Source organism: Atractosteus spatula, chromosome 10 (assembly GCF_055471065.1).
Source record: "Atractosteus spatula isolate fAtrSpa1 chromosome 10, fAtrSpa1.hap1, whole genome shotgun sequence".
In the NCBI taxonomy this organism is placed as follows: Eukaryota; Metazoa; Chordata; class Actinopteri; order Semionotiformes; family Lepisosteidae; genus Atractosteus; species Atractosteus spatula.
In genome coordinates this window covers 26217627-26289715 of record NC_142715.1, presented here as the reverse complement: position 1 = coordinate 26289715, position 72089 = coordinate 26217627, and the positions used below count along the sequence as shown (strand labels likewise).

The following is a 72089-nucleotide window of genomic DNA, read 5'->3' as shown; positions in this document are numbered from 1 at the left end:
ATGATCTATAGTTGAAATCTGAGCCTAAATATAAAGGAAAAGCATTTTCAGAGAGCAATCACGCTGTGTTTATGTAGAAAAAGCGATTAGGTTTATGAGCAATCTAATTACCTATTCGCTTAAAACGCTATATAAAATAAAGTTTATTTAAAGATGAATGATAAGTGTCGCAGTTTAAATAATTTTCGTAGTAGGACTTGGACAGATTCCAAGTGCATTTTTGCAATTTACGTTGCATTGTCCAATGTGCTGTTGTAATACAGTTTAGAATACAGTAAGTCTAAACTGTATCAGCTTTATTTATGGGTTGCAATTTAGAAAAAGTCAAAAACCGCACTCAAAATGCAATTTAGAGCTTTCTGGCAAGAGGAGACACCCAAATTATAATGTAACATGCCACTGTTTCAAATTTTTTGAATCCCCGGCGGAACACATTCCATAAGAATCAGCGCTTTTATACAGTATATCGCCTTTAAACACATATTTAAACACGCGTTTACGATTTAAATCAAAACGTGATTCAAATCAATATAAATGTTTATTTTGTAACGCATAGGTGACTATTCATTGTTATTAAAAAGACTTAAATTCGATCATGTTGTGATATTTAGAAATATAAATTTGTTTGGTGCGAGTGAGGTTTTATTTAATCTCTGACCAAGGGAAATGTTTCATTTTTTCAAAGAAATGTTTGTTAAAAAATAAAGTCATAGTTCCATGGGATTCAATCACAGACCATGTGACATAGGAGCCAGGAAACTAACCCACAGCACCACCAGCGTGGTCACATGCTGAGGGCTGAAAAAGCACTACAGAAACATTATCGACAGACAATGTACAGATTTGATAAAGCTATAAAATAATGTAATTAGGCACAGAACAAGTTTACAGCACAGTACAATAATAAATTCTGACCATGACTTTAGAAGCATAAACTACCTTACACTCAATTTAAACACAAGCTGTCTTTAGCCCTCAAAGCTGGTTCATACAGAAATGTAGAGAACCAGGCTCAGAACACACAGCTTCATTAGCGAATACATATGCAGGACAACTAGAGAAGACGTTTCACAGAGGATGGATTTTTAGAAACATCCAATCAGTGACATCACTGAAGTCAACTCCTAGGTACTGAAACTGTTGTGTGGATAGTTTCACAAGAATCAGACAAAGGTTTAAGCATCGCTTGTTCTAGATAAAACTGCAAAAAAAAACAACAACCCATAATGTACTTCTTTGCGGCTCTGTTTGCCCAAATCATATATTCACAACGTGAAATTAGAAAATAATATTACATAACCAAAATCCGCAATATGGAAACAGAACCTGTGTAATTGTTGACAGATGATGTACTCGTAACATTTTTACAAGACGAACTACAACATTTAAAAAATGACTTGTACGTACTTGATATCTCTAATCAATCCACTGCACTGCATTAAAACAAAACGAAAACTAGAACGCCCTGGGCATACCGATTCGCGCTTCTTATCAGTTGCTCAAAAGTAATTTGACTGTATGAAATGCATAATATAAACCTAGAAACATATACAGTACGTGAGCAGTATTTACGTAGTATCGGTGTCAAGACATACCTCTCAAATACTGTAAATCAAGTTAAAAATATCTCAAGACCGATTCTGGTCATAATGAAACCATGTTTCGTGTATGTTTTCTTTAAAGTACCGAGACCAGCCATATACTGTATGTTTATGTTCCAAAATTAATATAGTTTATGGCCTTCACACGCGTTGCAGTATGCTCCTATTCTTTTTATGCTCAGGCACTAAGATTTCCCTTCAGTGGTAAAATTCCATATAAATATTCAATACTTAAACGGGCACAGTTAAGACATTAAATATACATATACATACTGTATACAGTACAGTTTGCATATGGTAATATGTTTATGTTCCTAAATCAATCTCTTTTATGAGCATGTGAAAAAACAGCACGATCAACGGGTCATTGAAAATAAGTATGTAACATGTACCATTAACAACGTCAATGCTAAACAACCCTTAATTTTATAGTACCCCATGGATTTGTAAAGTATGTGATGATAATTTTCTCTGATTCTCCTAAAAATATATGGATATTCTTAGAAATTAGAATTGCCCCAGCAAGACAACTTTAAGGAATAACGATATGTTTTTATGGAAAAAAATAATCACGTGTTATACTCCTTTCCGTGTGATTTCTGAAATAATGTTATTGTTCTAAATTTAACTAGGCAATGATACACGGGAAATACCTGTGTAGTGTGACCTTTTTTACTCACCCTTTTAAATTTAACAACATTTTCATCGCAGTCATTTTGTTCTTTTAATCAAATTAGATTATATAAATGTAAACAGTAGAAAATCTCTGTTAAAATCCCAAAAATAAAACTGATGACAGGAATTGCCGGAAATTACAGAGCGTACGGTACGGTCTAAAACGTGCAACAGTGCTGTATGTAATTTATTTACACAGCTTTGCATACAGGGGTTTCACGAGGGGGTCTTGCCACCTGCCTGAAAAAATGTAATTAAATGTTGATTTCTTTGAATGACAGTATTTCTATTTCTATTTTCTTAAGAAAAGTTGATACCATTTCCTTTTATATTCCATCGTCCTTATAGTATCTTACATACAACAGTCACTGTTTATTTACTGTTTACTGTTTATTTGCATGTGTTACAATTATCTGTAGGTGCACATCAGCACGCAGGGGGCACACCAAATCAGACTTTATGTCAAAGGACTATTTATCCCGATGGAGGAAGCGACGTGTGGAGCTAAATGCTCTTGCAGAATCCAGCAGTGATGATCAAGATGACAGTTTTCACATAGATGACACCAAGGACGAGAAAGTGGAACAATTGTCTGGTGATATGGGTGCTTGTGTCAGTGATGATCAGGATTCAAATGACTATGGGTACACTGAAAAAGTTATTACTTCTGAAGAAGAAATCTTGAATGAGGTTGAAATTTCTGACTCTGAAGAATCTGATGTACAGTGCCTTGCGAAAGTATTCGGCCCCCTTGAACTTTTCAACCTTTTGCCACATTTCAGGCTTCAAACATAAAGATATAAATTTTTTATTTTATGTGAAGAATCACCAACAAGTGGGATACAATTGTGAAGTGGAACGAAATCTATTGGATTTTTGAAACTTTTTTAACTAATAAAAAAATGAAAAGTGGGGCGTGCAAAATTATTCGGCCCCTTTACTTTCAGTGCAGCAAACTCACTCCAGAAGTTCAGCGAGGATCTCTGAATGATCCAATGTTGTCCTAAATGACTGATGGTGATAAATAGAATCCACCTGTGTGTAATCAAATCTCTGTATAAATGCACCTGCTCTGTGATAGTCTCAAGGTTCTGTTGAAAGCGCAGAGAGCATCATGAAGACCAAGGAACACACCAGGCAGGTCCGTAATACTGTTGTGGAGAAGTTTAAAGCCGGATTTGGATACAAAAAGATTTCCCAAGCTTCAAACATCCCAAGGAGCACTGTGCAAGCGATCATCTTGAAATGGAAGGAGTATCAGACCACTGCAAATCTACCAAGACCTGGCCGTCCCTCTAAACTTTCAGCTCAGACAAGGAGAAGACTGATCAGAGATGCAGCCAAGAGGCCCATGATCACTCTGGATGAACTGCAGAGAACTACAGCTGAGGTGGGGGAGTCTGTCCATAGGACAACAATCAGTCTTACACTGCACAAATCTGGCCTTTATGGAAGAGTGGCAAGAAGAAAGCCATTTCTCAAAGATATCCATAAAAAGTCTCGTCTAAAGTTTGCCACAAGCCACCTGGGAGACACCCCAAACATGTGGAAGAAGGTGCTCTGGTCAGATGAAACCAAAATCGAACTTTTTGGCCACAATGCAAAACGATATGTTGGCGTAAAAGCAACACAGCTCATCACCCTCAACACACCATCCCCACTGTCAAACATGGTGGTGGCAGCATCATGGTTTGGGCCTGCTTTTCTTCAGCAGGGACAGGGAAGATGGTTAAAATTGAGGGGAAGATGGATGCAGCCAAATACAGGACCATTCTGGATGAAAACCTGTTGGAGTCTGCAAAAGACCTGAGACTGGGACGGAGATTTATCTTCCAACAAGACAATGATCCCAAACATACAGCAAAATCTACAAAGGAATGGTTCACAAATAAACGTATCCAGGTGTTTGAATGGCCAAGTCAAAGTCCAGACCTGAATCCAATCGAGAATCTGTGGAAAGAGCTGAAAACTGCTGTTCACAAACGCTCTCCATCCAACCTCACTGAGCTCGAGCTGTTTTGCAAGGAAGAATGGGCAAGAATTTCAGTCTCTCGATGTGCAAAACTGATAGAGACATACCCCAAGCGACTTGCAGCTGTAATCGCAGCAAAAGGTGGCTCTACAAAGTATTAACGCAAGGGGGCCGAATAATTTTGCACGCCCCACTTTTCATTTTTTTATTAGTTAAAAAAGTTTCAAAAATCCAATAGATTTCGTTCCACTTCACAATTGTGTCCCACTTGTTGGTGATTCTTCACATAAAATAAAAAATTTATATCTTTATGTTTGAAGCCTGAAATGTGGCAAAAGGTTGAAAAGTTCAAGGGGGCCGAATACTTTCGCAAGGCACTGTAACTGACCCCAGTCCTGAATCTACTGACCTTGTAGAAGAGGCACAGACTGACCCAGCAAGGCCAACTCTATCTACCAAACTTGTAGCTTGGTCTGCAAAGCATGGTTGTAAAAGACAGTGTTTCAATGATTTATTGGAGATATTGAGACATCAGGGGCACAAGCTTCCAAAGGATTGCGGGACTCTCCTACAAACACCTAATAAAGTGCAAATCAGTGATAAATGCGGTGGTCAGTACATTTACTTTGGATTAAAGAAAGGAATCCTGAAAAACATATCTTCTTCTAAAACATTCCAAGAAGGCATGCATTCTGTAGACCTTTGTATCAATGTTGATGGAGTTCCTCTCTTCAAATCTACATCTGTCCAATATTGGCATATTTTGTGCTCTTTTCACCAATTCCAGCCTTTCATTGCAGCCTTATTCTGTGGAGGGTCCAAGCCTGATCCAGTTGATGATTATGTGAGTGACTTTTTAGAGGAGTTCAAGTTACTCACCAATAATGGCAGTCACTTTGAAGATAGAGTATTTAATGTTACTATGAAGGCTTTTATATGTGATGCCCCTGCACGCTCATATCTGAAATGCTGCAAAGGACACAATTCGTACTTTGGCTGCGAAAGATGCAAAATTAAAGGGAGCTGGGAGGGAAAAGTTGTTTTCACAGGGGAAGAACAATTCAAGAACTTTGAGTACAAGGAACACCAACAAAGACTTTCTCCCTTAGCTGCTGCTGGAATTGGGTGGATAAGCCAGTTCAACCTTGACTACATGCATCTAGCTTGTCTTGGTGTTGGCAAAAGAATTCTTATTTTCTTAAAGCAAGGACCATCTAAATGTCGACTGTCAGGCAGAGGAATTAAATTTCTGATAATTTGGAAATTCTTAGCGGAAAGATGCCTGGGGAATTTGCTAGACAGCCAAGATCCCTCTCAGAGCTTGACAGATGGAAGGCTACATAGTTCCGCCAGTTCCTTTTGTATACAGGCCCCATTGTGCTTCGTAATGTTGTATCAAAGGAACTATACACCCATTTTCTGATGCTAACAGTTGCTCTTTCCATTATGTTGGACTCGGATGAAAGAAAGAGAAATGCCTATCTCAACTATGCCCAAAAACTGCTTGATACCTTTGTTGACAATGCTCAGCATTTGTATGGACCAACATTTGTTGTATACAATGTGCACAGTTTGAGACATCTACATCAGGATGTGGTACAATTTGTTCCTTTAATGATGTATCTGCATTCCCATTTGAAAACTTTTTACAGTCCTTGATGAAATTAGTGTGGAGCAGTCATAACCCTAGAGCTCAAGTAGTAAAGAGAATGAAGAAGAAGGAAAGAGTTCAGAGCAACTGTGAATCATCTGGTTCACAGATGTATGTTTCGTCAAGACAAAAAGACTGTTGTTTCCTGTTGGATAATGAAAACTTTGCTTTTGTGAAGGAGGAAAGAGCAGACAGAAGTCTTCTATGTGATGTTGTATGACAGACTCAGACTTGTAACTTCTTCACTGAACCATGTGAGTCAAAACTGCTTAATATTGTATATGTTAAAAGTCTGGAGATGCATGCAAGGGAGAAATTCCTCTCTGTAAAAGAGTTGCACAGAAAAGTAGCGTGTCTCCCATATGGTGCTGGTTATGTCCTTTTCCCTCTTCTACATGGCATAGAACATAATCCTGTTCCATGAAGAAGTTGCAACATTTATTCACACAGGATGCTTCTGTCTGTTTTTTTCTCATGGTTAAGTTTAAATTTTAAAGTTTGTTAGGAATTGCATGTAGTGAATACCATCTAACTACAAATATATACATAAAGCAGAATGTTTATTATTGAATTATGTGTTTTTATTGAGTATAATCATTATAAGCGAACACAAGTGTAGTAATCAGCACCACAATCTGAATTAAGACTCAAAATTAAAATGTGTATGTCTGTTTCAGGTGATGTGGACACGCGCTGTTTGGATAGAGCAGGAGGGGGAGGTTGAGGGAGTCCTGCCCTCAAACTGGGTGGATGCCCGAAGAGAGTTTGTGTGGTGGCCGAATGATCCAAAGCAGGCCACAAGAGAAGGCCAACCCTAATAAAGATACTTGGGTTACCTTCAAGGTCATTAAAGTTAAACATACATCAGGTATAGCTTTCTTTGAAAATAAGAGCAAATTCCTGTTCATTATTATAAATTCCGATTGAATATTTACAGTAACTGTCTATGTACATGTATTAGTGCAACAATACCTTTTTCATATTTGATCATACGTAATGTAAATATAATTATTTGTAGACAAGAAATCAGAGTGTGATCACTTTGATTTAACCACCTCTGTTACGGATGCTGAAGACGAGGATGAGACACCCAATCCAAAACGCAAAAGTAAGAAGCGGGTGTTCTCCGATTACGTTGATGGTATGTAAAAGTAACAATCTCAATAGCTATATTTTTAACCAGTTATTAATATCAACTGATGCCTTATTTAGCTTGTACCTTGTTATTGATTTTTTTACAACCCTTTAAAATAAGTCATTTTGAAAGGTGTTCTGTATGAAAATGTTAAAAATCTTATCAGATTTGTTGATCATGGAAATTGCTAAGAATTTTGGTTAGCTTATTCTATGTTAAACTAATTTTCAGTATTATATTGAAATATGATAATTTTCTATTATATTACAGACTTTGATTCTGATGCTGCTACTCCAAGTAAGTACATTTCTCTGCCTTCAAATTTCTCAAAATAAAGGAAATAAATTTATTGTAAAAAGTTACAGATCAAGTTGATAAAATAATTTAATTTGATATGAAATATTTTACTGCCATATTTTTTCTGTTTAGAAAAGAAGAAGCCACTGAAGCTGCCAGTGCCACCCCCAAAACTGAGGTTCTCTCCTAGGAAGAGAGTCTCCCAAACCTCACTCAGCTGTTCAAGTACGCTTAAAGGTAGGTTATTGCAATCAAAGTTAAAATGTTTTCTTAATGTCCTTAGAAGATAATCATCATCAATCATATTTAAAGACAAGTTAACACTATTCTTTATGTTATTGAAGCCCAACAATCAAAGGTGAGAACCTCCCCAAGGAAAAAAAACGGTGCTAAGTTCTGGCTTCAACATTCCTGAAGTTATTACTACATTTTTTGCCTACATCTAATTACTCTATGAAATTCACAAGTTATTTTTTTTTATTACGTCTGAGGTTATGTCACTATACTTTCCTAAGTCTGGAGAACTGTCTACCATAAGCGAATTATATTAAAAGATTATTGGACTTGTGAAAATTTTACGTCCATACTTAAATATTAAGTTAATCTGCAATATTATATTAACAGCCCAGGTAGTCCAAATTGTGACCTCACCACGCAAAGTTCGAAGCCCTAAGCAAGTTATAAGACCAAAGTCTTCAACTGAACCCCAGAGTCACCATGCCTCCTCAGCTTCGCACTCACCCTCGCCTTCTCCCTCATCTCGATCAGCTGAGGAAATAATGGCTTTATAAATGTTTTAACACAAGGCTTTGTAGACAATAGTACATTACTTGTATCATATTTATTAAATTATTAAATTTAAGAATAGTTTATGATCCCTCTGCATTTGATAGGTATGAGATTATTGTTAACTTTTTAGTTTCTAGTATCAAACCAGGATTGGCCAGATGGCAGAAATGATCCTGGAAGACTGTCAAAAAGTATGTATTTTTTATTGTATAAAGTAATAAATAAAACTACCCATATTATAGTTTTACACAGAATGTATTTTAATTATGTGTAGGCTCGTATACAACATAAAAATAAGTTGTGTTTAACCGCAATGCTACAAACGACACAAACATATTCAAAATTGAAGTACGCCAATGGAGTTTAATTGACATTGTTTATATAATCCTAGTTCAATGACAGACTAAATGACTAAATTGAAATATAAAGTTGTGTGATAAAGTAAATGTTTTCCATAACTGAATTCTTTTCAGTCTCCCAGGCAGAAGACCACGTCCAGACCAGAAGAGAAGAGAGAGAGATATACTCTTTCAGAAGGAAGTACAGTTAAAATGATGTGGGAATTTTTACTTTTTAAGATTATAAATTGCATGTAGCACATTAGCAACACTACAGTTATGCTAATGTGACAATAGTGTAAGAAACTCCTAACCTAATTCCTTTTAAATGCTGATATAAAATATAAATAATTTCAGAGTTTCAGAAGCGGGTATTGGGCCTCCTGATAGAGATGAGGGATGAATTGAGGCGTTTGGGTAGGTCCACAGAACCGGTGGACTCCCAATTCCACATCAGGAGGCTGACCACAATGGGAGAGTTCTGTGCATACGAGCAAGCACTTGACAGCATGGACAATCAAAACCTGCTGGTACGATATTATATTCTCACTGTGGTGTAGAAAATATTCACTACTAATGTTCTAGGTTTCAGATAGGTCATAATTTTATAGCCTACATCTGATTAATATGATCCATCTCTGGCATACGTTCATATTTTTAGTTTATAATGTATAATCTTGCTTATCCTTTAATGGCAAAATAAAGTGTTTTCATGTTCTAAAACGCTACTACAAGTTTTTTTCACTTTGAAAAACGGTCACTTTGTATTTATAGACTGAGAAAATACTGCAAAAAAAGTGCAGTTAATATGTGAAAATGTGTTTGTTCCATTGAATGTGTAAATGGGTATGTCTGATTAGTTGATTAATGAAGATCTAGTAGCTTCTAATATTATTTCTAATATAATATTATTTCCAGATAAACCAACTTCGGAGAGTAGGTGGCAGTGATGTCAGAGAGAGTGTGTTCACAGTCTTGTCAAGGTATTGCTTATTGTTTTTTTAAAATGTTTTTACATTAAATTTTTACTTTGATCAAGTGAACATATCCACAGAATTGAGCTTATAGATACCTATGTGTTAACCACTGAATGTGCAAGGTGTAAAACTGCAAACTGCAAAATTGCAAAAAAAGGATTACAGCACTACATTTGATCCTAAATATTTGAGTAAATAAATGTTGAGTGGAAAAAAAGTCTAAACTAAATGTCTGAATTTGGTTTTCAGACTTATGACAAATGAACTGATGACAGAATTCAACTTCGCTGGCACAAACCGAAAAGATAAACAACAAAAGAGGGGCCTGGGAGACACAAATCTTTATAGAGTAATTAAAGGTACTTCTATTCTATGTTGTACTTTCAAACTTACTCTTTAATTAGGACAGGGTACTCTTTAATTAGGACAGACTTTATTGCTCAATCGCTATGATGCAAGCCAAATTTTATCCGTTTATTTCAGCTTTGAGCTTAGTAAACCTTATTGGTTCATTTTTGAGGTTATACTCAAGAAGATATTAATCATCATTTATTTGAGTAGTAATATTATATAATTTTCTCCTAGCTGCGGTGCTGAAGTCCCACCTTACATCGACAGAAAAAGAAATAAAGGAGCACGCAATGCGTTACTTGAAGAATGCATATGCAAGGCAGGGGGCCAGGAGATCTGGACACTGAAAATAATAGGTTTCTGGTCCTGTTAGGACAATAAGACAGGGTTTGCAAATGGTGGACAAAAATCGTCTTAACTTCAATTGTAATATTTTTTTTTCCTTGGAAATATAGAAGTTGTACATTTTAAAATTTATATTTGAATCAAAATGTGGTTTTGAGTTAGTGTGTTAATGTAATTAGTTTGTGTTTGTCATGACTATACTGTATATTGCCATGTTACCAGAATTTGTAGCTGAAGTTTAAGACTAGTTGTGTTTTTTATGATTATTGCCCATATGTTGATTGTTGATTGATTGTATACAATGTATAATTTAATTTTTCAGGTGTGAATGTGTATTTTCAGAATAAATTTCTAAACCAAATCATTGGCTTGGTTTACTTGTTTCTACACCTGTAAAACCTATCTTTGATGTATAATAGACCTCTACCCATATACGTATAATAGTCCTCTAAAGTTATCCGTATAACAGACCTCTAACCATATACATATAATAGACCTCTAAAGTTATCCGTATAATAGACCTCTAACCATGTATGTATAATAGTCCTCTAAAGTTATCCGTATAACAGACCTCTAACCATACACGTATAATAGACCTCTAAAGTTACCCGTATAATAGAGCTCTAACCACATATGTATAATAGACCTCTAAAGTTATCCGTATAATAGAGAGGACAGCTCCGTCACGTCTTTTACGATGCTGCTTTTTTTCCCTTGCGTTTTTCTCTTCTTCCCACGTTCTCTCTCTTCACTGCCTTCGCCTCCGCTCTGTTTCACTTCAGTCTTTCACTCTTGCTTCCTTCCAATAAGGACGGAGCTGCGGGAGAAAGGGCGCTATAGAGGATCGCTGTGGATAGCTGCTGCTGTGCTTTGACACCTGAGCTCCGTGGAAAACGATCTCAATACAATTCTGAAAAACGCGACTCCCAGAGCGAGCGAGCGGGGATAATGCGCCTCCTGCGCTTAAGAGCTTACAGCACCTGGTATTCCCAGCCAGTCTCCCATCTAAGAACTAACCAGGCCCGTCCCTGCTTAGCTTCCGAGATCAAACGAAATCAGGCATGCTCAAGGGGGTGTAGCCGTAAGCGAGAATAGGGCTCACTGGCACCCTTCTTATAGAGAGGACAGCTCCGTCACTTCTTTTACGACGCTGCTTTTTTTGATTGTTTTGTGATTTTTTGCGATCTACCGGGTTGATTGCATACTTGATCTTGTGGTTTTCTGTGGTAAAACTGTGATTTCGTACTTAAAAGTAATACTCTTTTAAGTTTAACGATGGTTACTAAAAGGTCTGAATTCGAGTCGCTAGTAAGCATTCTCTCTAGCAGCGACAAGTCTGACCACGATCTCCGCCATATCTCCATCAGCAGAGAAGTTAGGAGAATAAACCTCCATTCTGTGAGAGAGCTAGCAAAGGACATGGAGAGATTTGACCCTGCAGTGTCAGAGAATAATATCGAGAGTTATATTCAGGACCTCAGGTATAACCTGCAGTACCTGCCAAACGCCACAGAACAGGAGAAAGTGTTTCTGGTCAGGAAAACTACCAGCAGAGCTGTACATGAGTGGATGGCTAGGCAGATGAAAGAAGTCTGTAATGACTTTGAACAGCTTTGTCATGCACTTATCGAGGAATACAGTGCGTTTATTGACCCGACAGCTGCGATAGCCGCCGCCCTTAACATTAAGCACGAGAGAGCAGAGTCCCCCCGCGAATATTACGAGAGACTTAGATGAACTTATTTTGCAGGACGAAATGATGAGGGTTGCGAGGAGAACACAAATTTCAAGGGTTTATTCATCGCGAATCTCCACCCGTCAGTCAGAAAGATGATCTTAATGCATACAGATGCACAGACCATGAAAATGACTGATATTAAGAGATTCGTGCAGAAAGCCCGAATGGGAGTATGATGTCCAAAGTCGCTCTGAGCAAAAAGCTGCTAAAGCAACTGTATTCGCCGTCAGAGCCAGCAGGGTTAATTCCCCCCTGCTCGAAGGAGCACAGGCTCCTGAGCTGGCTAAGCCCCGTTCCAAAGCAGGCACGCAGGACCGCACCCAGCATCCTAAGTGCCATGAGAACACCGGGGGAGGGAAAGGGCTAGAAAAAGCTGAACAAAAAGATTCAGTAGCCGCCCGCCTGGCCAGGCTTGAACAAGCTTTATTAGGACAGGGACAACCGCTCCCCAAGGCTGCCGGAAGCGTGAATGAGCTGATACTCTCAACTGGAGGAGGCGGAGACCCGCCCCCTCTCCCTCCATCAGTCTATCTGATTGATCAGAAGGGTTCCTGCCTGGATGAGGTCAGTCACTCCCAAGCGAGTGCTGACTCCACCCCTGAAGTCACAGAGCAGACAGTAAAACACAGAGGAAAAGCAGGAAGCTTTTACCTCAAGGCTGCCATGGGAGATGTCTTACCCAGTGAGACACTGATTGACACTGAGGTTGAAAGGTGTTTGATGTCACACGGCAAGCTCAAACGGGTAGAAAAAGAAAAGGGCATGCGACTCAGAGAGGAACCTTTGGTGGATCACCAGAAAGGCAAGGTGTGGAAACAGGTCAAGACTCCTAAGCCTTCTGTACAGAAGGAAAGGGGGGCCAAGAGGCAGACTGTGCTCACACAGTGCCCACCGAACACAGAAGCCTATGTGGAGATTCCTTCTGTTCCCTCTGGACAAGAAATAAAAATATTTTCTTGTTCCCCGGATCTACAAGGAAGTCGTGTCCCGGCTGAGGTCACAACAGCCTCCATGCCACAGGAGCGGTGCTCCAAGCAGCCGCCTGATCCACCAGGTAAAGCAAACCCCTTTTACATCCCTAAAGGGGAGCAGATCTCCCCACTTGGTGATGAAAAGGAGCTTTCCCTGTGCACCTTGGCACCCAAGAGGGGTCAGGACCACCACCCCGCAGTGGTGGAAGGGATCCAGATGGCAGGAGAGCAGGTTGGTGATGTAGCCCTCACCCTTAGCCCTGAGAGGTCCTCTATCAGTGAGGATCTGCTTGAGCAGCTGTCACAGGGCCACCACCAGGTGCCCCTGGTGCAACATTCACAGGTTAGACAGGAGGTCCAGCTGGACGCTGAGACTACTGCGCTGTGGACACACCTGATCCCAGATGCAAATTCCCTCTGCTGTGACCCAGGGAACCTGCAGTCAGGTAACATTATTTCTCACAACTACCGGGTAGTGAGTGAGACTGACCTGATTGTTCCTGCCTCAACGGCAGGGTTGCCAACACACCCAGTCCCCAGGAAGGGACAGGGAATGAAAGCCGAGCCGGTTTTCTTACAGCCACCAGCCCAGTCTGTCAGTCTGAGTCTGACCAACAGTGGTTCAGCCAGACTGGAGCTGGATGGTCAAGCCACCCGCCTGCCAGTGCAGGACATCGCAAAGAGGGGTGTCAGAATCCCTGCCTGCACAGACATGGGCCTGGTGGGTGATAGTAAGTTCAAAGACAGTGAACTAGCTATCCCAGTGCTGGGGCAGCTCCCTGAACCCCTAGCGAGGGAAGGGGGGAGCGAGCAGGTGTCCTACACCCACACCCAGCTAACGATTGTAAACATGCCGATAGAGGGATTCCTCAATCAGGAAGGGTGCAGGGTGGACCTGAACAGTGAGAATGGGGTAACAATCCCAGATCACTCAGGTGCTCCAGATGACCACTCAGCCGAGGGTCAGGCATGCTCCACCGCTGCACCACCCCCTGCAGGGTTCCTAGAGCACAGGCATGAACAAATCGAAAAAGCAGATGCCCTGGAAAAGGAGGAGCAGCATCAGCAGCTGCGTCAGATCTCCCCAGATTTCCAGGATGTTGGTGCCCAAGATGCCACAAGGCATACTGAGAAAGACACCATGTACACGCTGCGCCAGCTTAGAAAGGCAACAGTCACTCAGAAGGAGATGACTGGGATCAGCCACCCGAAAAGACTTTTGGGAGGACTGATTGCTGCCGCCACTGTTGCACTTTTGCTTTTTCTGGTAGGTTTGTGTGCTACTGGCACTCTCACCCTGACTGCCCCAAGAAGGCAGGTGTCAGAGATGCCAGAGGGTAGTGACAGACTGTATCGACAGCAGCAAAGGCTGGAAAGCTTAGGGAAAACCCTACAGGCAACTTTCTATGCAACAGGGTTAAACCTTATCCCCCAACCAGTGGACATGATTGCCAGTGTTATACAGTGGGTTTATGCTTGTGTGCAACAGGCCAGAATGTTGACACAAGACCTGTTAAGAGAGTTTAGTGCCACTGTAGCCAGTCTAACCACGGCACAATTCCCAACCCACTTGATTCCACTCTTCTCAGTAGAGGAGTATGTGACATTAACCCCATCGCTCATAGCTCACCCAGAAGGCAATCCAAGATTGAATTTGGTTCCAAATCTTGAGATGGGTATGGGTACCAAAGCTATCCATTGGCTGTGTCTAAATGATTCACCAATGAAGGGTGTAAAGCTACTAACGAGCAGAGGGAGGTTAATGAACCCTATGAAGAGCAGGTGGGAAGTAAATGGCTGGTCAACACACCACATTTAACTGTCACCATGACTTGTGACAGGCATGATACAACTAACTAATAAAACAGTTCCTGCAAGTTCCCGAGGAGGCCATAGTACAGCTTGGTGACTTAACACTGTACTGTCTAGAACCAGACAATATAAGACCAAACTTGAGGTCATGGATGCCTTCAGGTGCCACACTATTGAATTGGATAGAAATCCAAGAAACACTAAGCCCTGAAGAGGTACAGGTAGTTAGTTTGCTTTAATGGAACAAACCTCCAAACCACCCTAGCAGATACCCAACACAGGTGTCGTGGTTTATCGAGGGTCTGGGAACAGAAACTGGTGTTATTGTAACACTGCTGCCGGGTAGCTGGATCATGACTGACAGTGTACTCTGAATGCTGTACTCTCACATCAAGATGTACTCCGGGTAGCACGAATGAGTCAAAGGTAGCATGTCAAAAGAAAGGAAGTTACTTCTTCCCAAATATCTGCCTACAGAGGTATCAGATATTGACAGTGAACTTCCTGATGTGTAATTCCTAGACTGAGATAATGTCTCCTGCCGTGTTTATACATACTCCTGATGTTATTCATCATGTTTGTTCCCAATGCTGGTTCCAGTATGAATTCTCGAGGAGTAATGTGGACATTTAATATTAATGTTCTAATGACAAGGGACATCACTTAACTCTGTTTTGTTTTGAAGGCAACAACGCCTCAGGACCTCTTGACCTTCAAAAAGGGGGGATATGTAGTGGCAATGCTTGTTAATAAGACAGAATTAAGTGTTTCTGAGCTTCCCAAATGAGGCCCCATTTCTCTGTTCATCTCTGTGGTGCAGCCACAGAGAGACCATTAGGGTGATTTAAGGTCCTAGGACAGCTCCCAAAGGGGGATGCACTTAGCTAAGCCTGGCTATCATGATCAATGGTCATCCATTGGCGCCTATCTGTCTAGGGAGTGCCAGATGGACATCTGGACTGCATTCCTAGGTGTCAGGAGTAAGTGACTCATATCTCACCTTGATCAACCAATCAGGGACTGGTAGGGCCCTACCAGTAACCCACGTGGGACTCTGATGCCCATGGAACTTTCAGCCAATGAACGAGCTGAAGTTCCTCCAGGTAAAAACAGGCAACACAGAGGGCCTGAGAGACTATTCTGTGGACTTTTCTAAAGGGAAGTCAAAGGAGAATTCCAGGGCAGGACAGCCCAAGAGCAGAAGGCTCCCAAGGGCAGGACATTCTCGCAGCGCGCCTCCTGACCATCCTGAGACTCAGCCCGGACAACCACGGAACGGCCAGTGTGTCCGAGTGCCAGAACTTTCCTTTGTTCTAAGAGTCTAGAGCGGAGGTTGCCAGAGAGTAACCAGAGGATCCACCCGAGGTTAGCACCAGCAGAAGGCCTCGTGAACAGGTCGGAACTGTGGACAGCTGAATCACTATTCAGAACTAGCTTCACCAGGAACGAACTGGTCCTCTTCCTGACTTGCTGGGACCCACAGTCATCTTTTCTCCTGTGCGCAAGCTTTGCTAGTTAAAGCCAGAACTAACTAGCTGGTCTTCAGAGAGCAGCGCAGAGCATCAGCAGCGCACCGTCGCAAGCCGCACAGCACAGCCTGGCACCGAGCCAGAGAGCGCAGATTGGACAGCAACAGCCTGCAACTGTTTCTTTGAGTCCGCAGGAGATCTGAATCCCCAGAGATTGGATGAGTATTCAACTTCAATGCATTACAGCTCGAGAATTCAATTGTTATCCCAACCAGTTGATACCAATTTAATTCCTAAGAGTTATGTACTTGTTTTGAGTATCTAATGTAGAAGTTATAACCAAGTTCATTTACGAAACGGTCTAAATGAATGATATACTGAACGTATGTCCTCTTGATATATGTAACTCTTTGTAACTGACTGAATATATACCTTTTGTATTCTGATAACCCTCTCGATAAGATCTGTTAGGTTTACATGCATATTCTATGTATTAATAAATGTATCCTCGTGTATTAGTACCTGTGTGTGTGCGTTGTTTGAGTTATATCGCATGGTTGGATTCTAAGGCCATCAAAAGAATCATTTTGTGATTTACTGCTACAATTAATAATTGTCCCAGTAAATGCCCAAACCCTACAGAACTGGTGCCTTCAGAGAGCACACTACACAGGGGTGGGATGTCAGAGCCATATGACATTGCTTTACACAGCGAGTGGCGGGGGTGGGATGTCAGGGCCTGACGATACTTCTTTACGCAGAGAGTGGCGGGGGTGGGATGTCAGGGCTTGACGACACTGCTTTACGCAGAGAGTGGCGGGGGTGGGATGTCAGGGCTTGACAACACTACTTTATGCAGAGAGTGGAGGGATGGGTGTCAGGGCCATACGACACTTCTTTACGTAGAGAGTGGTGGGGGTGGGATGTCAGGGCCATATGACACTGCTTTACACAGAGAGTGGCGGGGTTGGGATGTCAGGGCCTGAAGATACTGCTTTTCGCAGAGAGCGGAGGAGGTGGGATGTCATGGTTATACGACAGTACTTTCCACTAAGAGTGGTGGGGGTGGGATGTCAAGGCCATAAGACACTGCTTTATGCAGAGAGTTGAGGGATTGATGTCAGGGCCATACGACAGTGCTCCACTCAGGCCTCTGCTTGAATTTGTACTCCTCTCTCTCCCTACCTCTGCCTCTCCCTCTCTCTACCTCTCTCCCTACCTCTCCCTTTTCCCCTCCCTACCTCTCTCCCTACCTCTACCTCTCCCTCTCTGTGGGCAAGCAGGGGGCGCTCACCCTGCGGTCTGTGTGGGTCCTAATGCCCCAGTATAGTGACGGGGGACATGATCTGGCCCACCAGCGACGAGCAGGTTACCAGATCTAGACAAAGGGGGCAACTCTTAGTCATATGAGCTTAGTCACACATCGCAGCGATTAAAAAAACAAAACAAACATATTATGTCTGTAACTAACGACTTTTTTTTCCTACATTGAAAGTCTCTTTCCCGGGTGATTTTCTAGCGCGACTGGGGCTCTTCATTTCTCCTCGGTGTCTCATCGTGGGCGGTTTTGAAACAGACCACAGAACCTGCCGCTGCAGTGCTCTCGGTTAGGGGCTCTCATCCTGCATCACCAATCTTCCACAGGAGGGACAGAGCTGGATTTCTGTCTGAAAATAAACTCCAGAGTGAGAGAGAGAGCAGAGAGGGGTAGGGAGAGGTAGAGAGAGGTAGAGCGTTAGAGAGGTAGAGAGAGGGAGAGAGGTGGAGGGCGAGGGGGAGGGAGAGAGGTGGAGAGAGAGGGGGTTAGGGAGAGAGGGAGAGGTAGAGAGAGGGAGAGGTAGAGGTAGGGAGAGAGGTAGGGAGGGGAAAAGGGAGAGGTAGAGAGAGGGAGAGGTAGAGGTAGGGAGAGAGAGGGAGGAGGAGTACAAATTCAAGAAGGAGAAAATCCACAACACAACACAGGCGTCGGCATGCGTGGGCTACAAAAGGAACAAGTAAAATGTTTCTTCCGGGCTGAAAAGAGAAGGAAGGAAAACACACCGTTGCGGCGCTACGACACGAAGACGCCGAGCCAGTTGAGCACAGCAAACCCAACCTGTTCTCACAAGTTGCTTGCGCTTCAGGCGAAATAAAAGCTGCTGAGATAAATCAGGAAAGCGGTAACTATTAGGACTACTCACTGTTCCTCAGGCTGGGACAGGAGATCCCACACTGTATTATTGTTATTTAGAGACAGGCTCACTGTCTGTTCCTCAAGCTGGGACAGTGGATCACACACTATATTATTATTACTAAGAGACAGGCTTACTTTCTGTTTCCCAAACTGGAACAGGAGATCACACACTGTATTATTATTATTGAGAGACAGGCTCACTGTGTCTTCGTTTGGGCTGGGACAGTAGATCACACACTGTATTATTATTACTGAGAGACAGGCTCACTGTCTGTTCCTCAGGCTGGGACAGGAGATCACACACTGTATTATTATTATTGAGAGAAGGCTCACTGTCTGCTCCCCAGGCTGGGACAAGAGATAACGCACTGTATTATTATTTAGAGACAAACTCACTGTCTGTTCCTCAGGCTGGGACAGTAGATCACACTGTATTATTATTATTGAGAGTCTGGCTCACTGTTCCCGAGGCTTGGACAGAAGATCCCACACTGTATTATTATTATTTAGAGACAGACTCACTGTCTTTTCCTCAGTCTGGGACAGGTGGTCACACACTATATTATAATTGAGAGACAGGGTCACTGTCTGTACCTCAGGCTGGGACAGGAGATCCCACACTGTATTATTATTATTGAGAGACAGGCTCACTGTCTGTTCCCCAGGCTGGGTCAGGAGCTCACATAGTATTATTATTATTGAGAGAAAGTCTCACTGTCTGTTCCTCAGGCTGGGACAGGAGATCATACACTGTATTATTATTATTGAGAGACAGGCTCACTGTCTGTTCCCCAGGCTGGGAGAGGAGATAACACTATATTATTATTGAGAGACAAACTTACTGTCTGTTCCTCAGGCTGGGACAGTAGATCACACTGTATTATTATTATGATTAAGAGTCTGGCTCACTGTTCCCCAGGCTGGGACAGGAGATCCCACACTGTATTATTGTTATTTAGAGACAGGCTCACTGTCTGTTCCTCAGGCTGGGACAGTAGATCACACTGTATTATTATTATTAATATTATTGAGAGTCTGTCACACTGTTCCCCAGGCTGGGACAGGAGATCCCACACTGTATTATTATTATTTTGAGACAGGCTCACTGTTTGTTCCTCAGGCTGGGACAGGAGATCACACACTGTATTATTATTATTGAGAGAGAGGCTCACTGTCTGTTCATCAGACTGGGACAGGAGATCCCACACTGAATTATTATTATTGAGAGACAGGCTTACTCTCTGTTCCTCAGGCTGAGACAGGACATCACATACTGTATTATTATTGAGAGACAGGCTCACTGTTTCTCAGGCTGGGACAGGAGATCATACTGTATTATTATTATTGAGAGACAAGCTCACTGTTCCTCATGCTGGGACAGGAGATCACACTGTATTATTATTATTGACAGATAAACTCACTGTTCCTCAGGCTGGGACAGGAGATCACACACTGTATTATTATTATTGCCAGATAAACTCACTGTTCCTCAGGCTGGGACAGTAGATCACACTGTATTATAATTATTGAGAGTCTGACTCACTATTTCCCAGGCTGGGACAGGAGATCACACACTGTATTATTATTATTGAGTATCTGGCTCACTGTTCCCCAGGCTGGGACAGGAAATCACACACTGTATTATTATTATTGAGAGAAAGGCTCACTGTCTGTTTCTCAGGCTGGAGCAGGATATCACACACTGTATTATTAGTATTGAGAGACAGCCTCAGTGCTCCCCAGGCTGGGACAGGAGATCACACAGTGAGTCTGTATCTCAATACTAATAATACAGTGTCTGTTCCTCTTGCTGGGACTGGAGATCACATACTGTTCTATTATTATTGAGAGACATGCTCACTGTTTGTTCTTCAGACTGGGACAGGACATTCCACACTAGGTTATTATTATTGAGAGACAGGCTCGCTGTCTGTTCCTCAGGCTAAGACAGGAGATCACACACTGGATTATTATTATTGAGAGACAGGTTTAGTGTTTGCAGGCGGCGGCTCCCCGTGCCCTGTCTGTGTGTCGTGCCCAAGAGCTCCTGGGAGGAAGAGAGAGCCCTCCCACTCGGGGGCTTTTCCACGGTCTGTGTGAGGGGGGCGGGTGTGTCCAGCAGCTTATCGAGCGGAAGCCTGGGGCGGCGGAGAGCTGTGATTGTTCCATTCTCCGACCACTCTCGGTGTAAACAAGTCCCTCCTGGTCTCTGCTTGAAATGCACTTTCCTGCGTTTGCTTTGGTGTAACTGGCTTCCCCTGCATGGGCGAATGTGAAGAAGATCCTTAGTAAGTCATTGAAGAAAACCGAGAAGAGGTCGGAGTGGCCTCTGTCATTCATCAACCATCCAGTCAGGCAGTACTCCTCCTATTCTGCCAGGACCCGGAATCGAACCGGGGTTGTTGCGGCCACAACACAAAATACTGGCCACTATATGATCACAGCGAGTTACCGAGACAGAAACAGGGGGGTGGGAAAGGATGTACTCTCTTCGTGTGACACTAGTTGGAAAAGTCCTGACGTTGCATTTCAACTGAGCCCTAGTATACATCGACCCTTCGACACTCTGAGTGCCAACTCTCTTGTGTGTTTTCTCCACCAAGCAGGTCATGAAGGCAGCAATTACAGTTTGCTTACATGACGCACTCACAACATGGCTGTATGCTCCCATATGGTCTAGCGGTTACGATACCTGATCTTCACCCAGGTGGCCTGGTTTCAGCTCCTTGTATGAGAACGTGTCAGTTTTGCCTCCTGCTTTCCAAAAGATCAGCACCGTGTACGAAGGAGCCGTATTTAAACCACTCGATCATGTGCAAAACGTACGAGAAGAGGGAGCGCATGTTTTCAACCGAGGACCTCTCGCGTGTGAGCCGAACTGATCATCGCTGCAGCTCGGAAACCTGCAGGAGGTGGGAGGGGTGACTCTGGTAGACAGTGTTGACTTCGGCAATAGGATTTATACTCTCTAAGATGATATTTGCACTTTCTGGAGTGGAGATTTTCTCCAGTTCAGTAGCCCGATTTTGTCGATTGTGTGGAGAGGGCTGTAGAATGTGGGGCCGCCTTTCCTGCTCCGTCCATGACAGGCATGCTGGGCTCTGGTGTGAGAGCGCGGTCAATCAGTGCACTCCAACATAAATACTGGAAGCAGCTGAATAGCTTTGGCGAAGCTCAGCGCTTGGCCACTGGGCACGAGTTCCCATCGTTCTCTTTCTCAGCCCAAAACGCAAGCAAGACACCAGCAGCAGCCCCTGCATGTTTCCGTAGTGTAGCGGTTATCACATTCGCTGTGCGACTCTGTTGGTGAATCTCTTCTGTGCCTAGACCTGTAGGAGGAGCTTCTCCCAGACAGCCCTGTCAGTCTCACAGTGCACATCCTCTCCCTGAGACACTGACACAAGGAGGGTCGGGACCTCAGTTTTCCGCCTCCCCCGAAGGACGGCGCCTGTTTGCGCAGTAGAGTGTCACCATCAGGATGCTGGGGCATAAGGAAGCCACATGGACCGCAGGGTGAGTGCTCCGTACTGGTCCCAGTAACACCTCTTGCAGGAGCAGCAGCAACCTGAGCTTTTCCGGGGGGAATCTCCCATCCGGGTGCCGGCTAGGCTCACACCTGCACTTGAAAAGGCCGACAAATGACTCGTTCCCGCCGGAGCTGAATGTACCAACATGTGTCGTGTCGTCTACTTCCCCCGCCGCGCTGTGTTTGCTGTATTGTCTTTGAAGCCGGCCCCCGAGACGAGACGGGCTGTTCCTGTGCCCCAATTAACACTTTACAGGTGCCATTCCCCGGCATTGTGGCCATTGTCGGTGGTCACACGCGATAAGATAAGGTGGAGGAGGGCGGGGCATGCCCAGCGCCACACATTCAAGGAGGGGGCTGTGCGAGGTGAGGTGAGGTGCGACATGCTGGAGCCCCGACGCTGCTAATGCGGAGCACTTGTTAAACTGGCATTGAAAGGACGTGTGCGAACGGAGCGAGCCTTCCCTGCGGCGGAGCGTGGAAACTTTCTCCCCGCGCTGCAGGAGTTGTGTGCGCTGCAGCGGTGCCGAGAGAACAGCACAGAAGGCAGCAGGCTCTGGAGAGCGGGTAAGAGACAAACCTTGTGGGCAGGCGAGCAGGCCCGTTTTTTGGAAATTGCTGAAAAGGCTCCGGTGTTTGTTCGGTGTGTGGCAGGCGCACGACGCGAGCGTGCGTATCGATCTGCCAGTCTGGTGTTATGCAAATGAGGCCGAATTGCGTCCCGGGACATGCTGCGAATGCGCATTGGCGACTGCAGATGTGTAGGAAACGGCGCGCTCGTTTTCTCATTTTGCCCACACTTTTGAGTGTTAGTGTGGCTTGTGAGTGTGCGAAAGAGTGGGCCCAGCAGGAGGCGGTGGTGTGCGGGGCGAGGAGCTGGCCTAGGCTGTGCGCTTTGTGCTGTGGGTGCGGGCCGCTTGCAGGGGCTTGTACAGCTCATACTTACCTGGCAGGGGAGATACCTTGATCAAGAAGGAGGTTCACCCAGAGCGAGGCTCGGCCATTGCACTCCGGCTGTGCTGACCCCTGTGAATTCCCCAAATGTGGGAATCTCGACTGCATAATTTCTGGTAGTGGGGGACTGCGTTCGCGCTCTCCCCTGATGTGCTTGGTCCAATATCAGATACGGAAGAGTTATGACACCACGAGCTGCGATAGGATCCCAGTTCGAAAGGAGTCGATGCCACTGCTGGTTCCCGGTTTCTTTTAGTTAGAGGTCCGGAGAAGCATTTCAAGCTGGTTCCGGACATTCATTCCCTTTTCAAAGTCAGACATTTTGCTGTAGTCTGCATTATTTAGGCTGATTATCGAGGTTAGCCTTTATTTGGTCATGGGAGCCTCGGTACTGTATGCTAATTCTCAAGACAGTTTCACCCGTTTTCTGATTGCTAGGTTCTGTACCAGTGCAGACATATCAAACAGTGAATGGCTGTACCTCTATTGTATCCGTGCTCAATGAATGAAATCAGTAATAAATGAATATATGTATAGTTATACGAAAAACAAGTGGTTTATCGACTCATCTTCATTTGCAGATTTAGAGGCAGCTTCGATATTCGTTTTACAAATGGGTTTTTTTTTATATGGGTCACACACATGCCATAGCAACAAAACATCTCTAGAGATGAGGCTATAGATCACCTTTCCATCCTCCCAAAACCTACAGTACCAACGGCGACCCCTACTGGCCGAGAGAGCAAAGGCTTGCAGCACCTGGTATTCCAAGGCAGTCTCCCATCCAAGTACTAACCAGGCCCAACCCTGCTTAGCTTCCAAGATCAGACGAGATCGGGAACATTCCGGGTGGTGTGGCCGCAAGCAAAAGCCATGCCACCTGACTCGCTACTTGAAGCTGTGTGTTGCTGGGGCTCCGTGCCCCCCGAGCGGGACTGAAGGATCGTTCGTGTGCAGCTCTTTGGAAAGGAGTTTCTTTCCAAATCGCATTGTGTACCTGGATGTTGGCGAATGTGCTCCCTTGTGTTGACTTGTCCCTCACTGGAGGAGAACAAACAAACTGCTCGGAGGAGCACAAGGCAAGTCTTCACAAGACAAAAACCTCCAATGCACAACACTCAAAACATTTCTGGGCTGTCGCGTGTTTATTTCAGCACATAAAGCGCACCAGTCCAACACGTCGGCCGGGCGCGCGGCGCCTCCGCCCTCTTGTGGCCTTGCGGCGTCAGAGCAAGAGGCTCCTTCTCGCTGCCTTTCCGCTGTGTTGCAGAGCCCTGAGAGGGAACCTGGAGCGCACACTTTGTGGGGGGCGGGAGACCGCGTTCGCGCTCTGCCCCCGATCTCTTGCGCGAGTGCTAAATCTCACGGCACCAACCAGCGGCCAGGAGACAAGTGCAATATCGCGGGACAGGGGGGCCTCGTCATTGATTGTTACATATGAGACGGGGATTAGGAGGAGACCCCGACTGATTGGTAAAGGGGAACACTAACACCAGAGTGACACCCGCGGCGTCTCATTTTGAGAGACTCCGTGGGATTTCTTAATGGCCAAGGTGGGTCGGGACCTCGGTTTTACGCCTCCCCCAAAGGACGGCGCCTGTTTGTGCAGCAGAGTGTCGCCATCAGGATGCTGGGGCATAAGAAAGCCACACAGACCGCAGGGTGAGCGCTCCCTACTGGTCCCAGTCATACGTCTTGCAGGAGCAGCAGCAACCTGACTTTTCCGGGGGGAATCTCCCATCCGGGTGCCGGCTAGGCTCACACCTGCTGGGCTGCCGTGGGTGAGCCCAGTCGAGAGTCGCAGGGTGAGATCTAGTCACCGGGGAGAAACGATACAAGCGAAGGATTACTCGGCTCCCAGCACTTGAAAAGGCCAACAAATGACTCGTTCCCGCCGGAGCTGAATGTACCTGCATGTGTCGTGTCGTCTACTTCCCCCGCCCCGCTGTGTTTGCTGTATTGTCTTTGAAGCCGGCCCCCGAGACGAGACGGGCTGTTCCTGTGCCCCAATTAACACTTTACAGGTGCCATTCCCCGGCATTGTGGCCATTGTCGGTGGTCACACGCGATAAGATAAGGTGGAGGAGAGCGGGGCATGCCCAGCGCCAGACATTCAAGGAGGGGGCTGTGCGAGGTGAGGTGAGGTGCGACACGCCGGAGCCCCGACGCTGCTAATGCGGAGCACTTGTTGAACTGGCATTGAAAGGACGTGTGCGCACGGAGCGAGCCAACCCTGCGGTGGAGCGTGGAAACTTTCTCCCCGCGCTGCAGGAGTTGTGTGCGCTGCAGCGGTGCCGAGAGAACAGCACAGAAGGCAGCAGGCTCTGGAGAGCGGGTAAGAGACAAACCTTGTGGGCAGGCGAGCAGGCCCGTTTTTTGGAAATTGCTGAAAAGGCTCCGGTGTTTGTTCGGTGTGTGGCAGGCGCACGACGCGAGCGTGCGTATCGATCTGCCAGTCTGGTGTTATGCAAATGAGGCCGAATTGCGTCCCGGGACATGCTGCGAATGCGCATTGGCGACTGCAGATGTGTAGGAAACGGCGCGCTCGTTTTCTCATTTTGCCCACACTTTTGAGTGTTAGTGTGGCTTGTGAGTGTGCGAAAGAGTGGGCCCAGCAGGAGGCGGTGGTGTGCGGGGCGAGGAGCTGGCCTAGGCTGTGCGCTTTGTGCTGTGGGTGCGGGCCGCTTGCAGGGGCTTGTACAGCTCATACTTACCTGGCAGGGGAGATACCTTGATCAAGAAGGAGGTTCACCCAGAGCGAGGCTCGGCCATTGCACTCCGGCTGTGCTGACCCCTGTGAATTCCCCAAATGTGGGAATCTCGACTGCATAATTTCTGGTAGTGGGGGACTGCGTTCGCGCTCTCCCCTGATGTGCTTGGTCCAATATCAGATACGGAAGAGTTATGACACCACGAGCTGCGATAGGATCCCAGTTCGAAAGGAGTCGATGCCACTGCTGGTTCCCGGTTTCTTTTAGTTAGAGGTCCGGAGAAGCATTTCAAGCTGGTTACGCTACTCCTTCCGGACATTCATTCCCTTTTCAAAGTCAGACATTTTGCTGTAGTCTGCATTATTTAGGCTGATTATCGAGGTTAGCCTTTATTTGGTCATGGGAGCCTCGGTACTGTATGCTAATTCTCAAGACAGTTTCACCCGTTTTCTGATTGCTAGGTTCTGTACCAGTGCAGACATATCAAACAGTGAATGGCTGTACCTCTATTGTATCCGTGCTCAATGAATGAAATCAGTAATAAATGAATATATGTATAGTTATACGAAAAACAAGTGGTTTATCGACTCATCTTCATTTGCAGATTTAGAGGCAGCTTCGATATTCGTTTTACAAATGGGTTTTTTTTTATATGGGTCACACACATGCCATAGCAACAAAACATCTCTAGAGATGAGGCTATAGATCACCTTTCCATCCTCCCAAAACCTACAGTACCAACGGCGACCCCTACTGGCCGAGAGAGCAAAGGCTTGCAGCACCTGGTATTCCAAGGCAGTCTCCCATCCAAGTACTAACCAGGCCCAACCCTGCTTAGCTTCCAAGATCAGACGAGATCGGGAACATTCCGGGTGGTGTGGCCGCAAGCAAAAGCCATGCCACCTGACTCGCTACTTGAAGCTGTGTGTTGCTGGGGCTCCGTGCCCCCCGAGCGGGACTGAAGGATCGTTCGTGTGCAGCTCTTTGGAAAGGAGTTTCTTTCCAAATCGCATTGTGTACCTGGATGTTGGCGAATGTGCTCCCTTGTGTTGACTTGTCCCTCACTGGAGGAGAACAAACAAACTGCTCGGAGGAGCACAAGGCAAGTCTTCACAAGACAAAAACCTCCAATGCACAGCACTCAAAACATTTCTGGGCTGTCGCGTGTTTATTTCAGCACATAAAGCGCACCAGTCCAACACGTCGGCCGGGCGCGCGGCGCCTCCGCCCTCTTGTGGCCTTGCGGCGTCAGAGCAAGAGGCTCCTTCTCGCTGCCTTTCCGCTGTGTTGCAGAGCCCTGAGAGGGAACCTGGAGCGCACACTTTGTGGGGGGCGGGAGACCGCGTTCGCGCTCTGCCCCCGATCTCTTGCGCGAGTGCTAAATCTCACGGCACCAACCAGCGGCCAGGAGACAAGTGCAATATCGCGGGACAGGGGGGCCTCGTCATTGATTGTTACATATGAGACGGGGATTAGGAGGAGACCCCGACTGATTGGTAAAGGGGAACACTAACACCAGAGTGACACCCGCGGCGTCTCATTTTGAGAGACTCCGTGGGATTTCTTAATGGCCAAGGTGGGTCGGGACCTCGGTTTTACGCCTCCCCCAAAGGACGGCGCCTGTTTGTGCAGCAGAGTGTCGCCATCAGGATGCTGGGGCATAAGAAAGCCACACAGACCGCAGGGTGAGCGCTCCCTACTGGTCCCAGTCATACGTCTTGCAGGAGCAGCAGCAACCTGACTTTTCCGGGGGGAATCTCCCATCCGGGTGCCGGCTAGGCTCACACCTGCTGGGCTGCCGTGGGTGAGCCCAGTCGAGAGTCGCAGGGTGAGATCTAGTCACCGGGGAGAAACGATACAAGCGAAGGATTACTCGGCTCCCAGCACTTGAAAAGGCCAACAAATGACTCGTTCCCGCCGGAGCTGAATGTACCTGCATGTGTCGTGTCGTCTACTTCCCCCGCCCCGCTGTGTTTGCTGTATTGTCTTTGAAGCCGGCCCCCGAGACGAGACGGGCTGTTCCTGTGCCCCAATTAACACTTTACAGGTGCCATTCCCCGGCATTGTGGCCATTGTCGGTGGTCACACGCGATAAGATAAGGTGGAGGAGAGCGGGGCATGCCCAGCGCCAGACATTCAAGGAGGGGGCTGTGCGAGGTGAGGTGAGGTGCGACACGCCGGAGCCCCGACGCTGCTAATGCGGAGCACTTGTTGAACTGGCATTGAAAGGACGTGTGCGCACGGAGCGAGCCAACCCTGCGGTGGAGCGTGGAAACTTTCTCCCCGCGCTGCAGGAGTTGTGTGCGCTGCAGCGGTGCCGAGAGAACAGCACAGAAGGCAGCAGGCTCTGGAGAGCGGGTAAGAGACAAACCTTGTGGGCAGGCGAGCAGGCCCGTTTTTTGGAAATTGCTGAAAAGGCTCCGGTGTTTTTTCGGTGTGTGGCAGGCGCACGACGCGAGCTTGCGTAGCGATCTGCCGGTCTGGTGTTATGCAAATGAGGCCAAATTGCGTCCCGGGACATGCTGCGAATGCACATTGGCGACTGCAGATGTGTAGGAAACGGCGCGCTCGTTTTCTCGTTTTGCCCACCCTTTTGAGTGTTAGTGTGGCGTGTGAGTGTGCGAAAGAGTGGACCCAGCAGGAGGCGGTGGTGTGCGGGGCGAGGAGCTGGCCTAGGCTGCGCGCTTTGTGCTGTGGGTGCGGGCCGCTTGCAGGGGCTTGTACAGCTCATACTTACCTGGCAGGGGAGATACCTTGATCAGCTTGTAGGTGGAGTTGTTGGATTGTTTTCTTGTTTTGTGGAAGCAGTGTTTGTTTTGCAGTTTACGAAATGGCAACTTTTGGATCCCGCAAGAATGCTGTGCGTTTTGAGCTTTTGGATGACCTCTTCATGGATCGTATGCAGTTCAGCAGAAAAGTGTTGCAGAAGGAACTTGGCTTTGAACCTCGGCACTTGGATTTCATCTTCGCTCTCCCAGGTCAGAAAGCATTTGAGGTTGTATTTGCTACCTATCCTCTGTTTGAACAATGTGTGGATGTGTTTGAGGCAAAAAGAGGGAAAGTTCCTGCTCTTGAGAAGATCAACTTGCAGCCTTTGACACAGAGAGAGAGGAAAACTGTGCATGTTGTTATGTTCTCGGAACTGGCAAAGACGGAGGACATTCACACCTGGCTTAACCAGTACTGCACCGTCCACCATGGAACTGAGGTTAGAGATGTTGACGGTATAAAAACAGGAGCAAGGAAATTCGAGGTTCGCTTGCTACCGGACAATGTAAATGGAGGCTTAAGGCACCTGCCCTCTACAATCCGGCTGGGCGCCTGCAATGGCTATGTTTTTTATGTGGGACAACCAAAGGTGTGTCGGCGCTGTGGTGCTGTGGGACACCTGGCATCGTCCTGCACTGTGAAATGCTGCAAGACCTGTGGCAAACAGGGACATTTAGCCTCTGACTGTTCAATGCTGCCAAAGTGCAATTTATGTGGCTCGGAAGGACACGTTTTTAAGAACTGCCCTCACGCCTACGCCAATAAACTCAAAATGAGAAAGGATGAGGCAGTGCTTGTTTCGGCCAAACTGGCCCGAAAAGCCAAAGCAAACAACAAGTCAAACAAAGAACCCTTGTTGGACAAAGACTCTCAGCCTCCAGCCAGGATCAGTCCTGCTGTGGCTCCGGGGCCGGTGGAAGAAAGATCCACTACGCCCCCACAACCGCAGACTGCACCAGACAAGCACGAGGGTTTGAAAATCCCCGAGAACAGCGAGGACCCCTCCCCCACTCCTGCTCCTCAGAACGAGGGCCAGTGTGGGGCCCCCCGGTGGAGCGGGTCCAGCGAGGATACCCAGGATTCAGCGGAGCTGCTTTTCCCAGACTCTGCAAGGGCTACAGATGCCCTCCTCTCCTCCATCCAGTCCATCACGGTGGATCTGCAGCAGCTGGTGGGTGAGGGGGAAGAGGAGACTGGTGCATCTGCTGCACCCCTTTCCCCTCAGTGCTCCCAGGAGCTGGACGTGAGGAAAAGGAAAAATGACTCTGTTTTCTCCCCGAGCGAGGAGGAAGGAGAGCATGGCGATGGGGACAGCTGGAACCCCTCCACCCCTCCCTCTACCCCCTTCCTTGAAAGGGACTCCGTGAACGCTTTTACTGCTGCCACCCTGATGAAGGCTCATTCAGAGGATGGCTGGCAGGAAATTGGTAAGAAGAAAAAGAAGAAGGTAACAGGTGAGACAGAAGAGAAATGTGTTTTGTAAAGACTGGTTCCACTTTCTTATGTAATATGGCTCTAAACATAATTTCTCTTAACACCAGAGGTATCAATGACAGAGTTAAATGTCAGTCTGTCTTTGATTACCTCCAGCAGAGAGAGGGAGATGTGTTGATGTTGCAGGAGTGTGCTTTAGCCTATCAAGAGAGGTATAAAAGCTTTGAAGATAGGTGGGATAAAGGGCCTTCTGTTTGGTCAGGGGACAATAACAACAGAGCCTCTGGCGTGGCCATTCTTTTCAAAGGATGGGCTTTCAAATTGAAAAGTATTCAGAGGGTCATAGATGGCAGGTTGCTGTGTGTGGATGTGGAATGGGGGACCGTTAACCTGCGGCTAATCAATGTGTATTGTCCTACTGACGTGGGAGGAAGGGTGGAGCTACTCAAGGCACTCTCTCACCTATTGTTATGTAGCACAGACGTGATAGTGGGAGGGGATTTTAATTGTATCTTAGAGCACACAGACAGGCAGTCTAGCTCTCCGATAAAATTGGATTCCAGCTCACTGGCCCTGCAAAACTTCAAGACTTTAAACTCTCAGACACATATAGATGTATATATCCCACAACAGCAGGATATACATGGTCAGGGAGGAATAGCAGCTCCAGAATTGACTATTGCTTTGTCTCAGCGAGAGTGAAAGTTGTTGGGGTCACTCTTCAGCCTGTCTTCTTCTCAGATCATCAGGCTTTAGGGTGTAGAGTGGAACTCCAGGGCGGGACTGTCTTTGGCCCAGGCCTCTGGAAACTCAACACAAAGCTGCTAGAGAACGAGGGGGTAGTATCCCGCTACAAGGAGAAACTATCACAGTGGCTGTCCTTGCAGTGTCTGTACGGGTCAGTAGGAGAGTGGTGGGAGGAGGTGAAGGTGAGGACAAAGGCCTTTTTCATGGCTGAGGGAAGGAAGGCTGCTGCCAGACGGAGAGGAGTGCTAGCCAGGAAACACAGGCAGCTGCAGCGTCTCTACACGATGCTGCACAGTGGCCTCGATGTGCTCGAGGATATCACCCTTTTAAAAAAGGACATCCGGAGCATAGCCGAAGAAAGTAGTCGAGGAGTGCTGTTAAGAAGCAGAGTGCAGTTCTTAGAAGAAAATGAGAAGTGTACTCGCTTCTTTTTCAGGAAAGTGGTAGGCTCCAAGTCTGTCATGGAAAGTGTAGTTGATGAGGAGGGACGAGAGAGAACAGAGCCGAGTGCTATCCTCTCCTGCACCGAGGCCTTCTACTCAAGACTGTACAGCTCTACAGAGGTAAAGGATGAAGAAATTCATTTTTTCACCTCAAAGCTAGAAAACGTTTTGAGTGAAGAAGACAGGGAAGTACTAGAGAGGGATTTGACAGTAGAAGAGCTGAGACAGGCTATGGAGAGCTTACAGAAGGGGAAAACTCCGGGTGCTGACGGGCTCCCTAAAGAATTTTATTGCACCTTTTGGGATCTGCTTCAGGATCCACTAGAACTGGAGACCCCTCAGCCTGTTAGGCGTGGACACTAAGATCCTGTCCAAAGCCCTTTTCCTGCGCCTACAAAATGTAGTGGCCTCACTGGTAGGGAAAGAACAGACTTGTGGGATAGCAGGACGCCTGATGAACGACAACCTGGCCTTGTTGAGGGATGTTTGTCTGTACTCGGAGGATCGCTCCCTCCCTCTGTGCATTTTAGGTGTAGACCTAGAAAAGGCCTTTGACCGCCTAAACCGGCAGTACTTAACATCGATACTTGAGCACATGAAGTTTGGCCCCATCATGAGAAAGTGGATTAACCTGCTGTACACAGGTAGCAACAACAGAGTAATGGTTAATGGCAATAGATCACGCCCCTTTGAAGTCTGTTCAGGGTTGAGGCAGGACTGCCCATTATCCCCCTTGTTATTCGTTTTGGCTATGGAGCCCTTAGCCTGTGCCTTGCGCCAGGATCAGGCCATTAATGGGATACCAGTGCCTGGAAGTGGGGGAGGAGAGGTAAAGACATCTCTATACATGGATGACGTCACCCTGCTCCTCTCTGACAATGCCTCAATTAGCAGAGCTCTGCAGTGCTGTGATCGTTTCTCTTTGGCTTCCTCTGCAAAAATTAACAAATCTAAGAGTGAGATTTTTTATCAGAACTGGAGGGAGCCAAAAGAAGGACATGATCTCAGGCTGCAAGAGAAGAGAATTAAGGTCCTGGGGGTGTATTTTGGAGAAGAGATGGGAACAGAAAATTGGCAGAACAAATTGCCAATCTTAAACAAAAAACTGATGCAATGGAAGGACCGAGACCTCACCATGACAGGGAAGGTGCTGGTCATCAAAGCTGAGCTCTTGCTTGTCTTGAATTTTCTGGCTTCTACCTTCCCAATCCCACACCGTGTTGTGGCGGTGCTGAGGAGATTGATGTTTCAATTTCTATGGGGTGGGAAGCAGGAAAGACTCAGAAGGGAAATAATGTACAGGCCGCTACCCTCAGGGGGGAAGTCTGTCCCAGATATTGCTACGAAGCTGCTGTGCATTTTCCTGGCCTCTGTGCTGAGAGGCTTTGCAACAGCACCTGCAGCGCGTACCTGGACTTATTTTTCCAGGCTCTGGATAGGTAGGGAGGTGTTCAGAGTGTGGGGTGTCAGACCCAAGCTGGATGTCCCACTCTCTGACACATGCCCTGCAATTTATGGGACAGTTAAAAGTTTTCTAAGATCTCACCCAATTGGCCATATTCCCCTCCGAGATGTCAGCGTCCAAAAACTGGAAGATTTCGTTGCACCCCAGAACAATAGGCAGACCCCTGTGGGCATTTTAACATCAGCCCAAACAAGGAAGGTGTGGAAACACACATCCTCTAAGTTTCTGTGCAACATTCACAGAGATTTAGCCTGGAGTGTCGTCCACCAGTGCTTACCGGTACGAACTTTCTTGTACCGTAGGGGCCTCACCCCCAGCCCTCGCTGCGTTAGGGTGGGCATGCGGCGAGGAGGAGACTGTGACCCATCTCCTGTGGTCCTGCTTTTTTGCTAAGGCCTTCTGGGCACAGTTTGAAGATTGGTTGCAAGCTCTCTCGCCCCAATTTACCCTGACCGCTGCTTTCGTCATATACGGCATCTCTCCTGTCAAACACGTCAGGAGGAAGTTTGACAGGATCTGGGCCGTGGTGAACAGTGGGAAAGACGCCCTGTGGAGAGTGAGGAACATGGGGCTGTTCAAAGGCATCGAGGTCCCAGTCAAGGCAGCAGGTAGCCTGGCCCTGTTCATCACCCGAGAGAACTATTACCTCAGAGATCTGTGGAGAGAAGGGAGGGAGGAAGCAGAAAATCTGTGGGAAATAGAGAGCATAGGTCAATATCTCAAGAAACTGTGAAAAACATTATCATGTTTAAGTAAAGAATGTGATTTGCACCAGAAAAAAAGAAATTGTTGCTATGTAACTGGTACCGTGTCAAAATGTAATGAGATGTGATCATATATACTGTTTTAAGTATGTATATTAATGTAAAGCTTTCTAAATTGTGATGTCCTGTACTTTTTTGTGAAAAGAAAATAAAGTTCTTAAAAATCGAATCGGTTCACCCAGAGCGAGGCTCGGCCATTGCACTCCGGCTGTGCTGACCCCTGCGAATTCCCCAAATTTGGGAATCTCGACTGCATAATTTCTGGTAGTGGGGGACTGCGTTCGCGCTCTCCCCTGATGTGCTTGGTCCAATATCAGATACGGAAGAGTTATGACACCACGAGCTGACTCGCTACTTGAAGCTGTGTGTGGCTGGGGCTCCGTGCCCCCCGAGCGGGACTGAAGGATCGTTCGTGTGCAGCTCTTTGGAAAGGAGCTTCTTTCCAAATCGCATTGTGTACCTGGATGTTGGCGAATGTGCTCCCTTGTGTTGACTTGTCCCGCACTGGAGGAGAACAAACAAACTGCTCGGAGGAGCACAAGGCAAGTCTTCACAAGACAAAAACCTCCAATGCCCAGCACTCAAAACATTTCTGGGCTGTCGCGTGTTTATTTCAGCACATAAAGCGCACCAGTCCAACACGTCGGCCGGGCGCGCGGCACCTCCGCCCACTTGTGGCCTTGCGGCGTCAGAGCAAGAGGCTCCTTCTAGCTGCCTTTCCGCTGTGTTGCAGAGCCCTGAGAGGGAACCTGGAGCGCACACTTTGTGGGGGGCGGGAGACCGCGTTCGCGCTCTGCCCCCGATCTCTTGCGCGAGTGCTAAATCTCACGGCGCAAGCCAGCGACCTGGAGACAAGTGCAATATCGCGGGACAGGGGGGCCTCGTCATTGATTGTTACATATGAGATGGGGATTAGGAGGAGACCCCGACTGATTGGTAAAGGGGAACACTAACACCAGAGTGACACCCGCGGCGTCTCATTTTGAGAGACGCCCTAGGATTTCTTAATGGCCAAGGAGGGTCGGGACCTCGGTTTTACGCCTCCCCCGAAGACGGCGCCTGTTTGTGCAGCAGAGTGTCGCCATCAGGATGCTGGGGCATAAGAAAGCCACACAGACCGCAGGGTGAGCGCTCCCTACTGGTCCCAGTCACACGTCTTGCAGGAGCAGCAGCAATCTGAGCTTTTCCGGGGGGAATCTCCCATCCGGTTGCCGGCTAGGCTCACACCTGCTGGGCTGCCGTGGGTGAGCCCAGTCGAGAGTCGCAGGGTGAGATCTAGTCACCGGGGAGAAACAATACAAGCGAAGGATTACTCGGCTCCCAGCACTTGAAAAGGCCGACAAATGACTCGTTCCCGCCGGAGCTGAATGTACCTGCATGTGTCGTGTCGTCTACTTCCCCCGCCCCCCTGTGTTTGCTGTATTGTCTTTGAAGCCGGCCCCCGAGACGAGACGGGCTGTTCCTGTGCCCCAGTTAACACTTTACAGGTGCCATTACCCGGCATTGTGGCCATTGTCGGTGGTCACACGCGATAAGATAAGGTGGAGGAGGGCGGGGCATGCCCAGCGCCAGACATTCAAGGAGGGGGCTGTGCGAAGTGAGGTGAGGTGCGACACGCCGGAGCCCCGACGCTGCTAATGCGGAGCACTTGTTGAACTGGCATTGAGAGGACGTGTGCGCACGGAGCGAGCCTTCCCTGCGGCGGAGCGTGGAAACTTTCTCCCCGCGCTGCAGGAGTTGTGTGCGCTGCAGCGGTGCCGAGAGAACAGCACAGAAGGCAGCAGGCTCTGGAGAGCGGGTAAGATTCAAACCTTGTGGGTAGGCGAGCAGGCCCGTTTTTTGGAAATTGCTGAAAAGGCTCCGGTGTTTGTTCGGTGTGTGGCAGGCGCACAACGCGAGCTTGCGTAGCAATCTGCCGGTCTGGTGTTATGCAAATGAGGCCGAATTGCGTCCCGGGACATACTGCGAATGCGCATTGGCGACTGCAGATGTGTAGGAAACGGCACGCTTGTTTTCTCGTTTTGCCCACCCAAATTGAGCACGGATACAATAGAGGTACAGCCATTCACTGTTTGACATGTCTGCACTGGTACAGAACCTAGCAATCAGAAAACAGGTGAAACTGTCTTGAGAATTAGCATACAGTACCGAGGCCCCCATGACCAAATAAAGGCTAACCTCGATAATCAGCCTAAATAATGCAGACTACAGCAAGACGACTGACTTTGAAAAGGGAATTAATGTCTGGAAGGAGTAGTGGAACCAGCTTGAAATGCTTCCCTGGACCTCTAACTAAAAGAAACCGGGAACCAGCAGTGGCATCGACTCCTTTCGAACTGGGATCCTATCGCAGCTCGTGGTGTCGTAACTTTCCCTTATCCGATATTGGACCAAGCACATCAGGGGAGAGCGCGAACGCAGTCCCCCACTACCAGAAATTATGCAGTCGAGATTCCCACATTTGGGGAATTCGCAGGGGTCAGCACAGCCGGAGTGCAATGGCCGAGCCTCCCCCTGGGTGAACCGATTTTTTAAGAACTTTATTTTCTTTTCATAAAAAAATTCAGGACATCACAAATTAGAAAGGTTTACATTAATATACATACTTAAAACAGTATATATGATCACATCTCATTACATTTTGACATGGTACCAGTTACATAGCAACAATTTTCTTTTTTTCTGGTGCAAATCACATACTTTACTTAAACTTGATAATGTTTTTCACAGTTTCTTGAGATATTGACCTATGCTCTCTATTTCCCACAGATTTTCTGCTTCCTCCCTCCCTTCTCTCCACAGATCTCTGAAGTAATAGTTCTCTCGGGTGATGAACAGGGCCAGGCTACCTGCTGCCTTGACTGGGACCTCGATGCCTTTAAAGAGCCCCATGTTCCTCATTCTCCACAGGGTGTCTTTCCCACTGTTCACCACGGCCCAGATCCTGTCAAACACGTCAGGAGGAAGTTTGACAGGAGAGATGCCGTATATGACGAAAGCAGCGGTCAGGGTAAATTGGAGCGAGAGAGCTTGCAACCAATCTTCAAACTGTGCCCAGAAGGCCTTAGCAAAAAAGCAGGACCACAGGAGATGGGTCACAGTCTCCTCCTCGCCGCAGCCCACCCTAACCCAGCGAGGGCTGGGTGTGAGGCCCCTACGGTACAAGAAAGTTCGGACTGGTAAGCACTGGTGGGCGACACTCCAGGCTAAATCTCTGTGAATATTGCACAGAAACTTAGAGGATGTGTGTTTCCACACCTTCCTTGTTTGGGCTGATGTTAAAATGCCCACAGGGGTCTGCCTATTCTTCTGGGGTGCAATGAAATCTTCCAGTTTTTGGACGTTAGAGGATGTGTGTTTCCACACCTTCCTTGTTTGGGCTGATGTTAAAATGCCCACAGGGGTCTGCCTATTCTTCTGCGGTGCAACGAAATCTTCCAGTTTTTGGATGCTGACATCTCGGAGGGGAATATGGCCAATTGGGTGAGATCTTAGAAAACTTTTAACTGTCCCATAAATTGCAGGGCATGTGTCAGAGAGTGGGACATCCAGCTTGGGTCTGACACCCCACACTCTAAACACCTCGCTGCCTACCCAGGGCCTGGAAAAATAAGTCCAGGTACGCGCTGCAGGTGCTGGTGCAAAGCCTCTCAGCACAAAGGCCAGGAAAATGCACAGCAGCTTCATGGCAATATCTGGGACAGACTTCCCCCCTGAGAGTAGCGGCCTGTACATTATTTCCCTTCTGAGTCTTTCCTGCTTCCCACCCCATAGAAAATGAAACATCCATCTCCTCAGCACCGCTGCAACACGGTGTGGGATTGGGAAGATAGAAGCCAGAAAATTCAAGACAGGCAAGAGCTGGGCTTTTATGACCAGCACCTTCCCTGTCATGGTGAGGTCTCGGTCCTTCCATTGCATCAGTTTTTTGTTTAAGATTGGCAATTTGATCTGCCAATTTACTGTTCCCATCTCTTCTCCAAAATACACCCCCAGGACCTTAATTCTCTTCTCTTGCAGCCTGAGATCATGTCCTTCTTTTGGCTCCCTCCAGTTCTGATAAAAAATCTCACTCTTAGATTTGTTAATTTTTGCAGAGGAAGCCAAAGAGAAACGATCACAGCACTGCAGAGCTCTGCTAATTGAGACATTGTCAGAGAGGAGCAGGGTGACGTCATCCATTTATAGAGATGTCTTTACCTCTCCCCCCCCACTTCCAGGCACTGGTATCCCATTAATGGCCTGATCCTGGCGCAAGGCACAGGCTAAGGGCTCCATAGCCAAAACGAATAACAAGGGGGATAATGGGCAGCCCTGCCTCACCCCTGAACAGACTTCAAAGGGGCATGATCTATTGCCATTAACCATTACTCTGCTGTTGCTACCTGTGTACAGCAGGTTAATCCACTTTCTCATGATGGGGCCAAACTTCATGTGCTCAAGTACAGATGTTAAGTACTGCCGGTTTAGTCGGTCAAAGGCCTTTTCTAGGTCTACACCTAAAATGCACAGAGGGAGGGAGCGGTCCTCTGAGTACAGACAGACATCCCTCAACAAGGCCAGGTTGTCGCTCATCAGGCGTCCTGCTATCCCACAAGTCTGTTCTTTCCCTACCAGTGAGGTCACTACATTTTGTAGGTACAGGAAAAGGGCTTTGGACAGGATCTTAGTGTCCACGCCTAACAGGCTGAGGGGTCTCCAGTTCTTTATGTCATTCTTTGCTCCTTTCTTAAACAAGAGAGAGATAGTGCCTTCTCTTAAGGAGTCAGGCAGCAATTCTGTCTTATAGCTTTCCTTGTAAAGGAGCTTTAGCGGATCCTGAAGCAGATCCCAAAAGGTGCAATAAAATTCCTTAGGGAGCCCGTCAGCACCCGGAGTTTTCCCCTTCTGTAAGCTCTCCATAGCCTGTCTCAGCTCTTCTACTGTCAAATCCCTCTCAAGTACTTCCCTGTCTTCTTCACTCAAAACGTTTTCTAGCTTTGAGGTAAAAAAATGAATTTCTTCATCCTTTACCTCTGTACAGTCTTAAGTAGAAGGCCTCGATGCAGGAGAGGATAGCACTCGGCTCTGTTCTCTCTCTTCCCTCCTCATCAACTACACTTTCCATGACAGACTTGGAGCCTACCACTTTCCTGAAAAAGAAGCGAGTACACTTCTCATTTTCTTCCAAGAACTGCACTCAGCTTCTTAACAGCACTCCTCGACTACTTTCTTCCGCTATGCTCCGGATGTCCTTTTTTAAAAGGGTGATATCCTCGAGCACATTGAAGCCACTGTGCAGCATCATGTAGAGACGCTGCAGCTGCCCCTGTTTCCTGGCTAACACTCCTCTCCGTCTGGCAGCCTTCCTTCCCTCAGCCATGAAAGAAGCCCTTGTCCTCACCTTCACCTCCTCCCACCACTCTCCTACTGACCCATACAGACACTGCAAGGACAGCCACTGTGATAGTTTCTCCTTGTAGCGGGATACTACCCCGTCGTTCTCTAGCAGCTTTGTGTTGAGTTTCCAGAGGCCTGGGCCAAAGACAGTCCCGCCCTGGAGTTCCTCTCTACACCCTAAAGTTTGGTGATATGAGAAGAAGACAGGCTGAAGAGTGACCCCAACAACTTTCACTCTCGCTGAGACAAAGCAATAGTCAATTCTGGAGCTGCTATTCCTCCCTGACCATGTATATCCTGCTGTTGTGGGATATATACATCTATATGTGTCTGAGAGTTTAAAGTCTTGAACTAAGTTTTGCAGGGCCAGTGAGCTGGAATCCAATTTTATCGGCCTTTTGGCTAAGATCAAGTTCAAGTGGCATGCCCGCAGTTCCTGTCTTTCCAAAGTTCTAGAAGGCGATCGAAGATCCTGAAGAATGCTTGAGCTGGTATCGCCTTAGGTTGAGCCTAGGGGGTTAAGGCCAAGCAGCAGCTGAGCTGGGTGGGATCCGGCAGCAACGTTCTCTCTCTCTCCTCTATCCTCTCCCCTCCCCCTTTCTCTTGCTCCGCCTCCTTGGCCTCTTGGCTGGGAGTAGGTACTCGTGGCCTGCCCGCAGTGCTTGCTTTCTTCCTCGACACTTGGAAGCGCTATCCGCTCCCTCTCTCTCTCTCTGCATTCTTGGCCTCTAGGCGGGGAGTAGGTACTCGTGGCCTGCCAGCAGTTCTTACTTTCTTCCTTGCGACTCGGAAGGACTATCCGCTCCCTCTCTCTCTCTCCTCCTGCGCCTGCACCTAGCTGGGCTTTGCACACAAGGACAAAGGCCAGGGCTCCCTTGCTGCTCCTTTAGCAGCTAAACCCTCCTCTCCACAGGACCTTGCTCTCTCTCTTTCTTTCCTTTTTTCTTTTTTCTCCTTTCCAGATGGCAGACAAGAAGACACTGATCCGGTTCCACTGGACCAAGAAAACAGAGATGATGACAACTGCGAAATCCTTTTTCATTACCTTCCTGAAAGGGATCCTGCAGTTGGTGGCCGGAGATCTCTACTGCCTGCAAGACAACAAGGCAGAGAGGTACATGGAGGCCTACATGGCCACGGACGCCTCATATGAAAAGGCAACGAAAATGATCAGAGAAAAAGGTAAGCACCCCCTTCACCAATGCAAGGTAAGCAAACCTTCGTTTGCGCAGGTGGTGGAAGCCGGCCGGCAGAAACCGGTCTCAAGACAAAGGGAGAGAGGTGAGAACAAAGAACCCGCACCTCCCCCGCAGAGAACCGAAACTGCCGAGGCCACACCCCCAGCCGCACCAGTGCCACAAGATGCCTGCCAGGACGACAGACAAAATGGCTGACCAGAGAAAGGGCCCTAATAACTCCCAGCAAGAAGGGAAAGAGAAAGCGGGAGAAGAGATGCAGGGCGGATCCACCTTCGGAAGGACAAAAGAAAAGAGTGGTAAGGGAGAACCGTTTCCTCATCCTAGAGGAAACGGAACTTTCTTCCCCCGAGGCCCAGGAACAACCGGAGGAGGCAGCCCAGGAAATGGAAACCCTCCCCCCTGAGGCCCAAAGACGACAGGAAGTGACAGCCCAGGAAACAGAACCCCCCTCCCCCGAGTCCCACGGACAACAGGAGGAGGCAGCCCAGGAAGAGGTAACCCCCTCCCCCGAGGCCCAGGGACAACAGGAAGAGGCAGCCCAGGAAGTCGGAACCCCCTCCCCCAAGGCCCATGAACAACACGAAGAGGCAGCCCAGGAAGTGGAGCCCCCCTCCCCCAAGGCCCAGGAGCAACTAGAGGTCCCCGAAACTCCTGGAGAAAGGGAAGAAAAAAGCCTTCCCGAAACGGTGGTGGAGAGTACCCTCAAGGAAGACGAGGATTACTTTGAAGCCGCCCTGGAGCCGGGACTGATGGTAGGACTGGACCTGTCCAGCATGTTTACCTTTCAGTCCCCAGCGAGACCTGGAGGGAGCCCAGCATATTCCCCCCAGGACCCGAACAAGAGGAGTTACATCTAGGCTAAACAGTGCCCAGATGTAGACTCCCAAGTTTTCCACTGTAAGCACAAAGAGAGGAGGTTCAACTTTCACTTGTTTAATCATGATTGTGAAACTTACCTTTCTAACAACTAACGTGAGAGGGCTGATAGACCCGTTGAAAAGACGAGGAGTCTTTCATGATCTGGCCTCAAAGTCTTTCTCAGTTTGTTTCTTACAGGAGGTCCACCTGAAGGATGAAAGCGACAAGCTGACATTCACCAGGGAATGGACAAAGGGAGAATCATGCTGGAGCGTAGGAGGGGTCCACTCTTCCGGAGTGGGAATCCTCCTCGGAAATCCAGAGATGACGCTGGTTTCCTTCTTCTCGGTGGTGCAGGGCCGGATCCTGGTCGCAGACATCGACTGGAGGGGGCAGAAGTTGAGAGCAATTAACGTCTATGCTCCAACAGAACCCTCTATCCTGAAGGAAGTGTTTGCTGACCTGGCCAGCTGCTGCACCACCAACAGACAGGTGGTGCTTGGCGGGGACTTCAACGTTGACCGGGAGAAGGGGAGCGACGCTAGCTCGGCAGAGCTGGAGTCGCTACTCAAGAAGTTCTCCCTGGTAGACAGTTTCAGACGGTGTTGCCCTAACGACACCGGAACGACATGGAAAAACTCCCGGGGAGTGTGCAGCCACCTGGACTACATCTTTCTGCACACAACCTGCTCCCTGGAGTTGGCGACGGTGTCCCCGGAGTGGTATTCCAACCACGAGCACTTGACGGTGGTGGCTAACACCAACCTGCCAGCATTCAGTCGTGGGTACTGGAAGCTGAACCAGGAGATACTGGAGAAAGACGACTTCAAGGCACTGTTTCGTAAAGACTACGCGAGCTGGGTTGATCTGAGAGACGGCTACAGCTCCATGGTGGAATGGTGGGAGTCGGTGAAAGACAGGACCCGAACCCTGGCACAGACGTACTGCAGATGGAAGGCGGCCAGGGAGAGGAAGGAAGCTGCACGACTCCAGAGACAACTAGAGGAGGAGTACAGCTCGGCTAACGGGGGAGGAGCCTTCAATTCAGCCCGGGCACGGGACCTGAAGGAGAGGCTCCGCAAACTCAATCAGGTCCGAGGAGCCCAGAAAAAGAGGGTGATCCACGGCCTGAGACGGGGAGATGGAGAGGAAGTGCTGGACGAGAGCGACAAGGTAGAAGCGGCCACCGCTTTCTACACGGAGCTCTTTTCAGAAAAGCAGACGGAGGTGGAGGCAGGCGAAGGCACGAGTACCGGAGGAGGTGAGGGAGGACTTGGAGGGTCCGATCGCGGCCGAGGAGCTAAAGGCAGCGCTCTTGTCCATGGAGAAAGGCAAGGTGCCAGAGCCCTTAGCAGAGACGGTGAGACGGGACCCTGGAGATACCGGGAGGCACGGGGGAAACCCTGAAGATCTCCCAGTACGCCGACGACACGAAGCTGTTCCTGAGGTCAGACAGGGGGTTGAGAAGGGCCCTGCAGGTCATGGAGCAAAACTCCAGAGCCTCGGGGTCGAAACTCAACCGCCGAAAGAGCAAACTGAAGTTCTTCGGGCCCTGGAAGCACAGGACGACGGCGCCGGAGGGTCTCGAGCTCTGCACAGAGCCCCTCAAAATACTGGGGGTTTCCTTCCAGAGCCAGGACAACGAGACCAACAACTAGACCAAGAGGATCGCCAAGGTGAACGCGAAGCTGGGTCTGTGGAAAACGCGGTCGCTGTCCTACACAGGGAAAGTGATGGTGTTGAAAGCAGACATCCTGCTGGCTTTGGTTTACCTGGCGGTGGTGTACCCGCTGCCGGCCAGACTCAGACGAGCGCTGCAAGGGATGATCTTCGGCTTCGTCTGGGGCGGCAAGTACGAGTACATCACGGATGTGTCAGCCGGTCGAGGAAGGGGGTCGAGATGTCCCACATTTCCCCATGAAACTCGACTGCATCTTCTACTGCAACCTCTGTCGGGCGCTGCGGGAGCCCATCGGACCTCAGGAGGAGGACGAAGCGCCTAGTCGCCAAATGGGGTTTCCCCACGGCGAGGGAGCGCTGGAAAGGACTTTGGGCCCTATACAGGGATTAAAGGAAAATAGCAAGTGCTAGGTTTGGAGGAACTCTGTTAAATGCTCAAATTCGCCCCCACTTGCAAAGATTGATAACGGACAATCAATCTCCGTTACGTCGTTGTTTTTTATTACATGGAGTGTTAATATGTGTGAGATGTTCCTTTTGAGATGTTTTTTTTTTGCGGAATAAAGTATATTTTGTAGAACAAAAAAAATCTTATGACAAGGTTTTCAAGTTATCTGTTGAACTACATTCTAATAGGTGTGGTCACATTCCAGGTCATTTCTTTACGTTTTTTGTTTCTGGAGCAACTGTTAGATGAAATGTGCTAATATGTAACCTAACTCCAGTGTGAATAACTAGAAGAGGGGAGCAGCTCCATTCCAGACCAAGGGAGCTTTGAGATTGGCTGGGCCAGATCTCTCATTTGCATATCTGATTTGGAAATATAACACTAAACCCCTTCTTGCATGGATTTAACTTGCACCCAAGAGTCACCTACTGTGTATTGCTACTTATTTTTTATGATAAGTGGTGATTACCAGTTGACAGGTTTTATTTGTTGAATTATAAATGGTTTTGTATTATCACCCTGAATGGCCTGTACTCGAGGTTTGGTAGGGTATGTGTTTTCATTTCATTTACCAATTGGAATTTTTGCTCTTTTAGTATTTGTCTAGAAGGTTTTCTGAAGTCAGGAAGCCCATTTATTTGGTGAAAAAAGATTCTGTATTAATATTTCTCATACAACATAAATAGGGTCTTCTATTAATAAAAAGATCTTGCACTTGGAAATCTTGATAAAGCTGTGTGCTTCCATACACTCGAGCAGTTTTGATTCCTAATATTCAACCTTAGGTGAGGGAACGTGTCTTTTTCGCCTTTTGGTTTCCAATTGATCAGCACAGTATAGAAAATAGATTCATAAAGCAACGTCAGCAGTGACAAATGTGCGAAAAGTGATCACTTGTTTTCGCCTGCTTTCAAACTGAAACCCTTTGGTGTGTTAAGAGAATGTGATAACCACTACCCTGCGCAAGGTGGGAATGGGTGACTTGCAGAGAGTGTTGAACTTCGAGAAAGGACTTCTCTCAGGAATATATTTCCACATTCTGAAGAGGAGATTTTCTCCATTTCTGTAGTCTGACTTCCTCTATTGCTAGAGAGCTGTAGAATGTGGAGTCACCTATCCAGCTCTGGGAGCAGTGTGTAGATAACAGGTTTGTTACTGCCTGATGAGCACAGTAAATTAATACAGCAGAATAAACATACTGTGAGTATTTGAAGGGAATTAACAATCTTTTACGTCTCGCCACGTTCAGTGCTGCTGTCATTTCTGCAATATTGTGATTATCACGTTCATCACACATGCACAAGATCCCCTGTTTGAAATCGGGCAGAAACAGGTGTCTTTTTATCCTCTCACATTTTGCACTTCTGCCAGTGTTTTATGGATCTTGTTTTGTCTTATTGCAAGAATTCACATTTCCTGTGTCATTCATGATCAAGTCAAACAGCCAGCAGATCATGTCACCTTTCAGATAGTCATTCTTCTGCTTCCTAAATTTCCTAGAGACAGGTCATTTCAGCAGAACTGACAAACTTGGCAAAGCAACCTGATAAGACCAGGTTCTAGAAGTCACTACTCAGTCAGTTACTGCTGCCGAAATGCAAGCCCTTCCTCGAGCCTGAAGAAGTTGATCCTACATTACTCATGAAGAAGATGTATCTACCAAACATCAGAGAGCTGAGCTGGATCACTTTCCTTCTGAATGACGTTGCAGTAACACTCTACCACTCCTCTTCGTGCACTCATGCTGGAACTTTGGGAGGCTACTGCAGACAGCAGAGGTTGGATCATACACAGAGGTTGAAATAGCTCAGCTGAGAAAGCCTTAGACTGATGCTCTAAAGGTTTCTGGTTCAATCTGGGGTTTTGGTGTTTTGTTTCGTTGCGCCATTTGTTCCTCTCTGCAATGCCCTGTGTCCAAAGTCACACTTCCCTTCATCAGCCTGATTCCCAAACTAGAATCTTTGTGTCCTTGAGTCCCTCTTTTACCAACACTGATGAAGTACAGAAATAACTTAACATGTTTTGCACTCCTTATGGTGTTTTATGGTGGGACCTGTATTTCTCTATGAATTTCCTTAGTGACAGCCCATTTGTTTTCAATATATTTCTGGTGAAGTTATTACATCGGTCTCCCCTGGTGGCTTGTTTTCATATCCCACTTCTGACAACGACTTTTCTTATGTCACTTTGATGGGAGTACAATTGGAAAAAAAAAAACTAAAATGTGTGTAGTTGTTTCCATATCAAACCCATCTTCCATTTTATACAGTATTCCACAGGAGTGAATCAATTCCTTGTTTAATTTTGCAAATGACCGTGCTGTCAAAAAAACTAAATTCCTATGTAACCAAGGAGTTGCTGAAAAGCAACTTCACTTTGATGTTTTGTGTTGTTATAACTAATTCATCTCCTTTTTAAAAAAATAGATTTCTGTAGAAGAAAGGTGTCTCACACTAAAGTTTAAATTGTAAACAGGTCATAGAAAAAGCTCCTTAGCTCCCTGTCAGGAATCAAACCCTACTCTCCTGTATGACAGGCAGGGATTCTCACCATGGTTAAATTGCAACCGTAATAATATTGACAACATTAATAAATGCATATATAATTGAAATTGAAAACACATCTAACACAGCATCTTTTCTGATTATATACCACAATGCATTGCTGATATTTGTTGTTTGCCATTTAGGTTAAATACTGTCATGTTTTTCTCAGCAATCGTCTTTTGATGCGTAAGTATAAATAATGATAATACTATTTGAATACATACAGGTCTTAATATTATTTTGATTAAAAATAGTACGTTAATAAGAAATAAATGGCATATAAAATAGTGTGAAGGTGAAGATCACACAAAATCAACTACAAATGTGGGAATTTTACATTTTTAAGATTATAAATTGCATGTAGCACATTAGCAACACTACAGTAATGCTAATATAACAATAGTGTTAAAAACTCCTGACCTAATTCCTTACAAATGCTGATACAAAATGTGAATGATTTCAGAGTTTCGGGTATTGGGTCTCCTGATAGAGATCAGAGATGAACTGAGGCATGCGGGAAAGTGTACAGAACTCACAATTCTACTTCAAGAGGCTGAGCACAATGGAAGAGTCCTGTACACACAAGTGAGTCCTTGACAACATGGACAATCAAAACCTACTGGTATGATATTATATTATCTCTGTGGTGTAGAAAATATTCACTACTAGTATTCTAGGTTACAGATAGGTCATTATTATATTATATCAGCTTACATCTGATTAATAGGATCCATCTCTGGCATACATTCTTATTTTTAGTTTATAATGTATAATCTTGCTAATCTTTTAATGCCAAAACAAAGTGTTTTATAAAAAGCTTCATGTTCTAAAAAATTACTACAACTTTTGAACTTTGAAATATGGCCACTTTGTATTCTAGGACTAAGCAAATACTGCAGAAAAGTGGAGTTAAAATGTGAAAATGTGTAATGGGTATGTCTGATTAGTTGATTAGTGAAGATCCAGTAGTAAAAATAACTTCTAATATTATTTCTAATATAATATTATTTCCAGATAAACCAACTTTGGAGAGTAGGCAACAGTGATGTCAGAGAGAGTGTGTTCACAGTGTTGTCAAGGTATTGCTTATAGATTTTTTAAATGTTTTTACATTACATTTTTACTTTGATCAAGTTAAAATATAAACAAAATTTAGCTTAAAGATACCTTGTTAACCACTGAATTTGCAAGGTGTAAAACTGCTAAATTGTCTCTTAAAATATAAGGATTACAGTAGTACATTTGATACTAAATATTTGAGTAAATAAACAATGAGTGAAAACTCGCTTGAGAAATGTCTAAGCTCAGTCATAATTTGGTTTTCAGACTTAATACAAATGAACTGATGGTGGAATTCAACTTTGCTGGCACAAACCAGAAAGATCAAAGACAAAAGAGGTGCCTGGGAGACACAAATCTTTTTAGAGCAATTAAAGGTACTCTTATTCTATGTTGTACTTTCAAACTTTGGGTACTCTTTAATTAGGACAGACTTTATTGCTCAATTACTATGATGCAAGCTAAACTTAATACATTGATTAAGCTTTGAGCTTAGTAAACCTTAATGGTTCTTTTTTTAGATTATGTTCAAGAAGAGATTAATCATCATTTATCTGAGTACTAATATTATAACATTTTTCCTAGCTGTGGTGCTGAAACCCCACCCAACAGCAACAGAAAAATAAATAAAGGAGCACACAATGCGTTATTTGAAGAATGCGTATGCAAGGCAGTGGGCCTGGAAGTCTGGACACTGAAAATGATAAGTTGCTGGTCCTAACTGTTAGGACAATTGGACAGGGCTTTGCAAATGGTGAACAGTAAAAATCGTCTTAACTTCACATTGTAATAAGATTTTCTTGGAGATATACAAGTTGTAAATTTTGAAACTTATATTTGAATCAAAATGTGGTTTTGAGTTAAATATTAGCATGTTCACGTAGTTAGTTTGTGTTTGTAAATATATTGCCATGTTACAAGAATTTGTAGCTGAAGTTTACTAGTTGTGTTTTTTTTATTTTTGATGATTAGCCATATGTTGATTACAATATTGTATATAATGTATAATTTGAACTCAATATTTTTCAGGAGTGAATGATTGTATATTTTCAGAATAAATTTGGAAACCAAATTATTGGCTTGATTTACTAATTTCGATGCCTATAAAACCTATCTTTGATGTATAATAGACCTTTAACCATATATGTATTATAGTCCTCTAAAGTTATCCGTATAATAGAACTCCAACAATTTATGTATAATGGACATATAATCATAGATGTATAATTGGTGTATAACAATATACGTATATTAGAATTTCATTCTAGACTAATTACGGACCACATTTATACGTCTAAGGTATGTGTTTAATAGACGTTTATTCTACATCTTTTGCCCACTGGGATTGACCTTCTTGAGACTTGGTGGGAATACAAATACTTTGCATGTATCGAATTATAGCACGTAACAACCGAGTACCTGAGTTGATATCACCGGGCAATTTCCAATAATGACCAACATCATTAACTTCAAGGAAAATAAGAATCACACATGGAGTTTTATCTTGGAATGGAGGGCGGGAGAATTCGTTTATACTCCCGTTGCATCTTGAGCTAAACTATTTTTAAAATTTTGCAGATTTGCTCAAGACACTTGTAAGAGAGTTTTCATGAAGACGTACGTCGGCTAGCTCTCCACTGTTAATTGACAGGACTTTTGAAGAAACTGTTCTTATACAACCAACATACAAATTACACATCTTAATGAACATGAAGGGAAATCTGTGTTGTGAATAATATAAAACTGTCACTACACATGATTGAGTCCTTGAGTCTGCCACCTAAGACCACTCGGCCATCCTGACAAGCAGTGGAGGCTGGGGTGTTGAATGTGCCCGTTGTTTTGTCGAAGGATTATTAACTACTACTGACAGTTCTTTTCTTGTTATTACAGAGATTTCTACATTGCAAGACAATTGACGATTTAGATAAAGGAAAGTCTTGGTAAACAAAACAGGAACGGAGGGGATTCAAACGCGTGATCTTTTGTTTACAAGACCAACACCTTACCACATGGCCACCGCACCTCCCATGTCACTTGTTTTTCCCATCAAGGCTAACACGTTTTTAAAATAAATAAATTAAATCTTTGTGCACAAATTGCAATATAGGAGGAGTAAAACAAATATGATTATTATATGATTGTTCAAATTAATTCTACTGAAACTGATTAAATCACATGGAAGCAACAACAACAAAACCGTTATTCTTAACAAGGAGATACTGGGCAGCAGTGGGATTCCAACTCACGCCCCCGAAGAGACTGGAGCTTTAATCCAGCTCCTTATAGCGCTCGGCCGGGTTACCCTTGAGAGTAGTTTTTCAGCAGTTTTAGTCTGACTATGTGGTGTTATGATGTGTAGAAGTGACTGCACCTCCTTTTTCTAAGATGCTTCCTCTCACTTGGTGAAATATTCAATTCTTTTGCCCTCTGAATATAGTTCTTCTGTGGAGCAGGCTTCAGACTTTGCGTATAGCGTAGATACATGCAGATATTTTATTTTTACAGGAAGACGCATTCCGAAACATATCTCTCCAGTTTTAGAAACATTTTGAATAGCGTATTTTTTAAAAGGCACAAACCGTATTTTAATTGCAGACTGTAGATCTGTGCAAATCGTACTCGATTTGATTGTGATTCTGAAATACTTCTAGCAAAGATATTCAGGTTCCCATGAACCTTTGTTAAAAAAAAAACTGCTTTGCGTCCAATCTCTGATGTCAATATAAACTCGGACGTGATGTTCTGTAGATGTGTAGTGTGCCTTTCCTCTTGTCGTATTCAAGAGTATTCACTGCGTGAGCTCCTCACTGCGTGTCTTGTACTCTACTGTGATTTCATTTAGATTATCTCCGTGGAGTGCAGTGACAAGATCGTCTTGAACATTTTCGGTTTGTGAAAGGAAACACTAAAGAAAATGCAAGTGATGAACATTTAAAATAACCACAGTACAGCTAGAAGAGTGAAAGATACAAGACGATTTATAATGACATTCACAATAGATTTAAGGAAAGCACAACCGCCCGAACAGGGACTTGAACGCTGGACCCTCAGATTAAAAGTCTGATGTTCTACCAAGCAGTTTCATCTGTGTTTTCAGCTACAGAAGCTCCCTGTTGAATTTATGTTGGTTCTTGTGTTACGAACCCAAGCGTGCAGCATTTGTGTCAGCAGTACTATACAGGTAAGTCGAATACACTTTCTGCGGCTGCATCTGTAGCACTTCATCTAAGAGGATTGTTAGAGCACAGTTACATTCACCCACCCAACTTATTCTTTGATCATCTAAGAGGATTTTTTTACTTTCGCACACGGTTACATTCGCCCACACAACATATAATCTCTGAATGTCCAATGGCTCAATACCCACTTTTTCCCCTGGGAACCACCAGTGTACAGTCCCATCCCATTCAAAAATATAACAGATATACTCAATTGATATATTCAATTAACAAGTATAAAAAGATATTATGAACAAGAGAACTCTTGATTATACAGATCCAGGTTTACACAATTAATTTCATGCCTACTCGAAGTGCCTGAAGCCTTGCTCTGCTGTTTTAAATATACCTCCAAAGCATTTAGTTGTGTTAACTACCAAATTATTTGAACTAATTTAACGTTATATTCAGGAAATTCAGAGAAAGTCTTCAGACTTGTCGTGGCTGTAGAAGAAGCCACCTGTTGAATCTCACCAGGGATTTCTTGAGAGATCATTCAGCGAGCGAGTCCTCCTTCTGCACTCCACACTGAGCTGAAAGCTGCACGAACTCCTCACTGCGTGTCCTGTACTGTTGCAAGTGCTCTCGTCTAGATGTGGAGCACAGCGACAAGAACACCTTGAACTTTTTCCATAAGTGAAGGAAAATTCAAAAGAGCATGAAAAGTATGGATTGTATAAAATATCCATTGGACAACTCGAGAAAAAACTGAAGGACTAAACAACGACTTTTGATGATTACAAGAGATTCAAGAAACACAACCGTCCGCACACGGGCTTGGATCCTGAACGCTTAAGTTAAAAGACAAAGACTTTCTTAATAATTTCTTATTATTACATACCCACACATACACTTACACTTATACAACTACACACTGACAGACACCACACACTCACAGACACACACCATACAAACACTTTCACAGACATGCATTCACAGAAACAAAGAAACGCTACAAATACTCACAGACACACTTATAGACACCACACACTCAGAGACCCCACATGCTTACACACTAACAAACACCACACACTTACAGACACACATGCACAGACACCACATACACAGGTATCTACAGATACACGATAACTAACATTAACACAAATAACTCCTCATATTACAACAGTAACACTATCACTAAGACATACATATAACAATATCAATAACATTGACACAAACTACTTATAATAACAGTTAAGCTATCATTAAAACAAACACTACTACTACTGTTAATACTCTAACAGTAACACTATAATTATAATTAATATTAACATGAATATGAACATTAAAACTAAAACTATCAGTATCGCTATCATCATTAATACTCACATGAACACTAACATGAAAACTACCAGTTGTACTCTCTAATATTAACATGAATACACTAGTATTAGAATTAGTTGCTACCCATGACGTCACATCGCTCTTTGTGACGAAGGCGAGACACCTAGACGTGCACAGTGACGTGGCGCCTATCGCCGTGGTTACCATACTTATGATTTATAAACACTAGAAAAAATGCATTTAAACTGTTACTTACATACATTTATCAACTTGGAATATAATTTTCTAAGCTCTAGGATACAGTTACCTAAATAATAATATGAATAATCATTGTTTAATTTCAGATTGAACATTATTAACATTAAACGCACTATGGTAATTGATCAATACAGTCTTTATTGACTGTTTTCTAGATATTTAAAACAGGGTCAAGAACCGGAAAAGAATCAGTACTCACCAATCGGTGAAGTTAATCATTTATTCTACGGTTCTTCAGTTGAATTAATTGGTTGTCGATAGATAAGTGATCAATAACACTCCTCTGTGCGCTCAGCGCACCTCCCGCGGTCTCGCTCTCTGATACTGGCGCTCTGGCTGGTGTCTGTGACGTCACAGCGCTCTTTCTGACAGAGCAGAGCGCGTCTCCGCTGGAGGAGACTCCTGTCTGGGGCCTGGGGTGGCTTTTCTTACAGATATAACATCTCTAAATGAAAACACACCGGGCTGTGAAGAGAAGCGAATCATAACAGTTGGAGAAGGAGGAGAGCGACAAAACAAGGAATGAAATTCATTAAAAAGAAAAAAATAGTTTACCTCGCAGATTAATGCGTTACAAAGCGTTCCCGTGTGGAGCAGCAGAGAACAAGCACGAGTCCCTGAAATGAGCGCTTTTAAGGGTTTTACACGAATCTTCAGAGTATAAGAGCCAGGAAGATCAGACTCCTGATTCTGGAGGTTAAAATGTGTATACTGGTTTTATTTCCACCCAGCTCTCACTTCTATAGGTGGTCTGATGATTTAAATTAACTGTATAACTGTTACAAGCCTTAATCTAATTGTAAATTTATAAGACTGTCTGTGAGACACTTCTGAGAGCAGCTGAATCCCAGGGCTGGTGTGGAATCACACACAGACAGGTCTTCTGTGTGATCTGAGTCCCACTGCTCAGAGCTACAGACTGGTCAACTGGTCACTATTGTAGACATGACCTTTAGACCATTGGCTACTGATAATCAATATACTGATCACAGTGTCACTGCTGGTGTTTATTACATAAATACTAAGATAACTCCACACTCACTTGTGTTATAAAATATTTATAAAACATGTTTGGAGGCTGACATACAGTAAAGACAGTAATACTGAAGGGATGGAGGTCCTGGAAAGGGTTAATAGAAACTTCTTGCTTCTGACCTGGAACAGAGCCCACAGCTGCCAGATCAGTGAGCCCTGAGCCCAGTTCACAGAGGAGAACCAGGAGAATATTGATTTTTTATTCTGCCTCTGAGAATTTTTCTTCTTTGCCAAGTGGTGTTACATTCCCTTCAGATACTCTACACAGACTGCCAGAGAGAAGAGGAGAGAGGTGAACAGATAAGAGCAGACAGAGCGAGAGAGACATACAGTACATCTTGATTTACTTTGAAGCAAGTGTTCATTTCCTTTCTGGAACAAGCTATTTCTGAACTTCAAGAAATTCATACAACTTCCGAAAGATAAAATACAAATCTTGCTTATCCACTTTCTCCACTTAAAAGTGGAGAAAAACAACGGCAGTGCATCTCCGTCGGCTTGATTTAGCTTAATACAAGTATTCACTTCCTTTTCTGGAAATTACAGCCTGCGAAAGATGAAATAAAGTTCTTTATTAATCTTCGTCAGTGCAGAAGAAATACTGCCGGCTGGCAGGAAAATGCCAGTATTTTATTTTCTTTAACTACAAACATATGAATGGTGAAAATGTGTCCCTGTGCAACTATTAAACAGAGAGCTGGTGGTTCAACCCCACTCAGGTTTGGAGATTTAAAACGGTATTTCGGTTTAGCGAAGGTGAAAGTTTACCCACCCAGACGTTTGTACTTTCCAGTTCTTCCAACCAAAATTGACAAAAAACTGTTTTTCACACTGTGTCGTACGTGTGCTGAAACAAAACAGACCACCCCCTGCGAGCACAGTGATGAAGATCGCGTCTTGACTGGTGTCTGGTGCACCCCGGAATTACAGATGGCCTTAGATCTGGGGTATAGAGCGTGTAAAATTTACTAAATTTGACATTTCGAAAAGGCCTCCCACGATCTTTTTTCCAACTACAACAAACTGCATCTGAAAGGGAAACAGGAAGCTTCGGGGTTTTCAGAGTGGTGTACAGATGTCGGGAAACAACAAAGATATATCAGCGAATATTATGAAAAAGAGGGTGTCTGGCTGGACCCCGGCAACATTAAAAAGAATCCGGCCAAAAGACAGCTTTCAAAAATTGCCTTGAACAGTTTGTGGGGCAAGTATGGGCAAAGAGACAATTTACCACAGACCACCATTGTGAGAAAGCCCGATGAATTATTCAGGTACTTATTTACGCCATATCATGAGGTGTCAGCCTGTGAGTTTATCGATGAAAACACAGCCTGTGTTACGTGGAAACACACTAAAGACCACTATACAGGCTGTTCAAACACTAACATTTTCATCGCTAGCTTTAAAACCGCCTATGCCCGCTTGGAGTTATACAATCTGCTAAACGCTTTGCAAGGCTGCTGTCTGTACCACGACACAGATTCCGTTATCTTTGTGAGCCGGGAGGGTGAGTGGAATCCGGGGCTGGGTGACTACTTGGGTGAGCTGACCAGCGAAATCGCTGCTGGACAACACATCACCGAGTTTGTATCAACAGAACCTAAGTTGTAAGGGTACAAACTGTCTGGAGGGAAAGCCTGTTTAAAGGTAAAAGGCATTACGCTCAATGTGAACATCTGTGAAAAAGTTAACATTGAGAGTCTGCGGGACTTGGTTTTTGACTATGGCGTTAACCCTTATGCAGAGTGCCGGGAATTTAAACACATTTCTATTCAACATCCGATGATCGTGCGTGTTAAAAAGGATTGGCGCATTGAGACCTGGACCTTAAAGAAAACCCAGAAGGTGGTGTACGACAAGCGGGTGCTGCAAGAAAATTTGACATTGTTGCCCTACGGATATTAACACGATGGATGTCAGGTTAAAACACCCTTTTTCATGCATTTTGTCCGGACCCTCGAATTGCGGTAAAAGTTATTTTATAAAACAGCTCTTGGAGAACGGTGATACCGTTATGACTCGTAAACCCGAAAACATAGTCTGGTGTTACAGCTGCTGGCAACCTCTATACGCTGAGTTGCTTGTGAAATTTCCATACATTCAGTTTATAGAAGGACTACCGACGTCGTTTTCCGGCGACCAGCTACTGCCGCCGGGTAGAGTAAATTTGATAATAGTTGATGATTTGATGGAGTCTGCGTGTGAAAATAATGAGATAGAAAAAGCTTTTACCAAATACGTACACCACCGAAACCTCAGCATCATGTATATCGTCCAAAATGTGTTTTGTCAAGGCTGGAAAAGTAGAACCATTGCGTTAGATACAAAGTACATGGTGCTGTTTAAAAACCCTAGAGATAAACTACAGATTACAACCCTGTCCCGGCAGATGTACCCCGGTTAAGCCACATTTTTTTTTGAAGCGTTCGATGACGCTACTAAAAAAACCTTTCGGTTACTTGTTGGTGGATTTAAATGCCGACACCCCAGATGACTATCGCTTGCGAAGAGGTCTTTTCCCCCCAGATGTACCCACGGCTTATGTATTTAAAAAATCTAAAAGTCGGTGATCTTGCAACCACAGACTCAGTCGAAAAAACACGTTCAGGGCATTGTCATGTTGTTCGGAGAAACCTGACTCTTACATTTTCTGGTGAAAGCCAGCCCCAGTCAGCGGAAAGCTATTCTCTGCGGGGCTACAAATGATCTTGTACAGGCCATAGCTGAAATTGCCTTGAATTGAAAGGGAACATACCGTTATCTGCTAAGCAGTTTGGGACCCTGAAGAGAAAGCGTAAGCTTATAAAGACTTTGAGTCAAAAGGGTCTTTCTCTTAAAAGGAAGAGACTCTTGGTGAACCAGTCTGGTGGTTTTATCGGGACCCTGTTGAGTATTGCAGTACCATTGATTACGGGGCTTGTACAACGTCAATAATGGAGCACGCTGAAAAATGTACCTGGTACCTCAGAAACAGCTCGATCGACTCCGAGAGCAGTCTGGGCTTGAGGGCGATGTAAGAAAAAGAACAACCCGTCAGTTGGATGATGAAATGAGAGACATTCTTCAGAACTCACATCTGGCCGAATATGAAAAAGTGAAATTGTACAGTGAGGTGTTACAACCGTATTTGACATTAGTACGCCAGGGGACTTCCAAAAAGGGGACTTTAACTGTTGTACTACCGGAAAATGCACCCGCCGAGCTATCACGCAAGTTAGCACAACCGCCGTCATCGAGCGACGCTGACTTTGGGTATATTTTGGACAGCGTGTCTCAGCGGTTCCGGAGAAATGCCGAGATATTGTTAAAGACTATGGCCCGCAATGAACCATTAATAGCCTGGAATGAAAAGGGGGAATTTGTGTACAAGGGGGCACCCGTTGAGGGCTCTCACATGATTGGTCTTGTCAGGGCTGTCACGCAGCAGCAAGCAGTTGTGGTCGGTAAGAAGCCAAAAGGTTGGGATGTGTTCATGGAGGCTATGGCAGAAATCAACATGCCGGGCACCTTGCTAGCCAACGCTGGTAACCGAGAGCTACTTGAAAACTCAAGGCTACCCAGTTGGGTTGTGCAGCATCGGTCAAAACTTTAAAACAACTGGTAGAGATGTCGACGGCCGACCCGGTCTCTAAGATAACCGCAGAAAGGAGATGATCATTAATACCTAGACCCACATGGTTGACTTTGTAACATTTTTTCTGTGGGTATGTGTGTTTGTGATAAATGACTTGAAATGTATATTAAAAAGCGTGAGCAATGTAGTTAAAAATGTTTGTAATAAAATGGCTTGAATGTAACATGTATTATAAAAAGCTTGAGCGCTATAACAGCGAATGTATAATAAAAATATTGTGTTGATTTTAATTCATGTTTTGTGTTCTTTTTAAATAATAACCACACAGACGTCGAAATGGTTCGATTTCATTTTTATTTTAGACGGTCGATTAACATTTATGACATGTTTTAAATTGGCGTAAACAGCCGCATAATTGAACATTCCCAGTGGGCAGTGATTCGTCGAATATACAGATGCAGCCATTCAAAGTGCGCGTTACAGACACGTACCGGAGGTAATTGGCTACAGCGTCGCGCATTGTGACGCAAGATGACGCGCGGTACCACGGTACGTGATTGGTTGATCGACATGGGCACTCGTGGTCCGTTGGTCTGTCGTAGAAAGACTTACAGTAAACGTCTTTGCTGTGCCCGTTGTAGATATTGAATTTTACCACTGAAGGGAAATCTTAGTAGCTGAGCATAAAAAGAATAGGAGCATACTGTAACGCGTGTGAAGGCCATAAACGATATTAATTTTGGAACATAAACATACAGTATATGGCTGGTCTTGGTACTTTAAAGAAAACATACACACCAGTATTCCATTTCTCCCTAAACATTTTAAGCTTCGAAGTCTTTAACTAACGTGATACCGGAGTCAACAAGCATACTTTTATAATTTGATTAATAGGGAATATAATATGGAATCACATATCTAAAGAATTTAATAACGGTATGATTATATTCGTGTACTGCGACAGAGCTGTGTAGGGCTGTTTCGCCTCCCTGTTCATGCGAGTTGTCTTGTAGCCTACTGGTCTACATGCGTGACTAACAACGCACAGGTTGTGTGTTCAAATCCAGCTTGTGCTGGACCTTACTGATCTGCATTAATTATGGAAATCGAGTTCCTGCTCTGTGCAGACAACCTGGTCCCACTGTCGCCCACAGAACAGAGGCTGTGCCAGAACCTGGCACTGCTGGAGCTGGACAAGACCAGAGTTATGGTTTTCCAGAAAAAAAGCCAGACCTCAGGGAAACAGGTACAAATTCACACTTAACAACACATTAACACCTAACAACGGGAGCAGGGACGAATTAGGCCAGTACCCACTATTGTTAAACATACAGAAAAGGATATTAAAGTATTGAATATTAGTATTGGATTTAGTATTAGCCATACAGAACATTAAAGTGCCCCTTTTCCATTCAGTGGGTGCCTGAGCCGCTGTGTCCTATCTTCTGACAGTCGCCGTTGTGAACAAACATTTCTTTGAAAAAATTAGACGTTTCCCCTGGTCAGAGATATAAATATATAATATATAAATAAATTTAATTTAACTAACGTGAGATAGCGTGTGAAAAAGTGGTAGTTTAAGCTTTTCTGCTAATATAATATGGAATCGCGTATCTAAAGAATTTAATAACGATATGATTATATTTGTGTACTGCGACAGGGCTGTGTAGGGCTGTTTCGCCTCTCTCTTCATGTGACTGTACCAGGAAGAGGATTTCTTTCTATTCGAAACGTGTATTTTAAAAGTTTAAGAAGTAAAAACCTTACAGCGTACACAGATTTCTAAACTGATCAGGATCGTTATCTTTGTCTTATGCATAATAATGTTCACCGCTCTGTCCAGCAAATTAATAATAAACTTTATTTTATATAGCGTTTTAAACGAATAAGTAATTAGATTGCTCATAAACCTAATCACTTGCTTTTTCTTTTTATTTAGGCTCAGATTTCAACTATAGATCGTATTATTAATAACCATAATAACAGCCAACCAACAAAAACAACCATATAAACATAATACCAACCAAAAACATAGATAAAAAACCACAATACAAAATCAAATATATCAAACCATTATACTCTCGCAAATTCCTCCAATTACCATAATCCCGCCCCTTATGCAAAACCAAACCCTCCCCCCATCCCAGTTTATCCTCTTTATGATAAACAAAATCCACCTCAATTTTCAACATAAAGCATTACACAAAATTAATACCTCAACACTCCATACTCAACAACGATAATTCACAAACAGCCAGAACATGTAACTCCACATTCCCAAACAGACCTCATTTCCATAGCCCCGCCCCTTATGCAAAACCAACATCCCTCCCCTGTTCTCTCCCTCCCTGGCGGTTGTGATCGTTTTTATTTTCAAATAAATTTTAGCAAAGTCATGTATTTTAAAAATCTTAAGATTTTTATATTTATGTCTTAATTTAGTGGTTTCATTAGTCACAAAGGCTAAACTTTCTTGGAAAAATGTCTTTTATGTAAACCATGTTTGCTATTAATTCATTCATGGCTAAAATATGTTCATTGTCTTCAAATGAAAGAAGGGTTCCTTTCGCCGTGGTCAGGTTGAAATCAGAAGCTTGCCACGCCCGGACTGTTACACCAACGTATTAGCATGTTAAAGCGATTTCATTGAGGAGCCTAGCCTTTCTTAACTAGTACTGTACTTACTGGGTTTTTGAGGGGGGGGAGGTGTCTTTCGCTGTGAAACCAGTTTAATTCGTCACAGCCAGCACTCCTGCAGAGAGGGGGGTTGTACTTGCAGTGTATACAGTAGATGGGAAAGCCAGAGCCGACCTCTACGCCGCCCACGTGTTATGCTCTTCCTTAATGTCTAAGCCGGAACACATAATTATATCTCATTTTGTATTTCTTAAAAAAAAAATCGTTTGCCCAGCCTAACAGTATTGTTGTTATTGTTTTTAACCTGTAAAGTGCTTTGAGGAGCCACCTTTAAAGGCGCCATATACGATAAAGTTCATTATTATTACTATGGTTAATTTGCTGGACAGAGAGGTGAACATTATTACACAGAAGACAAAGAAAGCGATTTACGTTGCATTGTGCATTGTGCTGCTGTAATACAGTTTTAAATAATTAAAAGTCTAAACAGTATCAGCTTTGTTTATGGGTTTTAAATAAAGGTGATTTAAACGCGATTTAAATCAATATAAATGTTTATACTGTTACGCCTAGGTGACTATTCATTGTTATTAAAATGACTTAAATTAGAACATGTTGTGATATTTAGAAATATAAATTTGTTTGGTGCGAGTGAGGTTTTTTCCCCCAACAACTTTCCAGAGGAGCTATAAATATTTTAAATAAATACACACAGTATTGCTCATAAGGTCTGCTATTTGAGGTCCAGTTATTTAGATGCATACATCTTATTTTATCTCAGCTTTTCAGCTGAGATACACAGATCATACATAAACAATGCAGTAAAAAATGTCTCATCAAGTATTTAATCATTGGGTATAACAGTTTCCCTTTAGGCCTCTGAAAACACCACCTTCTACCTTGTGAATACCAGTACCTCCTAATTGTCTAAAGGGTTTATTTAAAATTTTTTTTAAAAAACTGATGTGCTGAAACAGTACAATTAAACACGCTCTGCAGAAAAGGGGATGGTTGTTAGGTCAGCTTCAGTTTTACACGTACAGTACACATTTGATTTCATTAAAATTATGAGGTACCCTGTATCTGCAGGACTCAAGAGGCTCTCAGTCATGTCACTTTGCAGTTGATGTCTCCTAGAGGTTCCTAGATTCTTATTGTAAATAAAAGGAACAGCATACAGTGGGACTTTTTCAAAAACGGGGAACAAATTTCAACATCCGACTGCACCGAGCACACAAATATTGGTTCTAGGCTCCTGAATCACCTTTGGTCCCTGGATCATTGCTTTTAACCATTTACACAAGGTTTTTACTGTAAAGCACTTTCACAGCTCAACATAAATCGACCTTCTGGAGCACAGGCTTTAAAGGAGCTTTGTAAAAAAAACAGACTTTGCCTTTCCTGTTATAAGCTATTCTTTTAGCATATGACAAGCATGCCCTTATTATGGCGATATCCTCCTAAACATTGGAGAAATAACTCTAGAAGTTCAATTAAAACAGAAATGCTTCAAATCACTTGGGATACAACAAAAAAGTGGTGTATTATAAAGTGTGTTAAAAATGTAGCTAGTTTGTTTTCATACCTTAGATTATAATAAAACCTCACCATTTAACACCAACAGGTGTTTTCTTGAAGTCTGCTAGCTTCAAAGTTTATGGTTTGGCTTTTGTGTATAATGATAGTGAACTGCATTGGAAATGTAGGAAAGTAAGCATTAGTAAGCAGGAAAATTAAACCAAGAAACACCTAAAGTACTGGACTATATTGCAGATAAACTACCGATCTACCTTTTAAGCCTGTACAACCTGCAGAACTCCAGCTTTAATTGATTGGACTCAATAGCCTAAGTTTTAAGGTTATCCTTACAAGTGTGGAAAAGCATGGGCGTAATGTTGCAGCTTTCACTGTTGTTTAAGAAGTTGTTTTTTCCAGCTGTACATGAACATTTCTGTCTTGAGTCTTTCTTAACAATATGTAACAGTGTCTGGTATCTACTGTGATCATTATTTCATTACTGAAGTAGCCTTTTGATATTTGCACAGTATTTTTTGTTGCTATGGCTGTTTTCATATTCGTAGTTTTCTTCTGTTAAAACTTAAAATCTCTCACATTAAATTGGCTACAAATGCAAGAATTCAACCAAATATTCTTACTTGTAAAATGTCTACTGTTGCATTGCAGTTAGTTAATGTAGTTAGTCCATAGTCGGCAATCTAAACTTTATTGTTAAGCTTTAATGATTGATGTTGTACCAGTAACCTTTAGTAATACTATAGTACTTCACAAATGCTTTGTGTGTTTGGAAATCTTTTGAGTAAAAGCCTTATAAAAATAGGTTTAGTTTTTACAGGACATCACAAAGAAATAGGATGGTATAATTCTTATAATTGCTTTTTGATTGTATTTGGAAGATTATGGACTAAACAGACTTCAGGGATGCCAGTGAATCATTGTGCTATTTGGAATTATTCCAAAAATCAAGTGACCTCTTTGCTGTAGTATCTTTAGTATTATTTATTTAGTATTAATAAAGAATAGATTTATTAAAGTCGTGCCATGTGTAAGCGGGATATGTAAAATAATGTAAAATAAAGTTTTTTATTATTGTTATAGAGAAACATGATCAGATTTCCCCTGGTTCAGAAAAAAGACGATTAAAATCTGTAATCTTTCCACTTGTATGTCATCGGACATTAACGAGTACAACCCCCCTCTCTGCCGGAGTGCTGGCTGTGACGAATTAAACCGGTTTCACAGGTATTTTCAAAGTAGGAAGTACAGTGTTAACTAGTAGCTAGGCTCCTCAATGAAATCGCTTTAACATGCTAATGCGTTGGTGTAACAGTCCGGGCGTGGCAAGCTTCCAATGTCAACTCGACTCAATTGGAAGACAATGAACGTATTTTAGCCCTAAATGAATTAATAGCAAACATGGTTTACATAAAAGACATTTTTCCAAGAAAGTTTATAATAATATGATCTATAGTTGAAATCTGAGCCTAAATATAAAGGAAAAGCATTTTCAGAGAGCAATCACGCTGTGTTTATGTAGAAAAAGCGATTAGGTTTATGAGCAATCTAATTACCTATTCGCTTAAAACGCTATATAAAATAAAGTTTATTTAAAGATGAATGATAAGTGTCGCAGTTTAAATAATTTTCGTAGTAGGACTTGGACAGATTCCAAGTGCATTTTTGCAATTTACGTTGCATTGTCCAATGTGCTGTTGTAATACAGTTTAGAATACAGTAAGTCTAAACTGTATCAGCTTTATTTATGGGTTGCAATTTAGAAAAAGTCAAAAACCGCACTCAAAATGCAATTTAGAGCTTTCTGGCAAGAGGAGACACCCAAATTATAATGTAACATGCCACTGTTTCAAATTTTTTGAATCCCCGGCGGAACACATTCCATAAGAATCAGCGCTTTTATACAGTATATCGCCTTTAAACACATATTTAAACACGCGTTTACGATTTAAATCAAAACGTGATTCAAATCAATATAAATGTTTATTTTGTAACGCATAGGTGACTATTCATTGTTATTAAAAAGACTTAAATTCGATCATGTTGTGATATTTAGAAATATAAATTTGTTTGGTGCGAGTGAGGTTTTATTTAATCTCTGACCAAGGGAAATGTTTCATTTTTTCAAAGAAATGTTTGTTAAAAAATAAAGTCATAGTTCCATGGGATTCAATCACAGACCATGTGACATAGGAGCCAGGAAACTAACCCACAGCGCCACCAGCGTGGTCACATGCTGAGGGCTGAAAAAGCACTACAGAAACATTATCGACAGACAATGTACAGATTTGATAAAGCTATAAAATAATGTAATTAGGCACAGAACAAGTTTACAGCACAGTACAATAATAAATTCTGACCATGACTTTAGAAGCATAAACTACCTTACACTCAATTTAAACACAAGCTGTCTTTAGCCCTCAAAGCTGGTTCATACAGAAATGTAGAGAACCAGGCTCAGAACAAACAGCTTCATTAGCGAATACATATGCAGGACAACTAGAGAAGACGTTTCACAGAGGATGGATTTTTAGAAACATCCAATCAGTGACATCACTGAAGTCAACTCCTAGGTACTGAAACTGTTGTGTGGATAGTTTCACAAGAATCAGACAAAGGTTTAAGCATCGCTTGTTCTAGATAAAACTGCAAAAAAAAACAACAACCCATAATGTACTTCTTTGCGGCTCTGTTTGCCCAAATCATATATTCACAACGTGAAATTAGAAAATAATATTACATAACCAAAATCCGCAATATGGAAACAGAACCTGTGTAATTGTTGACAGATGATGTACTCGTAACATTTTTACAAGACGAACTACAACATTTAAAAAATGACTTGTACGTACTTGATATCTCTAATCAATCCACTGCACTGCATTAAAACAAAACGAAAACTAGAACGCCCTGGGCATACCGATTCGCGCTTCTTATCAGTTGCTCAAAAGTAATTTGACTGTATGAAATGCATAATATAAACCTAGAAACATATACAGTATGTGAGCAGTATTTACGTAGTATCGGTGTCAAGACATACCTCTCAAATACTGTAAATCAAGTTAAAAATATCTCAAGACCGATTCTGGTCATAATGAAACCATGTTTCGTGTATGTTTTCTTTAAAGTACCGAGACCAGCCATATACTGTATGTTTATGTTCCAAAATTAATATCGTTTATGGCCTTCACACGCGTTGCAGTATGCTCCTATTCTTTTTATGCTCAGGCACTAAGATTTCCCTTCAGTGGTAAAATTCCATATAAATATTCAATACTTAAACGGGCACAGTTAAGACATTAAATATACATATACATACTGTATACAGTACAGTTTGCATACGGTAATATGTTTATGTTCCTAAATCAATCTCTTTTATGAGCATGTGAAAAAACAGCACGATCAACGGGTCATTGAAAATAAGTATGTAACATGTACCATTAACAACGTCAATGCTAAACAACCCTTAATTTTATAGTACCCCATGGATTTGTAAAGTATGTGATGATAATTTTCTCTGATTCTCCTAAAAATATATGGATATTCTTAGAAATTAGAATTGCCCCAGCAAGACAACTTTAAGGAATAACGATATGTTTTTATGGAAAAAAATAATCACGTGTTATACTCCTTTCCGTGTGATTTCTGAAATAATGTTATTGTTCTAAATTTAACTAGGCAATGATACACGGGAAATACCTGTGTAGTGTGACCTTTTTTACTCACCCTTTTAAATTTAACAACATTTTCATCGCAGTCATTTTGTTCTTTTAATCAAATTAGATTATATAAATGTAAACAGTAGAAAATCTCTGTTAAAATCCCAAAAATAAAACTGATGACAGGAATTGCCGGAAATTACAGAGCGTACAGTACGGTCTAAAATGTGCAACAGTGCTGTATGTAATTTATTTACACAGCTTTGCATACAGGGGTTTCACGAGGGGGTCTTGCCACCTGCCTGAAAAAATGTAATTAAATGTTGATTTCTTTGAATGACAGTATTTCTATTTCTATTTTCTTAAGAAAAGTTGATACCATTTCCTTTTATATTCCATCGTCCTTATAGTATCTTACATACAACAGTCACTGTTTATTTACTGTTTACTGTTTATTTGCATGTGTTACAATTATCTGTAGGTGCACATCAGCACGCAGGGGGCACACCAAATCAGACTTTATGTCAAAGGACTATTTATCCCGATGGAGGAAGCGACGTGTGGAGCTAAATGCTCTTGCAGAATCCAGCAGTGATGATCAAGATGACAGTTTTCACATAGATGACACCAAGGACGAGAAAGTGGAACAATTGTCTGGTGATATGGGTGCTTGTGTCAGTGATGATCAGGATTCAAATGACTATGGGTACACTGAAAAAGTTATTACTTCTGAAGAAGAAATCTTGAATGAGGTTGAAATTTCTGACTCTGAAGAATCTGATGTAACTGACCCCAGTCCTGAATCTACTGACCTTGTAGAAGAGGCACAGACTGACCCAGCAAGGCCAACTCTATCTACCAAACTTGTAGCTTGGTCTGCAAAGCATGGTTGTAAAAGACAGTGTTTCAATGATTTATTGGAGATATTGAGACATCAGGGGCACAAGCTTCCAAAGGATTGCGGGACTCTCCTACAAACACCTAATAAAGTGCAAATCAGTGATAAATGCGGTGGTCAGTACATTTACTTTGGATTAAAGAAAGGAATCCTGAAAAACATATCTTCTTCTAAAACATTCCAAGAAGGCATGCATTCTGTAGACCTTTGTATCAATGTTGATGGAGTTCCTCTCTTCAAATCTACATCTGTCCAATATTGGCATATTTTGTGCTCTTTTCACCAATTCCAGCCTTTCATTGCAGCCTTATTCTGTGGAGGGTCCAAGCCTGATCCAGTTGATGATTATGTGAGTGACTTTTTAGAGGAGTTCAAGTTACTCACCAATAATGGCAGTCACTTTGAAGATAGAGTATTTAATGTTACTGTGAAGGCTTTTATATGTGATGCCCCTGCACGCTCATATCTGAAATGCTGCAAAGGACACAATTCGTACTTTGGCTGCGAAAGATGCAAAATTAAAGGGAGCTGGGAGGGAAAAGTTGTTTTCACAGGGGAAGAACAATTCAAGAACTTTGAGTACAAGGAACACCAACAAAGACTTTCTCCCTTAGCTGCTGCTGGAATTGGGTGGATAAGCCAGTTCAACCTTGACTACATGCATCTAGCTTGTCTTGGTGTTGGCAAAAGAATTCTTATTTTCTTAAAGCAAGGACCATCTAAATGTCGACTGTCAGGCAGAGGAATTAAATTTCTGATAATTTGGAAATTCTTAGCGGAAAGATGCCTGGGGAATTTGCTAGACAGCCAAGATCCCTCTCAGAGCTTGACAGATGGAAGGCTACATAGTTCCGCCAGTTCCTTTTGTATACAGGCCCCATTGTGCTTCGTAATGTTGTATCAAAGGAACTATACACCCATTTTCTGATGCTAACAGTTGCTCTTTCCATTATGTTGGACTCGGATGAAAGAAAGAGAAATGCCTATCTCAACTATGCCCAAAAACTGCTTGATACCTTTGTTGACAATGCTCAGCATTTGTATGGACCAACATTTGTTGTATACAATGTGCACAGTTTGAGACATCTACATCAGGATGTGGTACAATTTGTTCCTTTAATGATGTATCTGCATTCCCATTTGAAAACTTTTTACAGTCCTTGATGAAATTAGTGTGGAGCAGTCATAACCCTAGAGCTCAAGTAGTAAAGAGAATGAAGAAGAAGGAAAGAGTTCAGAGCAACTGTGAATCATCTGGTTCACAGATGTATGTTTCGTCAAGACAAAAAGACTGTTGTTTCCTGTTGGATAATGAAAACTTTGCTTTTGTGAAGGAGGAAAGAGCAGACAGAAGTCTTCTATGTGATGTTGTATGACAGACTCAGACTTGTAACTTCTTCACTGAACCATGTGAGTCAAAACTGCTTAATATTGTATATGTTAAAAGTCTGGAGATGCATGCAAGGGAGAAATTCCTCTCTGTAAAAGAGTTGCACAGAAAAGTAGCGTGTCTCCCATATGGTGCTGGTTATGTCCTTTTCCCTCTTCTACATGGCATAGAACATAATCCTGTTCCATGAAGAAGTTGCAACATTTATTCACACAGGATGCTTCTGTCTGTTTTTTTCTCATGGTTAAGTTTAAATTTTAAAGTTTGTTAGGAATTGCATGTAGTGAATACCATCTAACTACAAATATATACATAAAGCAGAATGTTTATTATTGAATTATGTGTTTTTATTGAGTATAATCATTATAAGCGAACACAAGTGTAGTAATCAGCACCACAATCTGAATTAAGACTCAAAATTAAAATGTGTATGTCTGTTTCAGGTGATGTGGACACGCGCTGTTTGGATAGAGCAGGAGGGGGAGGTTGAGGGAGTCCTGCCCTCAAACTGGGTGGATGCCCGAAGAGAGTTTGTGTGGTGGCCGAATGATCCAAAGCAGGCCACAAGAGAAGGCCAACCCTAATAAAGATACTTGGGTTACCTTCAAGGTCATTAAAGTTAAACATACATCAGGTATAGCTTTCTTTGAAAATAAGAGCAAATTCCTGTTCATTATTATAAATTCCGATTGAATATTTACAGTAACTGTCTATGTACATGTATTAGTGCAACAATACCTTTTTCATATTTGATCATACGTAATGTAAATATAATTATTTGTAGACAAGAAATCAGAGTGTGATCACTTTGATTTAACCACCTCTGTTACGGATGCTGAAGACGAGGATGAGACACCAAATCCAAAACGCAAAAGTAAGAAGCGGGTGTTCTCCGATTACGTTGATGGTATGTAAAAGTAACAATCTCAATAGCTATATTTTTAACCAGTTATTAATATCAACTGATGCCTTATTTAGCTTGTACCTTGTTATTGATTTTTTTACAACCCTTTAAAATAAGTCATTTTGAAACGTGTTCTGTATGAAAATGTTAAAAATCTTATCAGATTTGTTGATCATGGAAATTGCTAAGAATTTTGGTTAGCTTATTCTATGTTAAACTAATTTTCAGTATTATATTGAAATATGATAATTTTCTATTATATTACAGACTTTGATTCTGATGCTGCTACTCCAAGTAAGTACATTTCTCTGCCTTCAAATTTCTCAAAATAAAGGAAATAAATTTATTGTAAAAAGTTACAGATCAAGTTGATTAAATAATTTAATTTGATATGAAATATTTTACTGCCATATTTTTTCTGTTTAGAAAAGAAGAAGCCACTGAAGCTGCCAGTGCCACCCCCAAAACTGAGGTTCTCTCCTAGGAAGAGAGTCTCCCAAACCTCACTCAGCTGTTCAAGTACGCTTAAAGGTAAGTTATTGCAATCAAAGTTAAAATGTTTTCTTAATGTCCTTAGAAGATAATCATCATCAATCATATTTAAAGACAAGTTAACACTATTCTTTATGTTATTGAAGCCCAACAATCAAAGGTGAGAACCTCCCCAAGGAAAAAAAACGGTGCTAAGTTCTGGCTTCAACATTCCTGAAGTTATTACTACATTTTTTGCCTACATCTAATTACTCTATGAAATTCACAAGTTATTTTTTTTTATTACGTCTGAGGTTATGTCACTATACTTTCCTAAGTCTGGAGAACTGTCTACCATAAGCGAATTATATTAAAAGATTATTGGACTTGTGAAAATTTTACGTCCATACTTAAATATTAAGTTAATCTGCAATATTATATTAACAGCCCAGGTAGTCCAAATTGTGACCTCACCACGCAAAGTTCGAAGCCCTAAGCAAGTTATAAGACCAAAGTCTTCAACTGAACCCCAGAGTCACCATGCCTCCTCAGCTTCGCACTCACCCTCGCCTTCTCCCTCATCTCGATCAGCTGAGGAAATAATGGCTTTATAAATGTTTTAACACAAGGCTTTGTAGACAATAGTACATTACTTGTATCATATTTATTAAATTATTAAATTTAAGAATAGTTTATGATCCCTCTGCATTTGATAGGTATGAGATTATTGTTAACTTTTTAGTTTCTAGTATCAAACCAGGATTGGCCAGATGGCAGAAATGATCCTGGAAGACTGTCAAAAAGTATGTATTTTTTATTGTATAAAGTAATAAATAAAACTACCCATATTATAGTTTTACACAGAATGTATTTTAATTATGTGTAGGCTCATACACAATATAAAAATATGTTGTGTTTTACCACAATGCTACAAACGACACAAACATATTCAAAATTGAAGCTATTTTTTTAAATAAATACACCAATGGAGTTTAATTGACATTGTTTATAGAATCCTAGTTCAATGACAAACTAAATGACTAAATTGAAATATTGAGTTGTGTGATAAAGTAAATGTTTTCCATAACTGAATTCTTTTCAGAGTCTCCCAGGCAGAAGACCACGTCCAGATCAGAAGAGAAGAGAGAGAGATATCCTCTTTCAAAAGGAAGTAAGTACAGTTAAAATAAACTACAGATGTGGGAATTTTTACATTTTAAGATTATTAATTGCATGTAGCAACACTACAGTAATGCTAATGTGACAATAGTGTAAGAAACTCCTAACCTAATTCCTTTTAAATGCTGATATAAAATATAAATAATTTCAGAGTTTCAGAAGCGGGTATTGGGCCTCCTGATAGAGATGAGGGATGAATTGAGGCGTTTGGGTAGGTCCACAGAACCGGTGGACTCCCAATTCCACATCAGGAGGCTGACCACAATGGGAGAGTTCTGTGCATACGAGCAAGCACTTGACAGCATGGACAATCAAAACCTGCTGGTACGATATTATATTCTCACTGTGGTGTAGAAAATATTCACTACTAATGTTCTAGGTTTCAGATAGGTCATAATTTTATAGCCTACATCTGATTAATATGATCCATCTCTGGCATACGTTCATATTTTTAGTTTATAATGTATAATCTTGCTTATCCTTTAATGGCAAAATAAAGTGTTTTCATGTTCTAAAACGCTACTACAAGTTTTTTTCACTTTGAAAAACGGTCACTTTGTATTTATAGACTGAGAAAATACTGCAAAAAAAGTGCAGTTAATATGTGAAAATGTGTTTGTTCCATTGAATGTGTAAATGGGTATGTCTGATTAGTTGATTAATGAAGATCTAGTAGCTTCTAATATTATTTCTAATATAATATTATTTCCAGATAAACCAACTTCGGAGAGTAGGTGGCAGTGATGTCAGAGAGAGTGTGTTCACAGTCTTGTCAAGGTATTGCTTATTGTTTTTTTAAAATGTTTTTACATTAAATTTTTACTTTGATCAAGTGAACATATCCACAGAATTGAGCTTATAGATACCTATGTGTTAACCACTGAATGTGCAAGGTGTAAAACTGCAAACTGCAAAATTGCAAAAAAAGGATTACAGCACTACATTTGATCCTAAATATTTGAGTAAATAAATGTTGAGTGGAAAAAAAGTCTAAACTAAATGTCTGAATTTGGTTTTCAGACTTATGACAAATGAACTGATGACAGAATTCAACTTCGCTGGCACAAACCGAAAAGATAAACAACAAAAGAGGGGCCTGGGAGACACAAATCTTTATAGAGTAATTAAAGGTACTTCTATTCTATGTTGTACTTTCAAACTTACTCTTTAATTAGGACAGGGTACTCTTTAATTAGGACAGACTTTATTGCTCAATCGCTATGATGCAAGCCAAATTTTATCCGTTTATTTCAGCTTTGAGCTTAGTAAACCTTATTGGTTCATTTTTGAGGTTATACTCAAGAAGATATTAATCATCATTTATTTGAGTAGTAATATTATATAATTTTCTCCTAGCTGCGGTGCTGAAGTCCCACCCTACATCGACAGAAAAAGAAATAAAGGAGCACGCAATGCGTTACTTGAAGAATGCATATGCAAGGCAGGGGGCCAGGAGATCTGTACACTGAAAATAATAGGTTTCTGGTCCTGTTAGGACAATAAGACAGGGTTTGCAAATGGTGGACAAAAATCGTCTTAACTTCAATTGTAATATTTTTTTTTCCTTGGAAATATAGAAGTTGTACATTTTAAAATTTATATTTGAATCAAAATGTGGTTTTGAGTTAGTGTGTTAATGTAATTAGTTTGTGTTTGTCATTACTATACTGTATATTGCCATGTTACCAGAATTTGTAGCTGAAGTTTAAGACTAGTTGTGTTTTTTATGATTATTGCCCATATGTTGATTGTTGATTGATTGTATACAATGTATAATTTGAAATACATATTTTTCAGGTGTGAATGTGTATTTTCAGAATAAATTTCTAAACCAAATCATTGGCTTGGTTTACTTGTTTCTACACCTACAAAACCTATCTGATGTATAATAGACCTCTAACCATATACGTATAATAGAGCTCTAAAGTTATCCGTATAATAGACCTCTAACCATGTATGTATAATAGTCCTCTAAAGTTATCCGTATAATAGACCTCTAACCATGTATGTATAATAGTCCTCTAAAGTTATCCGTATAACAGACCTCTAACCATATACATATAATAGACCTCTAAAGTTATCCGTATAATAGACCTCTAACCATGTATGTATAATAGTCCTCTAAAGTTATCCGTATAACAGACCTCTAACCATACACGTATAATAGTCCTCTAAAGTTATCCGTATAATAGAACTCTAACCATATACATATAATAGACCTCTAAAGTTACCCGTATAATAGAGCTCTAACCACATATGTATAATAGACCTCTAAAGTTATCCGTATAATAGAGAGGACAGCTCCGTCACGTCTTTTACGATGCTGCTTTTTTTCCCTTGCGTTTTTCTCTTCTTCCCACGTTCTCTCTCTTCACTGCCTTCGCCTCCGCTCTGTTTCACTTCAGTCTTTCACTCTTGCTTCCTTCCAATAAGGACGGAGCTGCGGGAGAAAGGGCGCTATAGAGGATCGCTGTGGATAGCTGCTGCTGTGCTTTGACACCTGAGCTCCGTGGAAAACGATCTCAATACAATTCTGAAAAACGCGACTCCCAGAACGCCAGCCGAACAAGTCTCCACAGCCGAAGCGCTGTGTCTCTTTTCAGCTGGCGATAAACCTTTCCTCGATCCTTTGCGGACTTGTAAAACTGTTCATGATCAGAATAAAAAATGCTCACGCTAATACACAAGCACCCATGTCTCGCCAAAGCTGACAAATGAACAGACGGAAAAGCCGCACTGCACACATGAACAGGGGAATGAGCGAGCGAGCGGGGATAATGCGCCTCCTGCGCTTAAGAGCTTACAGCACCTGGTATTCCCAGCCAGTCTCCCATCTAAGAACTAACCAGGCCCGTCCCTGCTTAGCTTCCGAGATCAAACGAAATCAGGCATGCTCAAGGGGGTGTAGCCGTAAGCGAGAAGCGGAGGACAGCTCCGTCACTTCTTTTACGACGCTGCTTTTTTTGATTGTTTTGTGATTTTTTGCGATCTACCGGGTTGATTGCATACTTGATCTTGTGGTTTTCTGTGGTAAAACTGTGATTTCGTACTTAAAAGTAATACTCTTTTAAGTTTAACGATGGTTACTAAAAGGTCTGAATTCGAGTCGCTAGTAAGCATTCTCTCTAGCAGCGACAAGTCTGACCACGATCTCCGCCATATCTCCATCAGCAGAGAAGTTAGGAGAATAAACCTCCATTCTGTGAGAGAGCTAGCAAAGGACATGGAGAGTTTTGACCCTGCAGTGTCAGAGAATAATATCGAGAGTTATATTCAGGACCTCAGGTATAACCTGCAGTACCTGCCAAACGCCACAGAACAGGAGAAAGTGTTTCTGGTCAGGAAAACTACCAGCAGAGCTGTACATGAGTGGATGGCTAGGCAGATGAAAGAAGTCTGTAATGACTTTGAACAGCTTTGTCATGCACTTATCGAGGAATACAGTGCGTTTATTGACCTGACAGCTGCGATAGCCGCCGCCCTTAACATTAAGCACGAGAGAGCAGAGTCCCCCCGCGAATATTACGAGAGACTTAGATGAACTTATTTTGCAGGACGAAATGATGAGGGTTGCGAGGAGAACACAAATTTCAAGGGTTTATTCATCGCGAATCTCCACCCGTCAGTCAGAAAGATGATCTTAATGCATACAGATGCACAGACCATGAAAATGACTGATATTAAGAGATTCGTGCAGAAAGCCCGAATGGGAGTATGATGTCCAAAGTCGCTCTGAGCAAAAAGCTGCTAAAGCAACTGTATTCGCCGTC

General features: G+C 43.4%; 1 long non-coding RNA gene, 5 other non-coding genes and 4 pseudogenes across 6 annotated transcripts; 5 read left to right on the top strand and 5 right to left on the bottom strand.

Moving 5' to 3' along the window:
- Positions 1-6921: 6921 nt before the first annotated feature.
- On the top strand, positions 6922-7498 carry LOC148826743 (uncharacterized). The gene is made up of 3 exons (XR_016091791.1): positions 6922-7040; positions 7305-7331; positions 7464-7498. It is a non-coding gene; the product is annotated as an uncharacterized LOC148826743 (long non-coding RNA).
- Positions 7499-11099: 3601 nt separating this feature from the next.
- On the bottom strand, positions 11100-11218 carry LOC148826742 (5S ribosomal RNA; annotated as a pseudogene).
- An 11540-nt stretch (positions 11219-22758) lies between these two features.
- On the top strand, positions 22759-22922 carry LOC148826741 (U1 spliceosomal RNA). The gene has a single exon (XR_016093012.1). It is a non-coding gene; the product is annotated as a U1 spliceosomal RNA (small nuclear RNA).
- Positions 22923-23521: 599 nt separating this feature from the next.
- On the bottom strand, positions 23522-23640 carry LOC148826740 (5S ribosomal RNA; annotated as a pseudogene).
- A 1840-nt stretch (positions 23641-25480) lies between these two features.
- Positions 25481-25644, top strand: LOC148826739 (U1 spliceosomal RNA). The gene has a single exon (XR_016092992.1). It is a non-coding gene; the product is annotated as a U1 spliceosomal RNA (small nuclear RNA).
- A 611-nt stretch (positions 25645-26255) lies between these two features.
- Positions 26256-26374, bottom strand: LOC148826738 (5S ribosomal RNA; annotated as a pseudogene).
- A 6860-nt stretch (positions 26375-33234) lies between these two features.
- On the top strand, positions 33235-33403 carry LOC148826737 (U1 spliceosomal RNA). The gene has a single exon (XR_016092743.1). It is a non-coding gene; the product is annotated as a U1 spliceosomal RNA (small nuclear RNA).
- Positions 33404-35507: 2104 nt separating this feature from the next.
- LOC148826736 (U1 spliceosomal RNA) lies at positions 35508-35671 on the bottom strand. Its single transcript, XR_016092176.1, has one exon. It is a non-coding gene; the product is annotated as a U1 spliceosomal RNA (small nuclear RNA).
- Positions 35672-43247: 7576 nt separating this feature from the next.
- Positions 43248-43305, top strand: LOC148826735 (U7 small nuclear RNA). Its single transcript, XR_016093263.1, has one exon. It is a non-coding gene; the product is annotated as a U7 small nuclear RNA (small nuclear RNA).
- A 27811-nt stretch (positions 43306-71116) lies between these two features.
- Positions 71117-71235, bottom strand: LOC148826734 (5S ribosomal RNA; annotated as a pseudogene).
- Between the last annotated feature and the right edge of the window lie 854 nt (positions 71236-72089).